Raw genomic sequence first — 72,089 nt, forward strand, 5'->3', positions numbered from 1 at the left:
TAAAACCGCATTAGCTTTTTTAACGGCCATATCACATTGGTGGCTCATAGTCATCCTGTGATATACCAATACCCCAAGGTCCTTCTCCTCCTCTCTTGCTTCCAACTGATGCGTCCCCAATGTATATCTAATCTTCTTATTATTAATCCCTAAGTGCATGACCTTGCACTTTTCACTATTAAATTTCATCCTATTACTATTACTCCAGTTTACAAGGTCATCCAGATCTTCCTGTATGATATCCTGGTCCTTCTCCATGTTAGCAATACTCCCCAGCTTTGTGTCATCCGCAAACTTCATTAGCACATTCCCACTTTTTGTGCCAAGGTCAGTAATAAAAAGGTTAAATAAGATTGGTCCCAAAACCGATCCTTGAGGAACTCCACTAGTAACCTCCTTCCAGCTGGTAAGGGGGACATGAGGAAAATGCTCTGCGGTGTCAGAGCGGATAAGAGGGACACACCACCGAAGACCCCAGGTCTCCTGAATCCTCTGGGCAGCCCTGGGTGACAGTCATTCTCTTGTCTCCAGCGAGGTCATCTACATATCGACCTGTTTTTTCAAGAAAAACTTCTGTTGAACAGTATTATGATAAATGAAGGTGGGGGTAGGGTTGTAGCTTCCTTTTATGGACACACAGCCAGACAGTTTGCTGTAAAATCCCTCTTGGTAGCTTTTCTCTGCTTGCTCTATCTATGAAGGGTTAAAGAAGTTCTCCAGGTAAAGAAAAAGGCACCTGACCAAAAGAGCCAATGCGACGACTAGAACTTTTTAAAATTGGGAAGGAAGCTTCCCTTTGTGTCTGTGGTTGTTCTCTGGAGCCGGGGGTGGGGGGGAGCAGAGCAAAGTCAGGGTTCTGTCTATGCTTTAAACCAGGTCTAAGAAATCATCATATTGTACCTAGAATTACTGATTTGAAATCCCCAAATATGTAAGTAATTTAGGAATGTTTAGAAAGATGCGATTAGGTTTATTTCTCTTTATTTTTTAAGGCTTGTGGACTCCTCTGTGCTAACCCCAGATGCTTTTGTTTGCTTGTAATCTTTAAGCTGAACCCCCAAGAAAGCTATTTTGGGTGCTTAATTTTTGGAATTGCTCTTTAAAGAGCTAGCAAATGCCTAAGTTCCAAATGTATTTTCTTCCTTTTTGTTTTTAATACAATTTACCTTTTTAAGAACAGGGTTGGATTTTTGATGTCCGAAGAGGTTTGTGCATGTTGTTTGAGTAGCTGGTAGAAACAGCTAATTTCCTTTATTTTCTTTCTCAGCATGTCCCTGGATAGGGGGGTGAAAGGGCTTGAGGGTACCCACAAAGCAGAATTCCCAAGTGTTCCTTCTTGGGTCTAAGGGTTTTTTTTTTTACATTTGGGTGGTGGCAGCATTTACCAATCCAAGGTGAGAGAAAAGCTGTAACCTTGGGAGTTTAATACAAGCCTAGAGTGGGAAGTATTAATTTTTACAATCCTTGTGGGCCCCCATCTTCTGCACTCAAAGTGCCAGAGTGGGGAATCAGCCTTGACAAGTATTGATGTGAAAATAAAACTGATAAACAGTAATGACGCCTTCTGCTTGATGGGTGATGCAATCAAAGGTTATAACCTGCGGATTATATCAGTAACCTATTTTTAAAAGAAAGTACGAGTGGCCCAGGCACCATCTGTATCAGATGGACCATACAACCAAATGGGTGAACATTGGCTCACCTTGTACCTGGAGGAGAGCTACCACAGAGAGTTATTTGTCTCATACGCAGGGGCTGCTCCAGGCCACAGCACGCCATGCACCTGCTTGAGGAGGCATGCCCCAGGGGGTGCTCTGCCGGTTGCTGGGAGGACAGCAGGGGGCTCTGGTGGACCTCCCGCAGGCGTGTCTGCAGAGGGTCCGCTGGTCCCGCGGCTCTGGTGGAGCATCCGCAGGCACACCTGCAGGAGGTCCACTGGAGCCGCGGGACCAGCAGACTCTCCGCAGGGACGCCTGCGGGAGGTCCACCGGAGCTGCGGGACAGCAGACCCTCCGCAGGGATGTCTGCGGGAGGTCCACCGGAGCCGCGGGACCAGCGGACCCTCCGCAGGGACGCCTGCGGGAGGTCTATCGGAGCCGCGGGACCGGTGAGCGATAGAACGCCCCCTGGGGCGTGCTGCTGTGCTTGGGGCGGCGAAATGGATAGAGCCGGCCCTGCTCATAGAGACACTGCCCAAACAGCACGTTGTTTCCTAGAAGCAGCATGAAATTTTTTAAATAAAAATTCTACTGACATTATGTTCTACGCTTGACAATTATAAAAGCTCCATACTCCTACCTGCAGCTATCACTGTGTGTTTTCCTTCCATCACCGTAACAATGGTTTACCTTTTGACCAGATTTTAAAACTGTATTCTAATGATTTTGTGCAAAACACCTGGATGGCGATGAATGCGCCAAATGGTTACATTGTTATAAAATTCCCTGTGGGATTAAGTTGGCGGAAGAACAAACCTACCGAATACTAGTATCACGGGGGATCCTGACAAACTCTTTCAATACCTTTTTTTCCACAATTAAGAAATTTCATCCTGTGACTTGACTATCCAATGGAGGGAACACTTAGTAGAAGAACACATGGAAGCTCAAACACATCCCACAGTTCTTCTGGATGAGTCACTCCACCCAGAAACTTTCCCTCATGGCTCAAATCTGCCCTTGGGGTGGTCCTATGGTGGTACCAGAAAGTTTGGATCTAATTATATCAAGCCAATGATACTACCTAGAAATAAAGCTTTTAATTTTAAAACTTAATTTAGAATTTATTTGAACTGGTAACAAAGGTTGTGATCCGCCCTCTAGGAATATCCAAGATATTATCAGGGTGCTTGTCTCTGATATACAGAGGGCTTTCCAGAGCAAGCTAGCCTTGCTGGCCCTTGAAAGGACACAGATACAGCCCTCTGATCAAGAATAGGCCCACAAGCAGTCATTCTTTGAAAACAGAAATAATATTTATTTAGAAATGAATGGGAGGAGATTTTAGAGGGGGTCACATACCATCTCTTACTTCAGGTTACATGTCAATCTCTGCCCCAGAACTTGCACTAATTGGTCAAACTCCTCTTGGAGCAGGCCTATAGATCACCTAATAGGCACAGAATCCAGGTTTCCTGTGTCCCAGTCCTGTGCTCTAGCCACTAGTCTGCACAGTCTTCCCTGTTCATACATTAAACTCTTTTCTCACACAACGCCTTTTCCCAGTAAAATCCAGTCCCCCCGGTGCTGGTCCCTGAAACATTCACCATAAGGGCTGTGTGCAGGAATGGAGGTAGTTCAGGTACCAGAGCGAGTGTATTTGCAAGGCCAGGCAGAGGTAGCTAGGAGATGTGTTCCTGGAGGGAGGTAGCTCAAGGTGCGGGTAGGGGTAACCAGGGGCTGTATGCAGGCAGGGGTGCAGGTAGGGGATAGCTATGGACTTTGTGTAGAGAGGGCGTAGCTCCAGATGCTGGGAGGGGTGTAGTTTTGGGTGCAGTGATGGGGTAGTGAGGGAATGTTTGCTAGGAGAGTATAGCTCAGGGTGCAGCGAGGGGGTAGCTAGGGAATGTTTGCTGAGAGCGGTGTAGATTAGGTTCTGGGGGGGATAAGTAGGGATGAGAGGGGTGTAGCTCAGGGTGCACAGAGGGGCTGTGTTCAAGGAGCTGCTGCTGCTGCAGGGCCAGTCATACTCAGTCCCTAGCTGGCACAGTGGGGGCAGCTGTGCGGGTCAGTGGCTGGGATGAGGGACGTGTGCTGCCCACCCACTTTGGCAACGGGTGAGGGGAAGGAAACACTCCGATATCAGCCGCTACCCCGTTCTATGCAGCATATCAGCAGGCAAGGAGCAATGCCAATGGTGGCCCCATGGTGAGGACGGAGTAGCAGAATGGCTGCAAACCACAATGAAGCAAGTCAGTGGGGGCAGGGGGAGGAAGGGCAGCATATTCCTTTCCACTGCACTCTTCACCCAAATCTGATACAAAACAGGGGGCAGGAGGCCTTCCCTAAATGGTGCCCCAGGTTAACAATATTTTGCTGCTGCACAGAAATGGTAAAGCAGCTGTGAGCTCCATTGTTTCTCCTGCTCCATGGCAGGACCCCATGTAGCTCTCTTAGTTAAACCTTCACGCGCAAATTTAGTCTGGTTTCTAAGCCTGGGTTTTGGGGATTTGTTTTGCTGGTCTGGCTCCTGCATGGGAGCCTGCTGCACAGGGCAAGGTCTGGATGCTCAGGCACAAGAGAAGGGTGTGAGAGGAGCAGAGGGAGGGTCGACAGGCTGTGGAGCGCTGATGTGGGCGTTACACACTGTGCAGCCAAGGTGAGACTGAACCCAACTCCTCTGACAACAACACAAACCAAACGGCTTTGTAAAAGAACCAAGGAAAAGGTAAAGATTTATCCATGTGAGCTCCCTGAAACATATAAATATGTATGTTCCCTGGTCTAGGAACACACCTGGGTGTACTTAACATATGGCAGTGACCATTTATTTTATTTATATTTAATTAAAATAACAGAAGAAAAGGATTTCTATGGAAAAGTAATAGCAAAACAGTCCCTGTGTGCAAATCAAAACGCTCACACGCATGTTTGCAATACACCACCACAACAAGCTACTTTTATTAGAGGGAAAAGAATAAGCTATAAGGAGGTACAAAGGGGCTCTCTTGTGGATTTTTTTCAGCTTGTGAGATATTTTGCAGCCCAGATGAAAAGCATCCAAGGCGTTTTCTGCCAGATTCACAGCGATCCTGCATTGACAGTATCTTCTGCCATCACTCACCCTCCGTACTGCAAAAAGGGAAGAAACTCTCACATTCTATGTTTATAGCCATTAGAACAAGGACAATGTAATGTTACATTTCAAATTCAAGGTAGAGCAGGAATTTCCCCATCATTTAATGTGTGCAGATTGACCTCAGTTGACAATGGGTGGGACTGAACCTGGGGCCTCTGCAGCTTAATCATGAGCCTTTACCGCATAAGATAAAAGCCGAATGACTATTAGCTAAGAATTTAGAGCAGAATCTATTTATTTATTATATCTAAACATGTATACTCACTGCTCACCTGGCTTCTGCAGTAAATATGCCGGACTTCTGCATATGGATATTCCCTTTGCACCTAACTCCCCAGTAAAGGAGGCAGATTCTCATTTTCTTACAAAAGTTCTTCCTATTAGCATTCTCCAAAAGTGGCGTCTTAGGCACCGACTCCCTGGGTGCTCCATGGCTGGAGCACCCACAGGGAAAATTTGGTGGGTGCAGGGCACCCCCGGCCCCAGCTCACCTTCCCTCAGAACACCTGAGCCCCAGACCTCTGCTTTAACCAGTAGGCAACCTTTCCTACCCTGAGGAGGGGAACCTCCTGTGTCACTCTGAGTGAGTGGGTAGAGTCAGGTGCTAAACTGAGCCACGAGGAGGGGGAAGCAGAGAGAGGCAGAGTGGGGGCGTGGCCTCAGGGAAGGGGCAGGGCCAGGTAGGGCACCCACCAACAAAACCTATGACTGTCTCCTCCACCCCTGAGCATGCTGCTGCTCCCTCCTCCCTCCCAGGCTTGCTGCGTGAAAGCCTGGGAGGAAGGGAGAGGGGGGTAGGGGAAATGTGGCACACCCTGGGAGGAGGCGGGGCTGGGGATTTGGGGAAGGAGTTGGAATGGCACCTTGTTTTACGTGTGCGCTCCCCCTGATGTTAGAACCTGGCTACGCCACTGGATGCATCCCCCATACTGTCTCCTGGGAAATATACTTTAGTTCTTTCCCGTTGTTTTTCATATTATTAGATGAAACAGCAATGTAGACGTACGCCACAGACTGGGCACAGATACTGTCTGTGTGATGCCATGTGGGCAAGCCCGAGGGGCTTTAAAACGGGTTGGGGAGAGTGACTGCAATACATCAGCAATACATGGCTCACATAATTACCCCTATGCTACCCTCCTTGCAAGTACTGTCCTGGGGTGTTACTGGGTGTTACTGGGTCTTGGAGGGGCAAGCTCTGTAGCACAGAGCACTACGGAGACTCTGGGCTGTTCTGGGTTGTGGACAGACCTTAGGCAGCCTTAGTAAAGCAGCTACAAGATTAGTGTAACTCTAACATGAAAACTCCAGATAGCCCAGAATCAGGGCAGCACAGAAGTTTCCTTTGTCCCATGTCCCAGGGTTCTGCCGTGTGCTCTGAGCCTGCAAGGTCATTAAACAGCAGCTATAGAAAGGAGAGACACAAATATTCTGTTTGCACAGTGACGTCTCCCTTGTGGCATCCTGAACTTACCCTTCTTCTACAGCAACTCAGTGTAAGACTGCAGGTTCCAATCGAAGTGGAACAGGGGTAACATGTACGGAGGCAGAAGTCCCAAGCATGTCTACAAGCTGCAGGGTTATTGATGAACTGGGTGAATCCTGCATGGAGAAAAAGAGTCTTGATTTTCATTCACACATAAGTGTAAACAAGGGCCGTGATTGCAGCATGACAGGCATTTCCCATTAGCTGAATTTTCAGTTCACTGAGACAAGACCATGTCAACCCAGTTATCTTCCCGTGCCCCCTTTCACTAGATCTATGATAATACATAAATGTCTGTAGTGCTGTGCCCATTCAAAGACTGCCCCTAAGAAATGAGCAGAGTGATTTAATTCAGCAGAGAGACTAACTTGGTGGCTGTGAGTTTCAGAACTGTAGCACTAAGCATGGGAGTCCTTCACAGCCCCACAGCTGTACAGGATGGAAAGCAGGCAGCTGCCTGCATCACCAACTTCTAAGGCTGGGGCAATGGTTTTGCTGCCTTGGTTTTGACTCTTTCTGATTCCAAACACTGATGTACTAGGCAGTATCTAAATGCTGATTGGCTGAGCAGGGTTAAACCAGCTCATTACTGGGTTGGGTGACTGGTACTTTTAGAATGAGAAGGTTTTAAGCAAGTCCCTCCCAGTCAGAACACCTGATTGTCAATGAGACTTTGCACAGACATTCTTGTGAAGACTCAGCACTTGCGAATAATTCCTCTATCACCAATTGCCAAGCTTAGACATTCCAGACAGGCTGGTCCTTATGAGAGTGTGGCCCAAATGTCCTTTAGGATATTAATATTAGACTATTTGAAACTCGATTTTCGCTGTGCTTTCCTTAAAGTATCCACTGTGACATTCCCCAGGGTAGAAAGCTGGACCAATGAACACTTGTATCCCCTCAGTTTTCCAACCTGTTATGCCTCCTACACTGCTCCGCTCTGAAAGCAACTACTTCTGGTCCTGCTCATTTTTTTTTAATATTATTCAAAAATTTTATTATCATTTTCACATTTCAATTATATTACAGTTCCCCTTTTGAAAAGGACATTGTAAAAGCTGAATTATGTTTACATTAGTCATTTAGGAAACCATTAGTAACCTCACTCCACTGAGGTTTCACAGGTAGAATCCTAGAGAGATCCTTTTATTGTCACTTACTGTTTCAATATTGCACCCTTTACCACTAGCAACTTCCAAAGGAAGTAAAAGCTTGTTCTAAAAAAATGGTCCTGCTCATGCACAGCCCCTAGCATGTAAAGTCACTCCTAGCTGAATTAGAGGAAAACTTCCAGCAAGACATCTTGCAAAGCGACACAGTCAATTGCCAGTGCCAGCCTCGTTCCCCAGATATGTGCATCTTGTTCTGTTCAGCATCCTCCTGCACAATACAGGCTCATAGAAAGTCTGTCATTTCATCAAAGGAAAAGGATATGCAGAGACCCTGTTATCTCAATTGAATGTTTCCAAACACTTCAATCCAAACACTTGAATCCCCTAGATCAAAGAGTATTTTCATTGAGTTAGGCCAAAGGAAGAGGACACAAGCTGAAAATGTCCAGCCTTTTTAATTTCTCCTCATGAGGAAGCTGTTTCATACTCCTAATCATTTTAGTTGCCATTGTCTGTAACTTTTCCAATACTAACATATATTTTTTGAGCTGGGGCGACCACATCTGCATACAGCTTTCAAACTCTGGGCGTGCCATGGATTTATAAAGAGCATCATGATACATTCTGTCTTATTAACTATCCTTTCCTAATGGTTGCTAACTTTCTGTTTTTTTCTGTTAGTGCTACTGGGCGTTGAGCAGATGTTTTCAGGAAACTCTCCACAATGATTCCAAGATTGCTTTTTTGAATGGTAACAGCTAATTTAAACCCCATCTTTTTATACATATAGTTGGGATTATGTTTTCCAAAGTGCTTTATTTTGCATTTACCACCACTGATTTTCAACTGCCACTTTGTTGCCCAGTCACTCAGATTTATGAGATTCCTTTATAACTCTTCTTTGCACTCTGCTTTGGACTTCACTATCTTTGAGTAATTTTGTAGCATCAATAACATTTGCCTACTCACTGTTTACCCCTTTTTCCTGATCACTTATGACTATTTTGAACAGTCCCAGTCCCAGTACAGAGCCCTGCGGAACACTACTATTTACGTCTCTCCATTCTGAAAACTGACCATTTATTCCTACCCTTTGTTTCCTATATTTTAGCCAGTTACTGATCCATGAGAGGACCTTCCCTCTTCTCCCATGATCACCCTTGTCCATATGTTTGTTCACCCCCTCAGAGAATACTAGTAGATTGGCGAGTCATGATTTCCCTTTGCAAAACCCATATGGACTCTTTCCCAACTCATCGTGTTCATCTATGTGTCTGATAATTTTGTTCTTTACTATAGTTTCAATCAGTTTGCCTGGTACTGAATTACCTTTGTGACCTTCTAGTTCGAAGGGACCATTGTGATCATCTAGTCTGAAGGGACTTCCCCAAAATATTTTTAAAGGTATCTGGTAGGAACCCCCAGGCCATATTTCTTGATTTAAAAGCTATCCGTGATGGAGAATACATTGGTAAATTGTTCCAATTGTTAATTACTTTCACTGTTAACTATTTACATCTTGTTTCCAGACTGAATTTGTTTAGCTTCAACTTCCAATCACTGGATCAGAAAATACTTTTATTTTCTTGATTGAAGAGCCCATTATTAAATCTTTTCCATCATACACATGCTTAGAAATTGTGATCAAGTCACCCCTTAACATTCTCTTTGTTAAGATAAAGAGATAGACTCAGAAAATTCAATCACTGTGAGGCATGTTTTCTAATCCTTTAATCATTCCTGTGGCTTTTCTCTGAACCCTCTCCAACTGATCATCATTCTTCCTGAAGTGTGGACAGTAGAACTGGACACAGTATTCAAGATGTGGTCGCATCTGGAGGTGCAAAATACAGAGGTAAAATAATTTCTCTACTCCTGCTCAATATTGCCCTCTTTCTGCATCCAAGTTATGTATTAACCCTTTAAACATTTTTCAGCTGTTTATCCATCCACAACATTCAAGACATTTTTCAGAGTCACTGCTTCCCAGGGTGGAGTCCCTCATCCTATAACTGTGGCCAACCTTCTTTGTTCCTAGATCCATACATTTAGATTTTGCTGTATGATTGTTAACTTGTTCCCAGCTTACCAAGTGATCCAAATCCCTCTGTATGACGACCTGTCCTTTAATTTTTGTCACCTGCCAACTTTATAAGCAATTAGTTTATAGTTTTTTTCATTTACAAATTTACATATCATGGCCCTCAAAGTTCCATTAAATCTCTCCACCAGGCCACTGGTTAGATGGTGGTAAGGGGTAGCAACCACGTGATTCACCCCATGAGCTTCCCACAGGTTTTTCATTGAAATTAGTTCCTGAATCTGTAAGGATGTTGGAGGGCCAACCTACCCTAGCAAAAATGTCTGCTAAGGCCTGGCACACAGTTTTAGCCCTCGGGTTGCTTAGAGCTACTGCTTCCGGCCATCGGGTAGCAAAATCCATGAAAGTCAGTATGTACTGCTTTCCTCTGGGCGTCTTCTTTGGGAAAGGACCCAGATTATCCACAGCTAGTCGCTGAAATGGGACCTCAATTATGGGGAGTGGCTGGAAAGGGGCTTTGACCTGGTCTTGGGGCTTTCTCACTCGGCACACCTCACAAGACCGGACATAATTAGCAACGTCCTTGCCCATTCCCTCTCAGTGGAAGGTATCAGACGGGTAGCCGTGTTAGTCTGGATCTCTAAAAGCAGCAAAGAATCCTGTGGCACCTTATAGACTAACTGACATTTTAGAGCATGAGCTTTCGTGAGTGAATACCCACTTCGTCAGATGCATGTAGTGGAAATTTCCAGGGGCAGATATATATATGCAAGCAAGCTAGAGATAATGAGGTAGTTCAATCAGGGAGGATGAGGCCCCGTTCTAGCAGTTGAGGTGTGAAAACCAAGGGAGGAGAAACTGGTTTTGTAATTGGCAAGCCATTCACAGTCTTTGTTTAATCCTGAGCTGATGGTGTCAAATTTGCAGATGAACTGAAGCTCAGCAGTTTCTCTTTGAAGTCTAGTCCTGACGTTTTTTTGCTGCAGGATGGCCACCTTAAGGTCTGCTATAATGTGGCCAGGGAGGTTGAAGGGTTCTCCTACAGGTTTTTGTATATTGCCATTCCTAATATCTGATTTGTGTCCGTTTATCCTTTTCCGTAGCGACTGTCCAGTTTGGCCGATGTACATAGCAGAGGGGCATTGCTGGCATATGATGGCATATATTACATTGGTGGACATGCAGGTGAATGAACCGGTGATGGTGTGGCTGATCTGGTTAGGTCCTGTGATGGTGTCGCTGGTGTAGATATGTGGGCAGAGTTGGCATCGAGGTTTGTTGCATGGATTGGTTCCTGAGCTACAGTTCCTATGGTGCGGTGTGCAGTTACTGGTGAAATATGTTTCAGGTTGGCAGGTTGCCTGTGGGCAAGGACTGGCCTGCCACTCAAGGCCTGTGAAAGTGTGGGATCATTGTCCAGGATGGGTTGTAGATCCCTGATGATGCGTTGGAGGGGTTTTAGCTGGGGACTGTATGTGATGTCCAGTGGAGTCCTGTTGGTTTCTTTCTTGGGTTTGTCTTGCAGTAGGAGGCTTCTGGGTACACGTCTGGCTCTGTTGATCTGTTTCCTTATTTCCTCGTGCGGGTATTGTAGTTTTGAGAATGCTTGGTGGAGATTTTGTAGGTGTTGGTCTCTGTCTGAGGGATTAGAGCAGATGCGGTTGTACCTCATTGCTTGGCTGTAGACAATGGATCGTGTGATGTGCCCAGGATGGAAGCTGGAGGCATGAAGGTAGGCATAGTGGTCGGAAGGTTTTCGGTATAGGGTGGTGGTAATGTGACCATCACTTATTTGCACCGTGGTGTCTAGGAAGTGGACCTCCCTTGTAGATTGGTCCAGGCTGAGGTTGATGGTGGGGTGGAAGCTGTTGAAATCGTGGTGGAATTTTTCCAGAGTCTCCTTCCCATGGGTCCAGATGATGAAGATGTCATCAACTTAGCGTAGGTAGCGAAGGGATGTGAGTGGACGAGAGCTGAGGAAGCATTGTTCCAGGTCGGCCATAAAAATATTGGCATATTGTGGGGCCATGCGGGTGCCCATAGCTGTGCCACTGATCTGGAGATATATATTGTCATCAGATCTGAAATAGTAGTGTGTGAGGAAGGACTTCCCCAACCAGTCTTTGGTTCTGTTCACCCCAGAATGGCCACTGGGATGATCATGGACTAAGCTTAAGAGTTTTACTGGGTACTTAGTTGGAACCACCAACTGTTTTTGTGGATGCCAGTCTTCCTGGTGTCCACCAGAAAGAGTCTCCTTGTATAAAAGTCCTTGTTCTACAACAAACTGGGATCGGTTAGAAGAGCTGAGAGGCGGTGGGGTGCTCCGTGCCACCACTCAAGCTTTCTGAAGGCTGTCATCTGCTTCCTGCTCAGCCTGGAACTGTTCCCTTGATGCTGGAGACACCAGTTCTTCCTTAGACTGTGGACTTGGGCTTGGTCTCTCTGAATGCGATGTAGGTGATGGGGTTGTTTTCGCTGATTGTGAACCAGTCTCCGCTGGTGCCTTCTGTGATATTTCAGGCTCTGGCTGAGCCTCTGGGATAGGGTTGTCTGCTGCTTCTGCCAGTTCAGGTCCGCTGGTGCCCTCTGGCGTTGGAGTTGTAGATGGGTTTGCAAGCGCTGGAGTCAGTGCTGGCAATGGTTCTGATGCTTGGCATCTGCAAGTGCCACTGGTTTCCACATTTGGTACATTGATATTTTATGTCTCTACTTTAGACAGTTATTGCCAAAGCTGATGCTTGTTATAGGGGAAAAGAAAGGGAAAACTCATCATGTGGTGTTCAGGAATTGAGTATTCTCCTTTTAAACTATTGGGATCCCTCCAGTCGGCCTCCATGTTTCCTACTCCTGTAGCCAATCAAAATTGTTTGAGCAGAAGTCTCCATGGGAAGCCAGGCCTAGTATTTTTGTTCCCAGTGGTGGGAGGGATAACTCAGTTGTTTGAGCATTGGCCTGCTAAACCCCAGGGTTGTGAGTTCAATTCTTGAGGGGTCCGCTTAGGGATCTGGGGCAAAATCAGTACTTGGCCCTGCTAGTGAAGACAGGATTCTGGACTCAATGACCTTTCAAGATCCCTTCCATTTCTATGATATAGGCATATTTGTGTGTCATACAGCACAAGGGCACAACAAGTCCCTCTAAAATGACTTTGACAGTCTTTGCCATGACAAAGCCAGGATCTGAACATGATTATAGTTGATGGAGCTCCCTGCAAGTCAGCAGAGCTCAGTCTTCATGTAAGGTTGGGCTCTGTCCCTCCCCCTGTAGATATATCAGTTTCTCTGTTGACTGAGAGGACAGCAGCCCCCCTGGGGAGTCCGCTGAACAGGGCCGGCTTTAGGCCGATTCAGCCAATTCCCCAGAATCGGGCCCCGCGCCTAAGAGGGCCCTGTGCCTTAAGTGTCTTTTAAATTTTTTTTTTACTTACCCCAGCTGTGGTCTGCTCTGGGGTCTTCCAGGGCCCCGCTCCCCTGACCAAAGTGCCGGCGGGAGTGCGGCTGCCCCACAGCCTGGCTCTCCCAGCTGGAGCCCCGGCCGGAGCGCGGCAAGCCCCGCAGCCCTGCTTTCCCAGCTGAAGCCTCGGCTGGAGGGAAGCAAGCCACCCCCGGTCCCTGCTGGAGCCCTGGCCAGAGCGCGGCAAGCCGCCCCGCTGCCCCGGCTGGAGCCCCGGCCGGAGCAGGGCAAGCCCAGGAGCCCCGGCCGGAGCGTGGCAAGCCGCCCCGTGGCCCCGGCTGGAGCCCCGGCCGGCGCGGGTCAAGCCCCGGAGCCCCGGCCGGAGCACAAGCCTTACCCTGCAGCCCTGCTCTCCCAGCTGGAGCTCTGGGCCCTTTAAATAGCCCCCAAAGCCCTGGGATAGTGGGGAGCTCCGGGGGCTATTTAAAGGGCTGGGGCTCCAGCTGCCTCTGCCACCCCGTCCTTTAAATAGCCACCAGAGTTCCCCCGCCCCCATGTATTCTCCAGGGCTCCCGCAGCTATTTAAAAGGTCCAGGGGGGTAGAAGCAGGGGAGCCCCGGGCCCTTTAAATAACCCCCAGAGCCCTGGGATAGCGGGAGCCTTGGGGGCTATTTAAAGGGCGGGGGCTCCAGCTGCCTCTGCTGCACCCCCTGCCCTGCCAGCACCAGCCCTGCCCCTCCTGCCTGCAGCCAGCTCTGCACCCCGTGCCCACAGCCAGCCCCTGCCAAACCCCCTGCCCTGTCTCCAGCCAACCCCTGCCACATACCTCTGTGGCCCTGCTCAAAGCTAGCCAGCCCCACACACAGCCTTGCCCACACCCAGCCCCGCACCCCCTGCCTTGTCTCCAGCCAATCCTTGCTGCATCCCCCTTCCTGAAGCCAGCCAATTCTGCACTCCTCTGTCTCCAGCCCTCTCAACCCCTGCTGCATCCCCCTGCGGCCCTGCCTGAAGCCAGCCCACCGCACACCCCAGTTTCCAGCCATCCCTGCACCCCTTTCCCTGCCTGCAGCTAGACCCTACCTCCAGTCAGCCCCTGCCCTGCCTCCAACCAGCCCCATGTCCACTGCTGCTCTGCATTTTCCCAGGGCAGTAACCCTGCACACCTGCTTCAATGAGGGGGGTAGGGAGCAGCTGGGACCCACACATGTGCACACCCCCAGGGAGTGGCAGGGACCCACACATGTGAAATGGCGGTCATTAATAAGCAATCAACAGCATATATGATGCAATGTACATAATATATAATTGTATTATTTATATAGTTATGGAAAGTAAATAATACATGGAAGAAATAAAAGGCTTTTTTTTTTTACATTTTTTCTTTTTTTTTTTTTAGTCATCCCTGCCAGGGCCCGGCCGAAAATGTTCGAATTGGGCCCCGCACTTCCTAAAGCTGGCCCTGCCGCTGAAGAGGGAAGAGTGGGACAGCATAGCAGCCTGGAGACAGAAGGGAGGAAGAGGCCATTGGGGCCCCTAGGGTGTGAGGCAAGGGAGCTTTGGGGTCTGGGGATTGGGAGTTAGAGGAATGGGGGGGGGTGTTGAAGAGGAAAGGGACATGTAGTGGGATCTGAGGCACATGGTGTGGAAGTTAGAGGGGATAGAGTTACATGGGGGGATTGGGTAAACTGGGACATGTGGGGTGGGATTGGAGGAACTCAGAGACACACAGAAGGGATTGGGGGTTGGAGATTCACTGGCAGCAGACACCTCAGGGAGTTGAGAATGCTGCAGGCCTCACTCCCCGACATGGGCAATGACCAGGACCCTTTGTGGGGTGGAGCTGGGTATCATTGTCTGTGTCAGTCAGGGATAGAGTTATGGGGAGGGGATCTGGGTCACTGGGACATGGGGTGGGATTGAGGGGACTCAGAGGAATATATTTGGGTAATATATTGGGGAACCAGGGCTTTGAAGTAAGTGTTTGCGTGTGTGTGTTGGGGGGATTTTTCTGAAGAAGGAAATAGGAGCCAGGCATTAGAATTGGGAGACCAGATAGTAATGGGAACTGTTTGCATAAGGACTAGGTATGTGCTATTTCCTAAGCAGGCATAGAAGAGAGAAGGGAGATAGAAGGTGGTGAAGGGGATGGGCCTGGTGGGTTTAGTGAGAGGGAGAGGAAGTCCCTTGGCAATAGGAGAACCTGTTGCATAGTGTCTGGCATTGGAAAGGACATCTGGGTGCTGTAGGGTTCACAGGTGGGATTACATAAAAGCTTTTTTTTTGTAGGGAATAAGTCCCAGGTGTTGAGGAGGTGGAAAGGGAAAGAGCTAGGATGTATTCACTCTATGGAGAGTGACACTCTCAGAGCTCTGAGATACCAGTGTGGAAGAAAAGGGGGAGGACTGTGTGGTGAAGGTGCTGACAGCGAAGCAATGAGCAGTACAGAGGGGGCATACAGTGCAGAGGGCCCAGCTTAGACACCCCTTATGTTTTCCTTTAATTCTTCATTATAATAATAGGACAGGAATTCTGGCTGCCATGTGTGGTACATGGAAAACTGTGTTAAAGTACAAACTAACACTTCACGTCCGGAAGGGGTATCTTGATCCCTCGTGCAGGCTATGGGGCTCTGAGGGAACTGTGCAAGCTGTGTTGTTGGCAGTCAGTCTTCAGAGAAAAAGCCTAAAGTAAGTTGGAGTGAGTTGAGCCTCTCTGTTTTAGGGAGCAGCCTGCTTTGTCTCTATCTGTTTTGGAGTTCTTTTGCGGTATTGTTCTTTATTCTAAGGAGTAGCGTTCCATTGCAATCTTCCAGCAAGATAATTTTGTTTTATCTCTTTTCCATTTGTATGCCATGAAAATAGTACCATGGAGCAATGAGATGGGGTTATAAATCAAGCTGTGAGAGAACCTGCTTCTCTTGAAAACAACAAATGAAATGGATTAGTAGCAGTGGTATAGACAAAATACTGATCTGTTCATGTAAGTGTGTAGAAATACAAACAGTTGCATTGACCATGGTGGCCCAATCACTCATCTGTGGATTTATCATTCAAGAGAGATTAATGTTTTTATTTTTTAATCTTCTTTCCTTTAAAAAAATGGATTTTCAATTAGAGGGACAATAGAAGGTCCCTACCCCTTCCACCATGATAAATGTGCACTTGTTAGTTTTGTGTTTTCACAACTAGAATTTATTATAAGTCAGGAAATCAGTCTGTTTCTGGGTGATCAATGTCTCCTGTTTGGATTTCTGCAGATCAGAAGGTTCTTTCCATCCCCAGTAATGGAGTTTCCAACCAAGTTTCATCAGATATTTTCTGACCATCTCTAATAAGCATCTTTTCCTCAGTAGAACTCTAACCCCACTGTAGGGTTACATTGCTTTACTTTATGGTAATTAGACCAGATTAGTTCTAACAGTAAAATGTTTCTGTGCTTATATAATTTGCACATGATACCAAGTTCGGGGGAGGGGGGTTGCAAGCACTTTGAAGAATGGGATTAGAATATAAAAGAAGCTTTCTAAAATGAAGAATTGCTCTGAATAAAATGTAAAGGAAATCAATAAAGACTAGTGCAAAGTACTTCACTAAGAAAGGCAAAATTAAAGGCACAACTGTAAAATGGGGAATAACTGGCTAGGTGGTTGTACTGCTGAAAAGAATCTAGGGGCTATAGTGGATTACAAATTGAATATGAGTCAACAATGAGATGCAGTTGTAAAAAAGGTGAATATAACTCTGTGGTGTATTAACACAAGTATCATACATAAGATATGGGAGGTAATTGCTCTGCTCTGCCCAGCACTAGCGAGGCCACATCTGGAGTGCTGTGTCCAATTCTGGATGCCACACTTAAGGAAAGATGTAGCCAACCAAAGACAGAGTCCACAGGAGAGCATCAAAAAGGGATCAACCATTTAGAAAACCTGATCTGGGAGGAAAGGTGAAGATACCTGGGCATGTTTAGGCTTTTGGAAAGAAGACTTGGGGCGGGGTGAGGGTCGGGGTGGGCACTAATCACAGTCTTCAAATATGTAAAGGGCTGTTATAAAGAAGATGGTGATCAACTGTTTTCTAGGTCCACTGAAGGTAGGACAAGAAGTAATGGGCTTAATTTTCAGCAAGGGGGATTTAGTTTAGATATTAGGAAAACTCTCTAACTAAATTAAACTCTGGAATAGGCTTCCAAGGATGGTTGTGGAATCCCTGTCATTACAGATTTTTATAACTGGTGGGGCGAACATAGAGTCATATTGTTTGACCAAAGAACACAAGACTGGGAGGCGAATGAGAAGTGGCCTGCAGAAGTAACTTGCTGACAAGAGCTAAACCAATAAATGTTCGTTATATGTCCCAAGAAGTTTTGCACAAACCACTGTGGCCTAACGTGTCCTATGCAAACTGGGATGGCACAAGATGTTTGGCCCAAAGATGATGAAATTTCAGAGGGATAAAGTTGCAACAATTCCAATGTTAAAATTGAGGTTGGACATTTCAAATCTTCACTAGAACCATGGGTCACTTTCTGATTAGCCCCCACAGTTTTACCAAGTAGAAGCCAAACCTTCAGAATCTTTATAAACCAGGCTGTTTTAGTCAAACTGTCCATCACTGAGCCAAAAATATGTGGTTGAGAGAGACAGCAAGTTGGGCTCTTATCATCTGACTACTGAGAGCCACCGCCCCATCTGGCAACTGCTAAAGTCACGTCATAAAGTCAGATAATCCCCCTAATAACTCTTCCTTTAAAGTCCTATTTAGGGAGATGCCTGTGAGATCCAGAAAGAGAAGAACGCAGCTGTCATAACCCCTTAAGGCAATGAACTACCTGAATGATCTTTCTAGCTATCTTCAGAAACCACTCAGGGCTCCAGTGAAGCAATGAGGGAGAACACACCTTCCTGCCAATTTTAATGGATAAGTAGCAGTAATACATGTGATTTATTTGTTCAAATGAAAATGTGGCAATTTTAAAACTACCTGAGTTAAAATCAATTTACAGGATAATTCCATTTATCCTAATTCCCTTTATCCAGACATACTAGTTATCCAAATGAACAGCGTGTGTCCCTCATAGGGCTGTATTTGTTAATTATCTATTAATTAACTAGCATTATGGCTGCGGGAAGTTCGATTTGGGAGGATTTCTGGAATTAGGGATGAGGACATTAAGAAAAGGGGGGAAGAATGAGGGAGAAGGTAGGGGAGGTGAGAAAGATGAGGCCTGGAAGAGAGTGAAGAGGTAAGAAAAAAAGAGAGAGTTAAGAGGAAGACAGAAAGAAGAGAAAGGAGAGAAGGTGACAGGACAGCAGGGCAGAGGTTGGGAAGGAAGGGAGGTAGAGAGGAGGGTAAAGGAGAGAAAAGGAAAGAAGGAGGGAAGAGCAAAGGGTCTTTGGCCAGTTCTTTTGTTAAAGTCCCACTCATACTGACCCACAGAGCATGTGTGTTCTCTCACATCCCTCTCTCCCCCAGGAGCCAACTTTGCACTCAGTCTATGGAGACTCCTGCATGTCATTCTGGAGGACTCTGCTTCTATTTGGTGATCAAGTTCTATGGCGCTTCATTCCAGGAAACTCTTACAGGTGATATATGTACAATATTGTGCTTCTTTCCAGAACTAGGGCATGCTAAGAACAGTTCTGCTGCCCTTGATTTATGCAATAAGGATAACAACATTTCATGACCCTGCATTGTACACTAGTCTAAGGTTTCAGCCAAACCAGCTGAAAGCAGGGACTGAATGAACTCTCTGCTGACACCTAGTGACAGACTGCTGGAAAAGACCTTAGCAGCAGATTGTATTTGAATAAACACACGACTCTGCCTAGGGACTTAGCACACAGATCAGTATTGCCAAACTGATCAATTTTGCCTGTTTGGGGTTAAAATTAATTTGTATTCAATGGAAGGGTAATGAAATTTTTTTCTTCCTGAGTATATGAGTAAAGGGAAGCAGAACTGTATTTAGCAAGCCCTAACTGAGGAGGTTACCCTAACTTGAACATAATTTGCTAAGTAGTGGGCAGTGATGCAAAGTCCAAGTAAATACTCTTGAGGATTTAAATACCCCCCTCCCCTTAGAAAATGTATGTTAGTTTAAGGTGTTTAGAAACAGAGGTGAGCAGTCTGTTTTGAGTGTCCTGGTTCTTTCTTGGTGATTATTAGATGTGGATTTAGTGATAAGCTCATTCAAGGGAGCGGATGTTAGAAGTGATAAAGAAATAACATTTTGACCACAAGTAATGCAGAAAAGACAGTTGCAGAGAGGTTCTCTGCTAGCCACTGAAAGCACAGAGACTTGAGCTAAGTGGTGGAACTTCAGAATATAATGTTGTGGAGAGAAGTGACAGTGATGGTGAGACTGTAGAGACACACATGAGCAGAGATGAAGGCATGACTCTACCACCCTCTCTTGTCAGGGGAGGTAGGTAAATGCACAGCTGGACTTTAGGGACATTGCTCATCTCAGACAGCAAACTGTGAGTGGGGGGCAGTAGATGGAAAATGGGAATGGCATGTTAAAGAGACATTCGTTCCTTGGGCTTTCACACAGCAAGGTGAGAAACTGAGAAAAGGTACTGTAGATACTGTAGGGTGAGTGTTTTACTTATTGGTTGTGTACTTCCAAATCCTTGTTGCAGTGTCTTCCTAAATTAATTTTGTGTTTTCTTCTTTAGTAGAAGTTTATTTTGTTATAGACACTTAGTGCTTGTGAGTGGGGAAGTAGTCTCAGAGGCATGTTGGGTGGTGGTCATTTTCCCTGGATTAGTCGGTGGGATCTCAAGTCAGTTCCATTTTGTATTGTTAAGAGGAACCCCTAGATATTGATCCCAGCCTTGGTTCCTGCTTACATTGCCTGGCAGAAGGGTTACATGGCCAACATTGATCGCTTTGGCAAAGCAGGGCTGTCTGCTGATTACCTAGATAAAATAGCTGTGTCTATTGGAATACAGTCTTCTCCTGAAGTCTTTCCCCCCATGGGTTTGGTGAGAACTAGGCTTGGCAGGTACACTTGACTTTCTTTCTTTTGATGTTGTTATTATTATTAATTACTACTACTACTAATAGAATTATGTACATAGTGGCTGAGCAACACATGATAAATATGATGTGTTTGAATTTCTCTGGATAAATTATTCCTGTCAAAGGAACATTGTCCAGTGACTTGAACAGGTTTTGAACCATGTGATAGATATTTACCAGGTAGATTCAGAGCCTTCCTTACATAAGACAGGTACTTGTGAGATGTGAATATTAATGAGAAAATACAGAATTTATTACTAATAATAATGTGATACATATCCATAAATAAGCCAGAATCCTTGGCATGATTTAGGCCTAGACATTTAGAACATGTCAAAGTACAGAGGTTGCTTCTGATTTTCATGGTAGGGTTAAATTAAGAAAGAGGAACAGTTGCTAGCTAAACTGACCATGCAATCTTGTTAAACTGGGAAATAGCTTCCTCCTTTATCTTTTTTCCTTCCCAGATTATATACTTCATTTCAAGAAATCCATTATATAGATACAGTAGTAGATCAAGTAGTCTTACATGAAATTGCAGCACAATGTACACATATTTTAATGGGAAATGAGAGATATAATTTAAGATTGTCAATAAAAGTTTAAGGAATGATATAGAAATTTGAAAGCCCTAATGAAGATTCTGTAACAGGGATATGCAGTTTGAGGAAGTTTTATTACCTCAAAGGATATTGCAAACACCTCTTACAATGATATCTATTTTAAGTAAAATTGTGATAATGTAATATATATTTATGTCCAACTGATAATTCATAAAGGGGAAAAGGCCAGGTCCTTGTTTTATATTATAGAAGGTGATACATTCAGTTGATATGTATCAGGGGGTAGCCATGTTAGTCTGTATCCACAAAAACAATAAGGAGTCTGGTGGCACTTCAAGACTAACAGATTTATTTGGGCATAAGCTTTCATGAGTAAAAAAACCTCACTTCTTCAGATGAGAAGTGCAAATCTCTAAAATGAATCCAACTGAAATGTAATAAAGTCTAAACAGCCAAAAGGCCTGATCAGTTACTTGTTGACAATTGCACGGAGACAGCTCAATTTATGAGGTGAACCTACCATAAAGATGGTGTGATGAACCTGGGGAAAAGATCTCAGGAGAAGACTGTAATTGCATAGACACACCTATTTTATTGGGCCAGTCCCAATAAGCAAAAGATGGTAGATGTGGCCTATTCCCAACAGTTGAGAAGAAGGGGTGTTACAAAAAGTAATTTTCCTTTTGTTGATATTCTTGTCAAGTGCTGGGAATGGGCCACATCCACCCTAATTGAATTGGTCTCTTTAACCCTGATCCCTCACTTGGTAAGGCAACTCCCATCTTTTCAAGTGCTGTATATTTATACCTTCTTACTGTATTTTTTTCACTACATGCATCTGATAAAGTAGGTTTTAGCCCATAAAAGCTTATGCCCAAATAAATTTTAGTCTTTAAGGTGCCACAAGGACTCCTGTTTTTTTGTTTTGTTTTTTGTTTGTTTGTTTTTAAGACAAATTAGATACCTTCAAGTCACCAGGGACTCAAGAAATGCACCCTAGAATAGTCAAAGAGCTGACTGAGGAGATATCTGAGCTATTAGCAATTACTTTCAAAAAGTCATGGAAGATGGGAGAGATTCCAGAGGATTAGAGAATGGCAGATATAGTGCTAATCTATAAAAAGGGAAATAAGGACAACCCAGGGAATTACAGACCAGTCAGCTTAACTTCAGTACCCAGAAAGATAATGGAGCAAATAATTAAGCAATAAATTTACAAACACCTATGTCATAAACAGACAGTTTAGGGTTAATTCCTCTTTTAGCTGTAAAGGATTAAGTTCATCTAGCCTAGCTGACACTTGACCAGAGGAACCAATGGGAGGACAAGATGTTTTCAAAGAGGGAGGAGGGAAATCAGTCTTTTGTCTGTTCAGAAAAGTTTGTGCTGGAATGAAGGATCCAGGAATTAGCCATCTAACATTTCTTAAAAGTAGTAAGTGTTTAGAGAAGGAATGTATTAGATTATGTTTATTTTCTTTTGTGACTTCGTTTTGCATAAGAGAGAGAATCAAATTGGGTGTCTTTGTGTGACTAAGGTTTTTACCCAGAGGGACATCCTCTGTGTTTTGAATCTGTTGTCTGTGAAAGTACCTTGTATGCTAATCTCACAGAGGTATTCCTTTCACCCTTTCCCTTTAATTAAAAGTCTTCTTTTAAAGAACCTGATTGATTTTTCCTTTCTTTAAGATCCAAGGGTTTTTTTTGATCTGGGCTCACCAAGGAATTGGTGGGAGGTGAATCAGACGTGGGGTAAAGGCTCGGCGGCATCAGAGATGGGAAATGGAACACTGAGGAACAGACTGTCAGTGTGTAGAGCTATAAATATCTTGCTTGGAACTTACCCCAATAAATATCACATTGTCTGCACTTTCGAACTTCTGGTCTTCTGCTTTCTGTCTGTGTGACAAGAACCAGGGGAAGGGATAAAGGGAAAGCCCTCTAACAGCTACTGTAAGGTGGGTGCATAATTGGTTGGAAAACCGTTCCCAGAGAGTAGTTGTCAGTGGTTCACAGTCAAGCTGGAAGGGCATCTCGTGTGCAGTCCCATAGGGATCAGTTCTGGGTCCAGTTCTATTCAATATCATCATCAATGATTTAGATAATAGCATACAGAGTACACTTATCAAGATTGCGGACAATACCAAGCTGGGAGGAGTTGCAAGTGCTTTGGAGGAGAGAACTAAAATTCAAATTGATCTGGACAAACTGGAGAGATGGACTGAAGTAAACTGGATGAAATTTAATAAGGACGAAGGCAAAGTACTCCACTTAGGAAGGAACAATCGGTTGCAAACATTTAAATGGGAAATGAGTGCTTAGGAAGGAGTACTGCAGAAAGGGATCTGGGAATCACAGTGGATCATAAGCTAAATATGAGTCAAGCGTGCAACATTATTGCAAAAAAAGCAAACATCATTCTGGGCTGTATTAGCAGGACTGTTCTAAGCAAGACACAAGAAGTAATTCTTCCGCACTACTCCCCTATGATTAGGCCTCAACTGCAGTATTGGGTTCAGTTCTGGGAAAGATGTGGATATTTCAGGAAAGAAGTGAACAAATTGAAGAAAAGCAAGAAAATTGATCAAAGGTCTAGAAAACATGACCTATGAGGTAACATTGGAAAAAATGGGTCCGTTTAGTCTGGAGAGAAGAAGACTGAGAGGGGACATGATAACAGGTTTCAAGTCCAAAAAAGGTAGTTACAAGAAGGAGGGAGAAAAATTGTTCTCCTTAACTTCTGAGGATAGGACAAGAAGCAATGGGCTTAAATTGCAGCAAGGACACTTTACACCTGCTTTACCCGTGGCCTGTCCCCCCTGCCGATCATTATTCCCTGACTAAAACTGGGAACCTGAGAGGAGAAACACCTTTTGCAAAGATTTTGACCATCATTGTCAAAATGATTGTGTGTATGTGAGGGGTTGGACAACGTCATAGAGATAAATAAGAGTCATAATGCTCAAATGAATCTGATAGTACTTCTGGATGGGTCAGTAAGTGCCCAAACTTTAACTGTGTTGCCGGGAGCTCTAGATTTTTGCATATAAGATTGTGGGCCCACAAACAAAAATTATAACTCGTGTGTGTGTGTGGGGGGGGGTGAGGAGGACCTCAGCTCAATAAGTTTGAAAACAACCGAGAGTTCAGGCAGAGGGTAGCTAACAGCTCTGTGCAGGCATGGAGATAGCTCAAGTTCCAGGCAGGGGTGTATTTCAGGGGCCAGGCAGGGGGTAGCTAGAGGCTGTGTGCAGGCAGGGGTGTAGCTCAGGATGAAGGGAGGGGGTAGCTAGGATCTGTGTATAGAAATTGGGAAGCTGTGGATACAGACACAGGTGTAGTTTAGGGAGGTTTGCTGGTAGAATGTAGCTCGGGGTCCAGGGAGGGGGTACGTAGGGGCTGTGTGCCGGTAGAGGTGTAGCTCAAGGTGCAGGAAGGCAGTAGCTAGCAGCTTTGCACAGGTAGAAGTGTAGCTCGGGGTACAGGCAGGGGCTAGGGCCTGTGTGCAAAGAGTGCATAGCTCCAGATGCAGACAGGAGTGTAGCTCAGGGTGCAGGGAAGGGGTTGCTAGGGACTGTTTTTTCTGGGACGGTGTAGCTTGGGGTCCTGGGAAGGAGCACATAGCGGCTGAGTGGGGTGTAGCTCAGGGTGCAGGGAGGGGCTGTGTCTAAGGGGGTGCTGCTGCTGCAGGGCCAGCCATACGCTCCTTCCCTAGCTGGCGCAGTGGGGGCAGCTCAGTGGGTCAGGAGCTGGGTCAGGGGTGTGTGCTGCCTACCAGGTCACACTAAGGGCAGGGGGAAGGGGACACCTGATATCAGTCCCTGCCCTCTTTTGCACAGCATATCAGCAAGGAAGCCAGTGGTGCAGTGTGTTGGGGCTGGGAGGAGGAAGGGCAGCATCTTCCATTCTGCTGCAAACTTCACCCAAATATGGAACAAAACTGGCAGGGGAGGGGGCAACAGGTGCCACCCTTCCCTAAATGATTCCCCTGGGTAACAATATTTTGCTGCTGCACAGAAATGGCAAAAAAGAAAAAAAAAGAAAGAAAGAAAACCCAAAACAAAACAAAACAAACAACAACAAAAAAAACCCACTCTTGAGTTCCATTGTTTCTCCCTTTCCATGGGAGGACCCCGTCTGGCTTCCTCAGTTACACTGACACTGGCAAATTTGGTCAGGTTTCTATAAGGCTGGGTCTTTGGGATTTGTGCTGCCATCCGGATTCCTCGTGGTACGGAGGTTTGGGAGGCGAGCGGAGCAGAGAGAGTCAACATGCTATAAGCATTGATGTGGGCATTACACACTGTGCAGCCAAGCTGAGACTGAACCCAAATCCTCTGACAACACCGCAAGCCAAATGGCTTTGTAAAAAAGGACCAAGGGAAAGTAAAGATTTACGCATGTGAGCTCCCTGAAACATGTATATATGTATGTTTCCTGGTCTAGGAACACCCCAGTGCGGATTTAACATATGACAGTGACCTTTTATTTTATCTTTAATTTTTAGAAAAAGAAAAAAGGATTTGCATGGATAAGAAATAACAGAACAGCCCCCGCGCAACAATCAAAACACTCACACGCATGTTTGCAATACACCACTGCAACCAGTTACTTTTTTTAAAAGGAGAAGAACAAGCTATTAGCGGGGCCACAAGGCTGCCTTGTGGATTTTTTTCTGGCTTGTGAGATTCTTTGCAGCCCAGAGGAAAAGCATCCAAGGATTTTAGAAGGAAGGCGTCGTCTGTCAGATTCCCAGAGATCCTGCATTGACAGTCTCTGCTGCCATCACTCACTCTCTTTACTGCAAAAAGGGAAGAAACTCTCACATTCTATATTTATAGCCATTAAAACAAGGACAATATAACATTTCATTTCAAATCAAAAGCGGAGCAGGAATTTCCCCATCACTGAATTCTGAGTGCAGATACTCCTGATTACCTCCAGACCAGGGCATTCATTTCCCCTGCTACAGCATGCAGAGGTTTAATGGAAATAATCAGTTGTATCACAACCTTATCTTGTGGATAAGGGAGAAGCGGTGGATGTGGTATACCTAGACTTTAGTAAGGCATTTGATATGGTCTCGCATGATATTCTTATCGATAAAATACGCAAATACAATTTAGATGGTGCTACTATAATGTGGGTGCATAACTGGATGGATAACCGTACTCAGAGAGTAGTTATTAATGGCTCCCAATCCTGCTGGAAAGGTATAACAAGTGGGGTTCCGCAGGGGTCTGTTTTGGGATCGGCTTTGTTCAATATCTTCATCAACAACTTAGATGTTGGTATAGAAAGTATGCTTATTAAGTTTGCAGACGATATCAAACTGGGAGGGATTGCAACTGCTTTGGAGGATAGGGTCAAAATTCAAAATGATCTGGACAAATTGGAGAAATGATCTGAGGGAAACTAGATGAAGTTTAATAAAGATAAATGCAAAGTGCTCCACTTAGGAAGGAACAATCAGTTTTCACACATACAGAATGGGAAGAGACTGTCTAGGAAGTTGTACGGCAGAAAGGGATCTAGGCGTTATAGTGGACCACAAGCTAAATATGAGTCAACAGTGTGATGCTGTTGCAAACAAAGCAAATGTGATTCTGGGATGCATTAACAAATGTGTTGTGAACAAGACACGAGAAGTCATTCCTCCTCTCTACTCTGCGCTGGTTAGGCCTCAGCTGGAGTAGTGTCCAGTTCTGGGCACCACATTTCAAGAAAGATGTGGAGAAATTGGAGAGGGTCCAGAGAAGAGCAACAAGAATGATTAAAGGTCTTGAGAACATGACCTACGAAGGAAGGCTGAAAGAACTGGGTTCGTTTAGTTCGGAAAAGAGAAGACTGAGAGGGGACATGATAGCAGTTTTCAGGTATCTAAAAGGGTGCCATTAGGAGGAGGGAGAAAACTTGTTCACCTTAGCCTCTAATGATAGAACAAGAAGCAATGGGCTTAAACTGCAGCTAGGGAGATTTAGGTTAGACATTAGGAAAAAATTCCTAACTGTCAGGGTAGTTAAACACTGGAATAAATTACCTAGGGAGGTTGTGGAATCTCCATCTCTGGAGATATTTAAGAGTAGGTTAGATAAATGTCTATTAGGGATGGTCAGTATTTGGTCCTGCCATGAGGGCAGGGGACTGGACTCGATGACCTCTCAAGGTCCCTTCCAGTCCTAGAGTCTATGAATCTATGAATCTATGTGCACTGGCTGTCATTCTGGCTTCCAAAGTAAATATTACTGACTTCTGAACATGAGTCTCCCCTTCCTTTACCTCTAACTCTCCAGTAAAGGAGGCACATTCTCATTTTCCTACAAATGTCCTTCCTAATAACATTCTACACAGTTAAACTGACAACTGCCAAAAATAAAGTAGCTGGGTGATTAGTAAAAGAACCCTGGCAAATTAAATATTAAAACTGCTGGAAATATGATGTACAATATAATTAAAATGTTCATCAAACTTGTAAAAAATGTTGAGATTTGAAATTCCATTTGATGGATTTAATCAAAATTGTGAACTTCAAAAATGTCGACCAGCTCTGTGATATATTGAAAAATAAATCCAAAGATATAAGATGTAGAACAATGTGACTCACGTCCGTGTACAGTTTTCCTCTCAAACACACTTTTGTCCATAGCTGAAACTAAAACAATAAATGGTTAATTATTGGATAAATAAGTTATTCTTAAAAGAATGCCTGGACTATTCTGTCTTCCAGCTCATGTAAGGCTAAAGCCTGACCCTATCTAGATGGCAGTTCCATACCTACTGATGATCTTTGTACATGCTCAGTGAAGTGGCCAGGTGAGTAGCAGTGCAGTTGTTACCACGGAGCTCCTATCTGCACATCTCCTACCCCAAACTGCCTCTATAGTGCTTTAGGCCTTGTCTACACTAGGAATTCAGTTGGTGTAACTATGTCACTCAGAAGTATGAAAAAGTGACACAGTTAAACTGACCTAACCCCTGGTGAAGACAGCGCTAAGTCAATGGGTGCATTCTCCCATTGACGCACATACCACCTCTCGGGGAGCTGCAGAGCCAACACAGATGAGAGAACCTGTCCCGTCGGTGCAGGTAATGTCTTCACTTGCGCTTTGGTTCAGCTGCAGCGGTGTTGCTGTGCCACTGTAGCAGTTTAGGTGCAGAGAAGAAGCCCAGACTATCTGAGAAAGCTTCTCACCCCTCCCAATTTCCTGTCCCTGCTGCAACACACTAAGTGAGCACGCTGGGCTCCTTGTTCAGGTTAAGGGGAGATCCAGCAGGTAACAAGAACAGGGATAGAGTGGGCTACAGATATGCAATGAGACCAGGTTAACTTTATTCTAGGAACCTTCATTTTTAAGCCAATGAAGAGAAATTCTGAGCAATGCTAGCACTGAAGTCACCAAGGTTTGTAATTGCTCTGGAATTCTAAAAGGAGAAACGTGAAGGCTCCGAGTACGTACTGAGCTACCTTAAAGACTGAAAGTACAGCAGTTCTGAATATGCCCTGATGCTTATTGAATTGCATGGAAGAGTGAGCACCTCTGATAATATACGTGTGATCCTGTATGGGTTACACATCTCTTTCGGTGTAGGCTGTGAGTCTGTTACTGGCTCCATCTAGAGGCTGGCTTTTTTGTTCAAGCTGAAGACACTTGAGCATTTAGCTCTGGAGGACTCTGGTTCAAACCACAGAAGGCATGGTAGCAATCACAGTGCTTCCATCCCACGAATACACAACTTAATGCGAAATACAGCTCCTCATATTTGCAGGATCTGGGCTCAGATGTTCTGTAACATAGCTCCAGGAATGCTGCACAACACCTGCTTTATCTGAAATCCTCACATGTTAATTGTTTTATTCATTTCCAGTTTTTCACACTGTTGTCATTCTGGATGGATTCTGCTGTGAGGACCATGCCACAAATTGAGTTTCATTGTTCTTCCATTTTTGAGTAGAGTGTTTTGAAAATGCTCTTTTACTATGGGAAAATCATTGTTATAGCCAAACTGTGTGAGTGCAGTTTGGCCAGTGCCTCAGTTTCTCCTGTTGGGTCAGTGCTTTATTTGGGGGTGGTTTACCCTCTGCTGAACCCAGACCTCTCTCACTTGGGGAAAACAACATTAAAAAGAAAAAAAAAACCCTCTGGGCTAGAGATGCTTCCTCGGGGGCTGAGTGAACATTTCTTCCCCTCAGCTGTTGTCATGTACAGCTCCTGAGTTCTACTCTGCTCAGCTCTTCTCTAAACTCCTCCCAGTTTTCTTTTGCAGGGTTCAATTTAATCTTTTTTTTTTTCAGTCAAGATCAGCCCTCCTGCTCTTTCGTGCTCTCTTCCTTGCCAGAGACAATCACAAGTCCTACCAACTCCCCTCAGTCTGAGGACAGCAGGCCTTTCAAATCCAGAAAGGAGACAGTTCCAGAAATGGATAAGGTTGTGAGAAAAAGAGGTTTTAGTCAGATTGGCATGTGTCTTTATGGTGAGTGTTACTAAGAAAATCCCATGCTTCAATCTATCCTCAGCTAATTATTGAAAGGAGGATCCTGACTGGAAGAATGACGTATACAAATCCTGAGCATTTTAAAAGTAAAGCATGGGTCAGAAACCGACCTGTGGCTAGTTATTTTAACTTTTTTGTGATAGATTCAATTATTTTATACTGTCATATGACAGAACCCCGCCCTCACCCACCCACCCACAGCCTGAAACAGCTCAATACTTGTACATGTTTCTTTTGGGTAAATTAAGCATTACTGTTGTAAAGAGCAGCCATTTTGATCTCACAGGAGACACATCCCCCATCCTCTCTCCTGGGAAATATACTTTAGTTCTTCCTCGTTGTTTTCCATATTCTTAAATGAAACAACAATGTAGGCGTACACCACAGAATGGCCACAGACACTGTCTGCATGATGCCATGTTGACAAGCCAAAGGGGCTTTAAAAGGGGTTGGGGAGAGTAACTTCAATACATGAGCAATACATGGCTCACATAATTACCCCTATGCTGCCCTCCTGCAAGTACTGTCCTGGGTTGGTGCTGGGTGTTATTAGGTCTTAAAGGAGCAAGCTCTGTAGCACAGAGCACTGAGGAGATTTTGAGCTGCTCCAGGCTGTGGACAGGCCAACCTCACTAAAGCAGCTGTAAGGTTATTTTAACTTATAAAACACAGCTAGTCCAGAATCAGGGCAGCACAAAAGTTTCATTTTTCCCATTTCACAGGATTGTGCCTCCAAGGTCATTAAATATCAGCTATAGAAAGGAGAGAGACATATATTCCTTTTAAACCATAATCTCTCCCTTATAGAATGTGAAACCACATTGTTCTGGGTTTGGATGGGGGTGGCAGTACTGAGGAGGGAAGGATGCGGGGGGGGGTAGCACCCCCTGCAATTGGGGGGGGGGATGCTAATGGAATCCGGAGGAGGTGAGGCTGGTGCAGCAATGCGTGGGACGAGGTCAGGGATCAGCCTGGAACTGTTGGAAGCAACCTGGAGCTGGCTAGCCTCCCCCTCCCTGACTCCCTACTGAGTCTCAGTACCTCCCCTTGCTTCCCTCCCATCCCTCCACTCTGACATTCACAGTGAGCTTCCCCCCTCTGGGTTTGGATGCAAAAAAAATAGGAAAACACCCTAAATTCACGTAGGATATAGATAAAATTTATTCAGAACAGACAGACACCTTGCTGCCAAGCCTCTGCCAGGTTGACCTGTTTCCTGGAATTCCGTTCTGCAACAGGGACCTCATCCAAACCCTAATAAAGTCACTGGGAGTCTTACCACTTATTTCATGGGCAATGGACCGTACAGTAGATTTTATCAGGTGCAACTTACTCAAAGTTAGACTTGTCAGTTGTATTCTCCTGAAATGTGCCCAGAATTTGGATAGTTCTGCAAAAATAACAATACTTATAAGTAACAGATTGTAGCACACACATACTATAAATATCACTTACAGCAAAAATTCTACAGTTCGTTCTATTACCGTCCCCAGAGCCCTATGAAATCCATGTTAGGCCACAGCGATTTGTGTCTTAGGACACACTTGGACCATCTGTTGGTTTAACTCTGATCCTCAACATATTGCTGCAAGTCTCTTCACATTGTCCTCCCTGTGGTGGGCATCTGGTCCCACTTGTCATGATTTTGCATCTTTCCCCTTGTTGCAATTTCTCTGTCAGCACTTTGACTGTCTGCAGAAATGTCCATTTTGAAATCAGGAGAGATTCTTTGTGTGGAGTGTTTCCACATTCCTTCATGATTCCGTAGTTGTTTCACAGCTCATCGTGCTGCAGAATAAAGTCATTTAACTCAGGTTGCCTGGGTTTCCCACTGATAATACTCATAACAAGTAATGGCACAGTAAAACAAAACAGCTCTCCTCTCTGTACCTTTGCCTGGTTATTCTCTACACTTAATCTGATAGAAGAATGGCTACCTATGTTATGAGATCTCTTCAGAAATGCCAGTCAAATGGATCATCAGGCAAAATGGCCATATAGGCCTTGTAATATTTTAGTGGCATTCACTTCACAGATTTTCACTTTTCATTGGTTTCACAACATATCAACTGAGTGTATCAGCTTCCTTATTACAAATCCCTTGTTATAATCTATCTATCTATCTATCTATCTATCTATCTATCTATCTATCTATCTATCTATCTATCTATCTATCTATCTATCTATCTATCTATCTATCTATCTATCTATTTTCTCTTTAAAACTCACTAATCCCTACCAGACCCCACTAGAAATATTCTCCCTCACTGATGATGCCTTGTTTACAATTATATTGTGAGACCTATCAGTTAGCCAGCTTTTAGTCCATGTAATGTGTGCCATGTTAATTTTATATAGTTCATTTTTTTAAATCAAAATGTCATGTGGTACCAAGTTAAATGCCTCACAGAAGACTAAGTATCAACAAAATTATCTTCATGAACCAAACTGGTATGATTGTACCAGATGCTACCCCTTCAGAAGTAACTTGGCATAGAAAAATTTTGTTTGACAGAATGTCTTTTCCATAAACCAGTGTTGACCGGCATTACTTCTATTACCCACCTTTAATTCTGATTTAATCCTGTCTATATCAACTGCTTCATTATCTTTCCTGTAATTGATGTCAGGCTGACAAGCCTATAATAACCCAAGGCTTCCTGTTCACTCATTTTAAGCACTGGCACAACAATAGCTGTCTATCAGTCTTCTGCAATTTCCCCAGTGTTCAAGATTTATTAACAATCAACATTAATGGTCCAGCCAGCTTCTCAGCCAGGTCTTTTAAAATACACAACTTTCTTCAAAATGCCTTTCTAGTGAGATCATCTTGACAATGAATCTTCCTCAAACTGCAGGGCTCTGTTACAGAAACCTCCAAATAGATTGTTTTTATTTTCTATATTGTTTATAAAATGTACATTATGCTGCCCCATCAAGTTCCAGCTTGATCTTCTTTCTCTGATATTAACTCCTAGGTATAAATCAAATAATATAGAAGAAACTGAAAAAGGTGAAGTTGCTTCACAGTTGAGTGGGTTTGTGGTTAGCTCCCCTAGAGACTGTTACTGTTACTCAATCTAACTCCTCTGTGAGCCACAGATGCAGCATCTGCTATTAGACATGATTTAAGGACTTGGCCCTAAGTTTTGTTAAAAATTCTTGTCCATCCCTGGATAAATATGACATTATTGAAAATACATTCCATATTTTCTGTGTCATCGTTACAGCTGACAAACGGTTGCCTGGAGGAAATTACAATCTTGGTTGAAATATTGGCTCCATGGAAGTCAATGGGAGTTTTGTCATTGACTTTCATGGGACCAGGATTACAGCTTGAACATCTATACCAATTAAAAGTCCTGAGCCTTGTACAAAACTGACTGAAGTGAATGGACAGCAGGGTGACCAGACAGCAAGTGTGAAAAATCAGGGCAGTGGGTGGGGGGTAATAGGAGCCTATATAAGAAAAAGTCCCAAAAATCCAGACTGTCCCAATGAAATTGGGACATCTGGTCACCCTAATGGAAAGAGACTCACAGTCTGCAACGGACTTTGGAGGAGGCCCCTTGGCTCAGAAAGGAATTCAGGAAACAATTCCCCTTCAGAAGTAACTTGGTATCAAACTCTGTGTGTTTCTGCAGGTTGTGCCCCTTTTTATACAGTATTGATTAATATTCTTAATGTCTGCTTTTATTTTTCCTATTTTTATGCATTTACCTCATTACAGAGATGTTTCAAATCCTTGAAAAATCACAGAATAACCTTCATAATATTGAGGATACTGTGAGCCAGGAATATATGTGTGTGGGTGAGGGCATCATGTGGTGTATAGGAATTAGGTATTGTCCTTTTAAACCATTGGGATCCCTCTAGTTGTCCTCTAGGTCTCCTATTGATATAGCCATCAAAATGGTTGGAGGGGAAGTCTCCATGGGAAAGCCAGGCCTAATCTTTTTGTGCCTAGTAATAAACACAGTTCTGTGGAATCCAACAGGGACTGTGTAGTTTTTCCATAGCCTTAGTGTTTTGTAGTGAGCAAGGACACAACAAGTCCCTCTAAAATGACTTTGACAGTCTTTGCCATGACAAAGCCGGGATCTGAACATGTCTATGGTTGATGGAGCTACCCGCAAGTCAGCAGAGCTGGCTCCAGCAGAGATTAGTCAAGTGATTGGGAGTTTTGGGCAGCAGACACCTCAGGGGGTTGAGAATGCTGCAGGCCTCACTCCCAGACATGGGCAATGACCAGAGCCCTTCTGTGGGGTCTAGTAGGGAGCCATTGTCTGAGGCAGCGAGTAGTTTGGACGGAATGAAGATGTGAATGCTGGGTATTTGGGGGGCTCCAAGCTGAGCTGAACCCTTGGTTGGGGTTATATTGGAGAGCTGGGGCTTTGAAGTGTGTGTGTGTAGGGGGGATTTTTCTGTCAAATTGATTGAGGAATATGCAGAGGCAGATGTTCCTCAAAAGGAGGGTCAGATAGTCCAGGACCTGGACTGGGAGAAGATACCTCGAGAACCCTCCACACTCCAGGAGAATCCTGGAGAAAAAAAAGGAGGAGAAAAAGGGATCCCCTAGTTGCCTGGAGTTTGTCAGCTGGCAATGTGGGTGGCCAGGACACAAATGCAGAGATTGCCCAGAGGTGAAGGGTGGGCTAGCTGAGTTTTGCAGTTGGACAGATGGAGGAGGGAAGCAGGGATGAGTACTGGCCACCATCCCCATGTGGGAGGGAATGAAGCCCCAGAGGGGCTTAGTGGACATGGCCTTGATTTGCTCCCTCATTCAAAGAGGGCTGGTGAAGCCCCAGTGATTTATCCCCAGGGCGAGAAAGGTGCTCAAGTGCATCCAAGGGGATTTGAGGCCCTGCCCCATGTCCCAGGTGCCACTAGAGGTCAGGGGCTGGTTTGCCTGGCAACAAGTGGGGGTGGTAGATGGGTTGCTGTACCCCATGATACTGAGGACTGATTGTGGTCCCTTCCCCAAGGGGAAAGGAAGCCATGGGAGGAGACCCCTGGCAAGAAGGAGGAGAGACCCGAGAACAGGAGGGGAGATCCTTATGCCAGGCATCCCCAGAGAGGGAGAGGACCCAGGTCCCCAGAAGACAGGGGAGAAGGACCCTAGACAACAGAACTAGAGTAAAGATGAGAGAGAAGTAGAAGATGAGGGACCAAAGGAATGTCCCATAATAGAACCCCAGAGGAAGGGGCTTGAGGACAAGAGAGGGGAGGGCCCCAAGGAATGCCTGAAGGTGGAGCTTCCAGGCAGGCACAGTCATACCCCCCAGGCTGAGTATCTGCACCTGTGGGCTCAGGTGGCCGGGGAGAGGTACAGGCCTACCTGGCGCCCCTACTGACAAAAATGGGGGAGCAGTTGGGAGAGCAACCACGATGTTGTGACTGGTGTGCAGGGCTGCCCAGAGGGGGGGAGAAAGAGGGACAATTTGCCCCAGGCCTTGGGCCCTGCAGAGGCCCCCACAAGAGTCTTTTCGGGGCTCCTGGAGCGGGGTCCTGCACTCACTCCGGGGGCCCTGGAAAACTCTCGCGGGGCCTTGGCCCCCGGAGCTTCTTCCACTCCAGGTCATCATCGACAATTCAGCAGTGGGGGTTCCTTCTGCTTCGGGAACCGTCTCTGAAGTGCCCTGAAAACCCGCGGCAGGAGGTCCTTCTGGCACTTCGGAGGCGGGTCCCAGGGCAGGTCTTCAGTGGCAATTTGGCGGTGAGGGGTCCTTCCGCCCCGGGACCCACCGCTGAAGTGCTGGGTCTTTGGCGATGGGGACCCTGAATCCTCTGGGTGGCCCTGCTGGTGTGAGGACCTGTGGATAGCAGTAGAATTATGAGGCGGTTTTCCCCTGACCCAGTGCACCTTTTGTGGCAGGGGGATGGATCAACCCCGCACAGAGGACCACGGGGACCACCCAGTAGGCATCAATGGGCCTTCCCAGAGCAGCCTTCTGGGTAGGGGGAGAAGGTAGTTTAAGGGGGGAGGTGTGTGGCAGCATGCTGCTAATTAGCTCCTGCCACTCCAGTCCCAATCAAGGAGATTGGATTGGGGCTGAGTAGATAACCTGATGTTTACCTGGTAACAGATCACACCTGCCAGCTCGTTAGCAGGACTTATAAGGCTGGGAGGAAGTGAGAGCAAGAGAAGCCGGCAGAGGCTTGGAGGGTGAGGTGGAAATTAGGCTCAGACTCGGGGGGGGGGGGGGGGGGGGAGCCGGGAGCCTACTAGTCTGTTGCTGGCCAGGCCTCAGGTAGGCCAAGCTGTTGTAAAATGCTTGTATATAGTTGGAAACTGGTGGTGGGGCCTTGATCACAAATAAAGAGCACAGGTGTTGCACCAGCCTGAAGTGTCTCTGAGAACAGAGGGAGAAGGGCCAAACAGGAGCATCACAGCACGTGCCCCATTACACTGACCTATGAGGAAAGGTGAAGATAACTGGGCACATTTTGTCTTTTGGAAAGAAGACTGAGGGGGGACTTGACAACAGTCTTCAAATATGTAAAGGGCTGTGATAAAGGCAGGACAAGAAGTAATGGACACAATTGACAAGCAAAGGGGATTTAGGATAAATATTAGGAAAGCTTTCTAACTAAAAAGGTAATTAAACTCTGGAACAGGCTTCCAAGGGAGGTTGTGGAATCCCCATCATTAGAGAGTTTTAAGGACAGGTGGGGCAAACACCTATCAGGTATGGTCCAAGTTTACTTGGACCAGCCCCAGTACAGGGAGTTGGATTGGATCACCCGTTGAGGGGCTTGTCAGCCCTGCATTTTTATGATTCTAGAATTCTAAAAGACTTTACATAAGTAAACTCTCCTGACTTCAAAATTGACCTTTATGCAACAGAGCAAAGTGCTAACAAAGAAACAGCCACATGGGGAAGGACACAGACTCATATCAACTTGGCCAAGGAACACAACACAAGGAGGCAATGGGAAGTGGCCTGCAGAAGTAAGTTGTTGACAGGCGTTAAACCGACAAATGTTCATTATATGTCCCAAGAAGTTTTGCACAAACATCTGTGGCCTAACGTATCTTACATCATCTGGGATGGCAGAAGATGTTTTTCACAAAGACCATGGAATTTTCCAGAGACAAATTTGCAAGAATTCCAAAGTCCAAATTGTGGCTGGACATGTCAAATCTTCCCTAGAATCATGGGTCACTTTCCAATTGGCCCACAGCAGTTTTACCAAGTGGAAACCAACCTTCAGAATCTGTATAAAACAGGCTGTTTTGGTTAAAACAGGGGTGGGCAAACTTTTTGGCCTGATGGCCACATCAGGGCTTTGAAACTGTATGGAGGGCCAGGTAGGGAAGGCTGTGCCTCCTGTGACAGACCCAAACCAGTGGGGTACAGAAGTCTGTAGAGGGCAAATATACTGGTCACTGGATGAGTAATTTTCTGTTCTCTGAGTGACCAGAGCAGGGGTTGCATTAGAGTAATCAGAACACCTGCAGCCAATCAAGGCAGGCTAATCAGGGCACCTGGGTTTAAAAAGGAGCTCACTCCAGTCAGGTGGGGAGGAGCTAGAGGAGAGGAAGTGTGTGTCAAGAGCTGGGAGCAAGAGGCACAAGGAGCTGAGAGTGAGAGGGTGTGCTGCTGGAGGACTAAGGAGTACAAGCATTATCAGACACCAGGAGAAAGATCCTGTGGTGAGGATAAAGAAGGTGTTTGGAGGAGGCCATGGGGAAGTAGTCCAGGGAGTTGTATCTGTCATGCAGCTGTTACAAGAGGTACTATAGACAGCTGCAATCCACAGGGCCCTGGGCTGGAACCTGGAGTAGAGGGTGGGCCCAGGTTCCCCCCAAACCTCCCAACTCCTGATCAGAAACAGGAGGAGTTGACCCAGACTGTGGGGGAGATCCCTGAGGTGAGCAAATCTGCCAATAAGCGCAGGACCCACCAAGGTAGAGGAGGAACTTTGTCAGACTCCCTAAACAACCTGGCCCCTGCCGCCTATTCGCCCCCTCCCACTTCCTGCCCCCTGAATGCCCCCCTCAATCCCCTCAACTCATCCAACCCTCCCTGCTCCTTGTCCCCTGACTGTCCACTCCTGGGACCCCCTGACCCTAACTGCCCCCCCAGGACCCCACTCCCTATCCACCCCCCTTTGCTTCCTGTCTCTTGACTGCCCTGACCCCTATCCAAACCCCTACCCTGCTGACAGGCCCCCTGGGACTCCCATGCCTATCCAACCACCCCCTGTCTCCTATTGCCTCCCGGACTTCCCTGCCCCTTATCTAACCCTCCCCTTGCCACTCTACGCCCCCTTACCATGCCGCTCAGAGCAGCAGGATGGCAGCCATGCCGCCTAGCCAGAGTCCACTACGCTGCCCAGGAGGAGCTTCCAGCCCTGCCACCCAGAGCACTAGCAGCACGGCAAGCTGAGGCTGAAAGTGAGGGGGGACAGCAAAGGAGGGGCTGAGGGCTAGCTTCCCCACTCAGGAACTCAAGGGCCGGGCAGGACGGTCCCGTGGGCCAGATGTGGCCCCCGGCCATAGTTTGCCCACCTCTGAGTTAAAGTGTCAGTCCCTGAAATGAAAATATCTGGCTGAGTGAAATAGCGAGTGGGATTTAATATCTGGCTACTGAGAGCCCCCCATGTCTGGCAACTGCTAAAGTCACATCTGAGATAATCTCCTCAATAACTCTTCCTTTAAAGTCCTATCTAGAGAGATGTCTGTGATGCCTGGACCCTACAGCCTGGTTCAAAGCCCATTGAAGTCAATGAACAATGTCACTTTGATTGTACTAAATTCTCTGGAGAAATTCAGACACATTACATTTATCGTGTGCTGCTCAGCCACAAGTATATAATTCTTCATAACCTGCCCATGGCTCCATTAACCTCTCCACAGGCTTTCTTCTTTTACTCTTTGATTTGGTAGGGTAGAAGTTGGATTTAATGAACTATAATTGCCAGAGAGTAAAACACTTCCCAGAAGGATGGTCTGATGGTTTACTGACTAGACTGGAAGTGAGAAAGTCACGGCTAAGTTCTGAGCTCTGCCACCCATTCTCTGTGTGACCTTGGGCAAGTCACTTCATCTCTCTGGGCCCCTGTTCCCTACCTATGAAAAAGTTTCTGTTGGTGCATAGAAATCAGTCACTGAGCAGAAGAAGCTGCATGCTGAGAGGACCTTGGGACAGGCCCACAAAACAAACTCACAGAAGAACAATGCATTTATTAGGTAACTGTAGCTACTGGGTTTGGCAGGGGCTGGGATTAACTAATGATGCTCATAATCGTCAAATCAGTGTGAGACACATGAGATGAAAGTAAGGGATAACCTTCACTGCTAAAAGCGTTTTTTCGCACCTTGGGATGACTAACAGGCGTGAGCTATTTCAAGGTAAAAACACATTGAAAACAAGGCTTGTTAATTCTACTGTGAGGTAAATTCATCCAGGTCAACAACACATGGGGGTATAGAGCTGACTTTGCCAACTTTACCCTGCAGTAGAACTAAAGTACCTTGTCTTCACTGTGTTTGATCTTGGGACAGCTCAGGTGCATCAGTTACATCAGGGTAAACAAGGCAGCTTGTTTAGCAGTGAAGATAAGACCTCAGTTATTTGATTTCCAGCTGATTCCTCCCCCTCCCCATGGCCTTAGAACATACCTAAGTCATCCTCACATGGACAGCTGAGCCCATGACTCCCACTTCCACAGCTATCAAGCCCTCCCTGCCCATTAAGACAGGACTCAACCACTTCCCACTGCCCAACCCCTCTCTCCACCAGCCCCATTTCCTCATAATGACAAGTGTGTCCAGTTAGATGTAGGGGTTGAGAAGTTATGTACATCTGGAAAAGGGAGAGATCACAGTCTCCTCATTAGGGGAGGAGTTGGGAAGGTGGAATTTATCTACTTTTCTAATGTGCCCTTTAGTTACCCTCTAGCTGTGAGTGCTGTGTGCTAACCACTAGACCAAGGTGGCTGAAGACAGCTGCTCCTCCTCATGGAATATCGGCCTTGGAGTAGGAACCAGCACAGTGCAGCCTAGCGGACTTCCATAGCAGTGCAAGGAAGACAATCATAGAAAGAGGCACCCTCTACTTAGTTAAATCTGTGATGAAATGTTCAATTTACAGCCCTCACTTCTAAATTCCATGTGTGTGATCCAATGGTAGAGGTTGTTTTCTGACTACCATTGGTCAGATATTATTAAGGTGGCAAGGGCAAATTATCCCAATTTATAGGAAAGATAGGAAGCATGGTAAGAGACCACCATGGCTTAACCAGAAGAACTTTAATGACTTGAAATTCAAAAAAGAGTCACACAAAAAGTGGAAACTAGGCCAAATTACAAAGGAAGAATTTATATATATATGAACACAAGCATGAAGGGAGAAAATTAGAAATTATAAGGTACAAAACAAGAATAAACTAGTGTCACCAGAAGTTGTCTGCATATGTGTTTTTTCTGTGTGCTGCACCAGCAGTGGTCAGATAGCCCACACATCAGGCTCTGATTGAACTGCCCAATAACTAGAGACCCATTAATAGCGCAGGCACTCAGTCATCCCTGTTCTTGACAGGTTCTATGAGCCTGGACTCAAGCAGAGACTGACTTCTGTTCACAGCCTATCTCTTACTAACTTTGCTTTATATTAACAAGGCTTGATCACTACTTTAGTACAGGCCTCAGGCCTCACACTGGGCCTCCGATATAAGGACTGATGTCTCAACCTCCTTTCCTACTACAGCTAAGAACATGAAAGATAAGAAGGAAACATTTTACAAATATAATAGAAGCAAGAGAAAAATCAAGGACATGGAAGGCCCATTACTCAGCGAGGAGGGAAAGAGACGAAAACACCATAATAGCCAAAGTGTTAAATGCCCTTTTAGTTTCAGTTTTCACCAAAAAGGTTAGGATTTATCGGACCATTAACATAGTGAATATAAGTGTAAATGGGATAGGATCTGAGGCTAAAATAGGGAAAGAATGAATTGAGAATTATTTAGACAAGTTAGATTTCAGTTCAGCAGGGCCTGATGAAATATACTTTAGAATACTTAAGGAACTGGCTGAAGAGATCTGAGCCATTAGCAATTTTTACTATATATATATATATTAATGTGCATTAAGCAACAACAATACGCACAGATATTCTAAACTGATATAGGCTAAACTGGCCTATACCATAATCCTGTTTATTTATGCTAAGTATCATATAACTCCTTGCATTTGCTGAAGTAAACAGTTGGCATAAGCAGATAGGAAACTTGTCCAAATCAAGATACAGTTTCCTATATCTTAGTAGAAACTAGGGGAGTAACCTTCACAGACCAGTACCTACAGTTGATGTACCGAAAATAAACATAAGGGTGTATCATGATCTGGAATGCCTGATAGGTTCAGAACAAAGATAAGGGATACACCATGGTACCAGGAAAACAAGATAACAGCTAATTGGTTGAATCTAGTTTCAAATGATGTATACAGTACCTTTTACTGGTAAAAAAGTTGGGTATGGCTTTAGAGATGCAACTTTGGGGAAAACACCTTCTGCATAAGGTGAATATAACATTGCTACATTGGACAGCTAATCAAAGATTGGTATCATGTAGAATCTTTTTCCTATATTATATTAATACATCTGACTAACTGATTATTTGGCCTCTTGAGTATATTTTGTAATGGACCAAAGGATGGTAAGCAATTGAGTATACAATTTAGCAATGGCAATTATCTTTGAGAACTCATGGAGGATGGGAGAGATCCCAGTGGATTGGAACAGGGCAAATATTGTACTTATCTACAAAAAGGGAAATAAGGGCAACCCAGGGAATTATAGACCAGTTAGCTTCACTTCAATACCTGGAAAGATAATGGAGCAAATAATCAAATGATCAATTTGTGAGCACCTACGATAAGGTGGGTGCACAACTGTTTGGTAAACCATGTTCAGAGGAAAAAAAACTAGGTGTCCTTGTGGCATCTTAGAGACTAACAAATTTATTTGGGAATAAGCTTTTGTGGGCAAGAACTCACTTCATCAGAGGTATGAAGTAAAAGATACAGGAGCAGGTATAAATACATGACAGGATGTGGGTTGCTTTACCAAGTGTTAGGTCAGTCTAATGAGATAAATCAATTAATAGCAGGATACCAAGGGAGGAGAAATAACTTTTGAAGTAGTAAGAGAGTGGCACATTACAGACACTTGACAAGAAGATGTGAGTAACAGTAGGGAGAAATTAGTATTGGAGAAATTAAGTTTAGGTTTTGTAATGATGCAATCACTCTCAGTCTTTATTCAGGCCTAATCTGATGGTATCTAGTTTGCAAATTAATTCCAGTTCTGCAGCTTCATGTTGGAGTCTGTTTTTGAAGTTTTTTTGTTGAAGAATTGACACTTTGAGGTCTGTTATTGAGTGACCAGAGAGACTGAAGTGTTATCCTACTGATTTTTGAATGTTATGATTCCTGATGTCAGATTTATGTCCATTTATTCTTTTGTGTAGAGACTGTCCAGTTTGGCCAATGTACATGGCAGGGGGGCATTGCTGGCACATGATGGCATATATCACATTGGTAAAAGAACAGGTGAACGAGCCCCGGATGGTGTGACTGATGTGATTAGGTCCTCTGATGGTGTCACTTGAATAGATATGTGGACAGAGTTGGCACCAGGGTTTGTAGCAGGGTTTTGTCCTTGGGTTGGTGTTTTTGTTGTGTGGTGTGTAGTTGCTGGTGAGTATTTGCTTCAGGTTGGGGGACTGTCTGTAAGCGAGGAGTGGTCTGTCTGCCAAGGTCTGTGAGAGTGAGGGGTCATTCTTCAGGATAGGTTGTAGATCCCTGATGATGCTCTGGAGAGGTATTAGTTGAGGGCTGTAGGTGACAGCTAGTGGCGTTCTGTTACTTTCTTTGTTGGGCCTATCTTGTAGTAGGTGACGTCTCGATATCCTTCTGGCTCTGTCAATCTGTTTCTTCACTTCACCAGGTAGGTATTGCAGTTTTAAGAACATTTGATAGAGATTCTGTAGGTGTTTGTCTCTAACTGAGGGATCAGAGCAAATGCGGTTGTATCATAGAGGATTCTGGGGGTCTGGGTTTCTGGGCAGAGGGGGGGCCCCCGCTTTGGCGGTAATTCGGCGGTGGGGGGTCCTTCTGCTCTGGGACCCACCGCCGAAGTGCCCCAAAGTCCCGCGGTTGGGCCCCCCTCTGCCGAATAGCCGCCGAAGTGCAGCCGGGTCTACGGCAGGGGATCCCCGCCGTGGGTCTTTGAGGCACTTCAGTGGCTGGGGGTCCTTCCACTCCAGGACCCTCTGCTGCCGAATTACCACTGAAGACCTGGCTGTACTTCGGTGGCAGGTCCCACTTTGATGCTAATACGGCAGCAGTGGGACCCGCCACTACCGAAGACCGGGATCGGAAGAAGCCCGCTCCAGGGACCCTGAAAAACTCTCGTGGGGCCTCTACTGGGCCCGGGACCTGGGGCAAATTGCCCCACTTGCCCCCCCCGGGTGGCCCTGTTAGAGCATGGCTGTAGACAGTAGATCATGTGATGTGATCTGGATGAAAGCTAGAGGCATATAGGTAAGTACAGCAATCAGTAGGTTTCCGGTATAGGGTGGTGTTTACTTGACCATCACTTATTAGCACTGTAGTGTTTAGGAAGTGGACCTCTTCTGTGGACTGGTCCAGGCTGAGGCTGATGGTAGGGTGGAAATCATTGAAATCTTGGTGGAATTTCTCAAGGGCCTCCTTCCCATGTGTCCAGATGATGAAGATGTCATCAATATAGCACAAGTAGAGTAGGGGTGTAAGAGGACGAGAGCTGAGGAAGCGTTGTTCTAAGTCAGCCATAAAAATGTTTGCATATTGAGGGGCCATGCAGGTACTCATAGCAGTGCCACTGACTTGAAGGTATAAATTATCCCCAAATCTGAAACAGTTGTGGATGAGGACAAAGTCACTAAGTTCAGCCACCAGGTTTGCCATGATGGTATCAGGGATGCCATTCCTGATGGCTTGTAGTCCATCTTTGTGTGGAATGTTGGTGTAGAGGGCTTCTACATCCATAGTGGCCAGGATGGTGTTTTCTGGAAGATCATTAAAGGATTGCAGTTTCCTCAGGAAGTCAGTGATCATTAAGGGTTCACAGTAGAGCTGGAAGAGCAGTAGTCGGGAAGTCTACTGTAAATTAAATGTTGACCCCACAGTCATGATACCCCACCAAACTGCTACCATAAGCTCCACTCCCTGAGGGTATTACATGTGACCAGAAATAGGAGGTGGCACATAATCCTGCTAAGAACTCTCACTTCACTGTAATACCAGCCTCTCCCAACTGGTATGGGTTTTATGTCCTGGAAGGAAAATGTATACCAATCAGAGCAGGCATAGCATGATGGACTGCCGAACATGATTTTCAGAAATTGTGGAAATGCTGAGAGGAAACATGGCTCCTTCACTACTCCCATGAGGACTTTGGAATTCATTTGAGCTCCAAGGCTTTTCAATCACCTGCAGAGAAAACACTCTATCAGTCCCAGTTCTGAGGAGGGGGCCTTTGGACCAAGCCATTGATAGATGCACTGGAATCCGACCCTAAGACCCAACAACTCTTGAGGCACTCTGATGAGAGTAATGGCCATTTGTCATTTGCTCCCATGGAGGAAAGTGGCCAGTCTTCTTCTGAGTCACCAGTGGACAAGGTGAATGGAGAAGATGTTACTCAGATAACTAGATGATGAAAACTGGGGTCAAGGATGGGGTAGAAATCTACTTGGGAATGTATACATCTAAAAACAGAGGACTTACAGCTGCTTCTTTCCTAAAAAATTCTGAACAGATCACGAATGCCTTTCTAGAGTCCTTTGAGAAGCTACATATTGATATTCCAGTGGGGGTAAACCAATCCTGCATCAGCTGTCTTTTTTTTCACTCTGAGGCACTGATCTCAAGAGGAGATCCCAGATAAGAACAACATGGAAGAATGAACTAGCTTGGACCTCATAACAGCTGGACTCCTGGCCTCCATTTTCTTCAGCAACCATAAAAGGGTCTGTTAAACTATGCAAGTAATACACTTGTTTTTGTATAAATTTGTCATTATGAATGTGTCCCCTCTATACTCATGTTAGTAAAAGGCATTGCAACTAACAGCCATGTCTATAGAGGTGACCCTGTTACAGAAAATATATTATATCCCCAGGGAAGTTTAGAGAAATGAACCCTCTTTTTCAAGTGGACAATAAATATAATTCTTTGAAAGCAGCAAAGAGTCCTGTGGCACCTTATAGACTAACAGACAAATTGGAGCATGAGCTTTCATGGGTGACTACATGCATCTGATGAGGTGGGTATTCACCCATGAAAGCTCATACTCCAATACGTCTATTAGTCTATAAGGTGCCACAGGACTCTTTGCTGCTTTTACAGATCCAGACTAACAGGGCTACACCTCTGATACATCATTCTTTGAATAGAAGACAGGTAACACCTTGGCTTTCACACCAGGATACTTATACTTTGCACAAACCAACATGAATACATTCTAAAAGAAGCAGATATGGATGGACAATGGCAGGCAGATTTAGTGGATATGTTGCAATTCTCCAAACACAACAAGGCTTTTAATTATATCTTAACAGCAATAGACATTCTATATAAATATGCCTGAGCCTTAGGCCCTAAAGATAAGAGGGTGCTAATGTGTTCAAGGCCTTCAGAGCTATTTTCAGCGAAGGTTGTGTGCCTCAAAACTTACAAACCGATTGGGAAAAAGATTTAAACAAATTGTTTAAGCGACATGATTACCAGTTACCAAGAATGAAGTCAAAGCAGGGGATAGTTTACATCCCACAAGACCGTTCATTACATCAGCTGAGTTTATAAAGAGTTAACCCCTCAGATTCTCTGATGGCATGGAAAATTATTTCAGGAGACAGTTTCAAAATAAAACAGGCTGTTGCCCCTTTTGAAAAAGGTGACCACATGAGACTATTTAAAACCAAAAGGACTTTGGGAAAAAGTTATGAACAAATGTTTATTGATGAGATATTCACAGTGGATGATACATTAACCAAGACAGAGAGACCTGTACAGTGATTAAAAGATAGCTGAGTGAGACGGTCTCTGGATATTTTTATCCTGAAGAATTATAGAAATGTAACCCCAAAGAGGACAGGATTTACTGGATTGAAAAAAAGTTTTAGCTGAGAAAAGAAGAGAGAAAAAAAGCAGCTACTGGTGAAATGGTTGGAATCACCTGATAAGTTTAACATCTGGGAAGAAGCTATTAAACTCACTGACATTTAGACAAGGAAGTAAACAATTATTCCTGCAAAGAGAAAAAATGAGCAATGGTGGCTTTTATATCACTTTACCCAGCAATGCCAGCTCTGGGGTTTTCCCCCAAAACACCAGCTCAAACTTTGCAATGGAGCTAGTCAAGCCCTTGGATCTTCTGGAGACCTGCGAGGTAGGAATTACTAGATCATATGAACAGTACCAGGGATACTCTTCCAGAAATACCTGAGGTGGTCATGACCTATGATCCTGTGGGAAGACAAATTAGAATTAAATCCTTTGATGTTGCTCAGGGATTTTCTATGGTGGAAAACTAGCTAGTGTTTTTGATTTGGGCCCCAATTGAAGTGTCAAAAAAAAAAAACCTGCTCAGCAGACATTACAGTGGGTTTCAATTCCTTGCATCTATACATAGATATTGTAGAACACCAGCTTGTGGGGGACTTTTCGGTATCCCTTTTACTCTGCATCCCCATCTGAGGAAGAAACAAGTTTATCACTCTCATGTATGATGATCATCCTCTGTCTCCCCGGGGTATACTGCCAGTGTTAATCCCAGAAGTTCCTCAGCATTGGGCATGTATGGCAGTACTAGCAGCTCGAATGTATCCTCAGGATGGTGGAAGTCTCCTGTGGGCTCTGGCTCCATCAGCAGGCTAGATGCATCTGTCTCTCCCAGCGGCCTCAGCACAACTGAGCTACAGGGCCTGCCTTTTATATTTCCTGTTCCTGTTCCTGTCCCACCCCTCTGCTTCTGGCATGTTGGGCATGGACTTCCTGGTTCCACTCACCAGGGGGTGTGAAGCCCTCCCTCACTGTCAATCTCTGAAACAGGCCACACCTCTTGGCGACAGACATCCTTAACACTCAATTTTCAGCTGATCTGTGTTATAAAAACTCTTCTGGACAACACAAAGCAATACAGCTCGATGGCGAGAATCAAGTGTTTGTGTGGTGGGCAAACCTGATGACCCAAAGTAGGAAGACTGAGCTGCTGGGTCATCTACATTGTGACCCGTTTGTTCAAGGAAAACTTCTGTTGAAATGGTATGGATGTGAAAATTAAACTGACACGCAGTAAAGACACCTTCTGCTTAATGGGCAATGCAACCCAAGGCTTTAAAAACACAGGTTATATCAGCATCTCTTTTTGTGAAAAAAGTACAGTTGGGCCTAGGTATCCGTCTGGGGCAACCAGAAGCCCTGCTTACTGCTAATGCTAAATATCCCATGGACTGTGTGGAGATGAAACTGTTTAGCATCTCCACAGGCAGCAGGGTCAGTAACCAGGAGAACTTTTTCCTTGAGGCAGCCACCCAAAATACTTGTCCTTGATTTTGCGATGCCTTTAGTGGAAATTACAGCACACTCTAACATGACAGATAATTTATTCATTTCTTAGGTGTCTTCCCTTGTGACTGGCTTCAGGGTGGCAGGCTATCTCAGAGACCCAAGGTTTGGTAGTCAACATACACCTATTTTTTCTTGAGATTTTAAAACTGTATTCTAATAAATTAGTGCTTCAAAATGACTGGATGGTGATGCATATTGTAAAAAATAAAAACATAAAATCTCTGATTCTGTCCACGGTCTCTCAAAATATGTTTCAAGCCAAGATGTGTATATCTTGCAATGACTTTCATAGCTATAAAAAGCAACAAAAGTCCTGTGGCAAGTGGGTATTCACCCACGAAAGCTTATGCTCCAATACATCTGTTAGTCGATAAGGTGCCACAGGACTCTGTTGATTTTTACAGATCCAGACTAACACGGCTACCCCTCTGATACTTTCATAGTTATGTTTCTCAATAAAGTACCCCCAGGTGCGAGTTTAAAGACAATTGATGTCAGATAGGGTTTTCTGGTTATTTTTTACATTGGCAAATCAGAGAAACTACACATAGATAGCATTAAAAAGAAACCTATAGAAATGTTTTATTTAAAGCAAAACATTATCATTTGACAAAAATATTTTAAAAAACATGAACAACATTACACCCTGAGCCATTTGGGTATTTAACCCAATTTTCACTTTCTAGGAGGCAAAAAAGGAGGTGGTGTTACCTGGGGTTCTTTCATCCCAAAGCTCTTGGTAACTTGTATTTTGTGCGAGGTGGTGTCAGGAAATAAATCAGGGGAGATACAGCCGGCCGACCGATAGATGGCTGGCACTAACAGGACAATACAAGAGTGCTTTCACTTAAAGCTAAACTTTACTTAGTCTCAAGCAATTACATGCGTCTGCAACAAATTAGTTAAAAACACCCTCAACCCTCAAAGCTGACTTTGGCTCAGGCTTTGGTCCCCTCTCCTGAGATCATGTAGTATTTTTGTGTTAGAAGGGGGTTGCAGCGCAATGAAGTTTGAGAAACTCTGGACTAGAGCACCCCAGATATAGCTATGGAAAATCTGAGATTGTTTCAAGTGTTCAGCAGCAGGCTTCTGGTGATCAGCCATCCTTCCAGGTGCTGAGAATTAAGATGTCAGTGTCTTGGCTCTTAGAAATCCTCTCTGAACTGCTCCACATTGCATGTTCTTACTTATCTTTTTTTATAGATTATTCAAACAAAGAAAACACACAGCACATAACCAATTTCCATAACTTCAGCAAATAACTTACTATTTTAATTTTCAGCAAAGCAACTTCTAGTCACAGCAACAGCAAGAAACTCATAATCAGAGGCACTCAGATCCAACATCAGTTATCCACATTCCCTCCCTTTCTCATGAATCTGTCACTTTCTTTATTCTTAGGAAAGCTGCAGCTGTGTAGCTGTTTTCTTTGCTCTGCTTTCATAAAGGCCAAATTATTTCTGATGATGTGGTGTTCTTGCTTCCAGTGAATGGTGGCTGACCAGCCCAAAAAAACATGGCTGCAGTTACGTCAAGTCAAGTTCTCTCATAACGAGAGAGTTGCATTGGCCTGATTAGGAAAACAAAGATGTTCCAATTTAGCATCAAATAAATATTTTACAAAGTTCACAAAATATCCCCCTGCAATTTCTCTTTCTCACAAAACCCACCCACAGAAATGTATTTGATTAAAACCAAAATTGTTTAAACAACAGCAAAAAAATCAAAATATATTTACTGGGGTTCCATCATCTGCCAGCTGTTGATACTGGAGAATTTTCCATCTCCGCTATCTCTTTCTCTTTAATTTTGAGCTTCTTTACACTCTGGTCTAAGGGTCTCTCTTGTTTTGACTGTATTTTGGAGGGGACATTATTACAGGAACACATGAAAGCTAAAACAAATCCCTTAGTTCTTACGAGGGTAGTAAGAGAGGCTGTATTTCTTCTCAATGTTTCAATGCCTTCTTAAAATCAGGCTCTTGAAACAAGACAGCCACTTCCATGAAATAATGGAAGATGATGCTGCAGACTGGCCTAGACCCATAGAATCATAGAACCAAAGGATTAGAAGGGACTGTAAAGGTCATCTAGTTTTTACCCCTGCCAAGATGCAGGATTTGTTGTATCTAAACCATCCAAGACAGGTGGCTCCAGCCTCCTTTTGAAAACTTCCAGTGAAGGAGATTCCATGACTTCTTAAGGCTGTTTGTTCCATTTTCCTACTCTTCTTACAGTTAAGAAGTTTTTCCTGAGATTTAATCTAAATCTTCTGTGCTGCAGTTTGAACCCATTGACTCTTGCCCTGCCCTCTGTAGCAAGAGAGAACAATTTATCTCTGTCTTTTTCATGGCAGCCTTACAAGTATTTGAAGAGAGCTATCCCCCCTCCATCTCCTCTTTCCCAAACTAAGCATACCCAGTTGCTTCAGCCTTAGCTCATATGGTTTGCATTCCATCTCTTTGGTCCTCAATGTTACTCACCTCTGGATCCTTTCCAGTTTCTCTATATTCTTTCTATACAGCAGTGACAAAAATGGGCACAGTTCTCCAGCTGAGGCCTAACCAGCACTGAGTAGATCAGTACTATCACTTCCCCTGACTCGCATGCTATGCCTCTGTTAATGCAACTGAAAACTGCATTTGCATTTTTTTGCAATGGGCATCACATTGCTGACTCATGAGGAGGTTGTGCTCCACAACATCTCCCAGATCCTTCTCTGCAGTGCTGATGCCAAGTCAGTTATCCACCATTCTGCATTTGGGTTTTCGTCCCTAAGTGTAGCACCTTACATTTGTCTTTCTTGAATTTCATTTTGACCTAAAACTATTCTGATTGGTATATATTTCCCTTCCACAAGGGCCTACAGGTTCAAAACTCACTCCAATTGGTAGAGGGTGGCAGGAGGAGTTCTTAGAAGCACCACATGACTCTCTTCCATATGAGTCAACCCATCCCAGAACTGATTGGTCAAACCTACTCTTGGGGTAGGGCTATACACCTGAACCCTACTCTGACTGGCAAAGAGTGGTGGGAAGAGTTCTTAGAGGGGGTCTCATAACACCTCCTGCTTCAGGTTACATGTTAATCTTTACCCCAGAATTTACCCTAATTGGTCAAACTAATTTGGGAGGCAGGCTTATGGATCACCCAACAGGTCAGAGACAGGCATAGACTCCTGGTCTCCTATATTCTAGTCCAGTGCTCTAGTCACTAGGATGCAGTGCCTTCCTTGTTCATATATTAACACTTTTTCTAACACAATGCCTTTTCCAGGTAAAGAAAAGTCCCTGCAGGACTGGTCCCTGCAGATGTCACAATAAGGCTGTGAGGGAGAGCTGGGGGCAAGGCTGGGGCATATGGTGCTGAGAAAACGATTTCGTTTGAGGAGAAAAGCTGGAGGTAATAATATTTTGCTGTTGCACAGAAATGGCAAAGCAGCTATGAGTTCCATTGTTTCTCCATCTCCATGGGTGGACCCCAGGTGGCTGCCTCAGTTAAACCCACACTTGCAAATTTAGTCAGGTTTCTAAGCCTAGGTCTTTGGGATTTGTGCTGCCATCCTGATTCCTGCAAGGGAGCATACTGCACATGCCCATGTCTGGAAGCTCAGATACAAGAGAAGGGACCTCGTGGTGAGGAGGTTTGGGAGGTGAGGAAAGCAGAGAGAGAGAATCGACATTCCATGGAGCACTGATGTGGGCCTTACACACCATGCAGAAAAGCTATGACTGAACACAACTCCTCTGGCAACACCACCAGCCAAATGGCTTTGTTAAAGATGTAAGAACCCTTTAAAGATTTATACCACTGAGCTCACTGAAACATACATGTAAGTCCTCTGGTCATGAACATGCCAGCACAGATTTAACATATGATAATGACTTTTATTTTATTTTTTTTAATATTTCATTTAAAAGAAAAAAACGAAAGCGATTTTGATGGAAAAGAAATAGCAAAACAGCCCCCGTGTGCCAGTCAAATCACTCCCACGTATTTTGCAATATACCACCGCAGCCAGTCACTTGTATTAAAAAGAAAGAATGACAAGCTCTTATTGGTGACACAAGGGGTTCCTTATAGTTTTCTTCCAGCTCAGGAGATTTTTGACAGCCCAGATGAAAAGCATCCAGGGATTTTAGAAGCAAGGCGTTGTCTGCCAGATTCCCAGCGATCCTGCATTGACAGTCTCTGCTGCCATCACTCACTCTCAGAACTGCAAAAAGAGAAGAAACTCTCATACTCTATGTTTATAGCCATTAAGATAAGTAAAATGTGGCATTGCATTTCAAATCAAAAGCAGAGCAGGAATTTCCCCATCACTGAATGGTGAGTTTAAATATTCCTGGTAAACTCCAGAGCAGGGGATTCTTTTCTCTCTTGCAATATTTTTCTACAGACTTTTAACGAAGATAGTCAGACATACATAAGAAGGGAACTGGCTGCCCACCTGGCTTACCAGGTAAATATGCCTGACTTCTGAACATGGATTTCCCCTCTCTTTACCCCTAACTCTCTAGAGATCCAGCAGGGGACAAGAAGAATTGGCAACAGATATGCAATGAGACCAAGTTAACTTTACTCCAGGAACCTTCAGTTTTAAACCAGTAAAAAGAAATTCTGGGCAATGCTAGCATTGAAGTCACCAAGGTTTGTAACTGCTCTGGAATTCTAAAAAGAGAAATGTGAAGGTTCTGAGTATGTATTGAGCTACCTGAAGGACTGAAAGTAGCATAAAACCCTGGTTCAAACCACAGAGTGCTGGCCCTTACGGCATGGCAGCCATCACACCTCAAATGCACCTCCATACCACCCAGAAGCAACTTCATGCTCAACGCGACTCCTCCTATGTGAAGGCTCTGTACCCAGATATTCTGTCACACAGCTCCAATAATGCTGCACTGCACCTGCTGGTTCTGTAGTTCTCACATGTTCATCATTTTGTTCATTTCCAATTTTCCACAGTGGGACATTCTGGATGGAGACTGCACAGAGGACCAGGCAACAAACTGAGTTCCATTGTTCAGCCATTTTTGATTGGAGTGATTTGAAATTACAATTTTACTAGGGGGGAAATCCTGGTTATATCCAGGTTGTGAGGGTGCAGCTTACCTTATCATCAGACTTTGTCTGTACCTCAGTTTCCCCTGTTGGGTGTGTGGCTTAGCCCCCCAGATGAACCAAAACCTCCCCCACCTGGGGCAAAGCAATGTCAAAAAGAAAAAGAAAACTAAACTCCCTGGGCTACAGATGCTTCCACCAGGGCCAAGTGAAAAATAGGATCTTTTTGTCAGTGACTGGAAAAGTGACATATAACATTTCTGAAAGGCTTAAAAGTATAAGCGCAAATCAGAAACTGTGTTGCTAGTTATTCTAGTTTTTCTGTGACAAATTTGATCATTTTATATAGGGATATGACAGAGCCCCCCCGCCACACGTATACACACACACACGGAAACATAGCTAGTTATTGAAAATAGGATCCTGACTGGGAGAGTGACATATAAAAATCCTGAAAGGTTTGAAAGTATCAGCATCAATCAGAAGCTGATGTGTGGCTACTTATTCTAGTTTTTCTGTGATAAATTACACCATTTTATACTGTGATATAACACACACTCCCCCCACACAACCAGGGCTGGCTCTAGGTTTTTTGCCACCCCAAGCAAAAAAATGTTGGCTGCCCCCCATCTCAGCCGTGGGCTCCCCCCTGTGCCTCCTTGCAGCCACAGCCCTGGGCACTCCCACCCACACCCCCTGCCGCCCCAGCGCTGGGTTTCCCCCTTTCCCCTCCACCAGTGCCCTCACCCCACCCCGCTGCCGCCCGAGCCCTGGGCTCTCCCTTTCCCCCCCACCAGTGTCCCACACACACACCTCCTGCCGCCCCAGCCCTGGGCTCTCCCTCCGCCCCCTAACTGTACCCTTCTTCCGCCGCAGCCCTGGATCACTGGTAACTCGCTCCCAGGGCGGGTCATTCAGCAGGAATTTTGGATGTGCACAAAACACAGACAGGATTGGTTCCCATATGGTTACAGAGCTGCAGTAAAGTGGAACAATTTTCAGCTTGTATGATTGGAGGATATCTGGATGCATATTATAAGACTGTCCTCCATAAATGAGGAAAAGTTGAGGTGCTTTTATTATTTTTTTGTTCCACTCTTTCTTTCTGTGGGGAATTTGCCAATGCAATATCACTATCTTCCTTTTAAACAAACAAACAAACAAACAAAAATTGGCAGTGGCTGTTGAAAATAGCAGTTCCAGTTCTAATAACCACTGGGAAGCATTTCTTGCTCAATGTTATCCTACTTTTTCTACAGCAAGGATCAGTATATTTGATTTGGGAGAAATGAAGTAACAGCTGCCCAAACTGAGCTTGAGCACTCCTGAATTTTGAGGTGTTCAAATCTGGAAGGCAGGTGCTGTATGTGTGTGGGGGGGGCTGTGGGCTCCGCGAGGAAGCACGGCACCATGTATGCAACAGCGTATCTGGAGCTGCGCAGAGCCAGACACGCTGGTCTGAGTGGCATGGTAAGGGGGCTGGGAGGTTGGAGAAGGGGTAGGGGGTTCCAGGGGGCAGTCAAGGGACAGGGAGCGGGGGGGGGGAGTTGGATGGGGCAGAGGTTTGGGGGGGCAGTCGGGGGACAGGCAGCGGTGGGATAGGCATGGGAGTCTCAGGGGGTTGTCAGCGAACAGGTAGGGGGTGGGGCACTGGGGGGCAGTTAGGGGCACAGGACCCAGGAGGGGGTGATCAGGGGACAGGGAGTGTGGGGGAGTTGGATGGGTTGGGGTTTCTGTGGGGGGCAGTTGGAAGGAGTGGATGGTGGCAGGGTGGGGCTTCCCATCCTCTGGAGTGTCCTGTTTTTTGAATGTTAAAATACGGTATCCCTACAATTCACAGCACTCACAGCAGGCTGCTGCATGAGGCCCCCCGCCTTCCTTTCCAGTTTGTAGTGGCCAAGGGAATTCTGGGAAATGTAGTCCTTTCCCTGCTCCAGGGCTGGCTCTATAGGCAGGGAGCTAACCAAGGAACTACAGCTCCCAGAGCCCCCTGTTGGTTCTCAGCTCCCAGGCTGGATACCTGCCGCCCCTGCAAATGGGCTGCCCCAAGCAGGTGCTTGCTTTGTTGGTGACTAGAGCTGCCCCTGCACACAACCTGGAACATTGCTCAAGACTTGTATACATTTCTTTTTGGTAAATTACGCATTAAAAGTTGTAAAGAGCAGCCTTTTTGATCTCACAGGTGCTGTACAATGATACAAAGGAGACACATCCCCCATGTTCTCTCCTGGGGACTTTACTTTTGTCCTTCCCTGTTGTTTTCCACATTCTAAAATGAAACAACAATGTGGACGTATGCCACAGTCTCACCACAGACCCTGTCTGTATGATGCCATGTTGGCAACACAGAGGGACTTTAAAAGGGGTTGAGGAGAGTAACTGCAATACATGAGCAATACATGGCTCACATGCTGCCCTCCTTGCAAATACTGTTCTGGGGTGTTGCTGGGTGTTATTGGATCTCAGAGGGTCAAGCTCTGTAGCACTGAGCACCGTGGAGATACTGGGCTCCTCCAAGCTGTGGACAGGCTGTAGGCAGCCTCAATAAAGCATCTCTAAGGTTATTCTAACATGTAAACTCCAGATAATCTACAATCAGGCCAGCACAAACGTTTCCTATCTCCCAAGGTTGTGCCATGTTTTTGAGCTTTCAAGGTCATTAAACTACAGCTATAGAAATGAAAGACACAAATATTCTGTGTACACAGTGACGTCTGCCTCGTTGAATCCTGAACTTACCTGTCTTTTACAGCAAGGGATCCCAATAGCGCAGATTCCAATCTGTCTAGAAGGTGGGTGACATCTAATGCTGCAGAATTCTCCATGACCTATACATTGTCTGGGGTCAGTGATTCCTGCACAGAGAAAAAGAGTCCTGATTTTCATTCACACAGCAGGGTAAAACAGAGCAGCAATTGCAGCATGAGGTGCATGTCTCATTAACTGAAATTCCCATTCACTGAGACCAGGTCAAGTCTCCCCAGTTATCTTCCTCTGCAGCCTTTCACTAAATCTTTGATAATACATAAATGTCCGTAGTTCTGTGCCCAGTCAATGGATGTCAATAATAATTAAACAGAGAGAGTTAATTAACAGATGTGCTGGCTCCTCTGCTTAGGGTGATCATATTTCCCAAAGGGAAAATGGGACACTGTGCAGGGCTGGCCTGAGGCCCCTCACCTGAGCCCCCCTCCCTGCACAGTGGTCAGGTGGGGCTTGAGTAAGCAGTGATGCATATCCAAAGGCTGGGGCTGGAGTCACTGCTCACCTGAGCCCTGCCTTCCCCCTGCTGGAGCCCTGCCCCCACATGCGGGATGGCATTGCTGCTCACCCCCCTGCATCTTCCTCATTACCCACTTTTTTGACAAATGTGGGCATTTGTTCTATTTGCTCTTGCCAAGAGGTTAAGGTGAGGGAACAGATAGTTCAATGGCTTTTGCATTGGCCTGCTAAACCTAGGGTTATGAGTTCAGTCCTTGAGGGGGACATTTAGGGATCTTCGGGGGGGGGGTCCTCCTTTGAGCAGGGGGTTGCACTAGATACCTTCTGAGGTCCCTTCCAATCCTGATAATCTATGACAAATGCCCACTTTTGCCAAGAAAGTTGGGACAGAGCTTACAAAAGGGACCATCTAGGCTAAAACAGGATACATGATCACCCTACCCCTACTACATGCTTTCAAAGCATATCAATGAGCATGGATGTCCTTCATAATCCCACCCCTGTACAGGATGGAAAGCAGGTAGCTGTCTGAATCACAAATGACTCATAGTGTATTCTTATGTGGTTTTGACTCTTTCTGATTCCTAACAGTGATGTACAATGCAGTATCATAAATAATGATTGGTTGTGCAGGGTTGAACTGGCTCCACACAGGGTTGGGTGGCTGTTACTTTTAGAAACAAAAGGGTTTGAACAAGTGCTTTCCAGTCTGAATGCCTGATTGTCTGTGAGACTCTGCATAAAGGTTCTTTTGAAGACTCAGCACTTGGGAATACTTTTTCAATGACCAATTGCCAGGTTTAGACATGGCACACAAACCTATCATTTTGAGAATGTGTCCAAATGTGCTTTAGGATATTTCAGTTGCATTATTTTAAACGAGATTTTAGCTCTGCTTTCCTTAAAGCATCCACTGCTCATAGATATGAGCCCAAGACCTAAACAGGATTGTCTCATTGCTTTTTTGTGCTCCACCTGTCTGTCTGTGTTTTCTCTCTTGTCTTATATTTGGATTGTAAATTCTTTGCAGCAGGGAACATGTCTTTGCTGTACTGTAGAATAGATCCTTACACAATGGGGTCCCAGTCCATTACTTGGGGCTCCCAGGTGCTAACTGTATTATAATAAATAATTAATAATATAAATAATAATAGTGTTAAACAGCAATAGCACAGGCACATTGTCATTTCTGCAGAAACTTTTCCAAATCAACACAATGGAATTTCTAGTAATGAAACCAAACACAAAATATGGCTGATTATTTCCAGGGGACAGTATGGCTCAGACATTGGGAAAATGATCTGTCATATCATAGATCTGGTTTCTATTCCCAGATGGTGTATTCCCTCACTGTGGCATGAGACAGCACTTAATAATAAAGCAAAAAGCTCTAAATTGGTCACCCTAATTGGCAGAAGATGTTGCATTCCAATTCATGGTCTTCTGCTTCCTATCCCAGTTCACAATCCCCTGGGCCAAAGAGTATTTTCATTGGGTTGGGCCAGAGGAAGAGGACACATCTTGTATGTGGACCATACAGATGTTCAGTTCTGTTTTGCATGCTGAAGAACACCAAACAATGTTAAAAATTTACACCATGTATCCAGTATGAATATGTCTAGCTTCAATTTCCAGCCATTGGATTGCATAATATCTTTATTTACCAGATTGAAGAGCCTATAATTACATATTTGTTCCTCACATACATACTTATGAATTGTGATAAAGTTACCCCTTAACCTTCTCTTTTTAACCTAAAGAGATTGAACTTTTTGAGTCTATCACTATAAGGGATGTTTTCTAACCCTTTAATCGTTCCTGTGACTGTTCTCTGAACCCTCTCCAACTGATCAACATCCTTCTTGTCTTGTGGACACCCAAACTGGACACAGTATACTAGAAGTGGTCACAACTGTCTGGGTCAAATATAGAGGAAAAATAACCGCTCAACTTCAGATTCCCTTCTTTATGCATCCAAGGATTGCATTGATCCTTTTAGCCATAGGTTTGCACTCAAAGCTCATCTTCAGATGATTATCCATCCACAATCCTAAGTCTTTTTTTTTAGAGTCACTGCTTCCCAGGATAGGGTTCCTCATCCTGGAAGCTTGGCTGACATTTGTTCCTAGATCCATGTATTTATATTTAGCTGTATGATTGTTTACTTGTGCCCAGCTTACCAAGTGATCCAAATTGCTCTGTCTCAGTGACCTGTCCCTTCATTTTTGTCACCTGCAAACTTTGTAGGTGATGATTTTGATGTTTTCTTTAAGGCCCTCTAGAAACATAACTTAGGAGAGAGAACCAATCCCTGTGGGGCTCCACTAGTTCAAAATTAGGGATAATATTACAGGTCAGAGTTTAGCCAAATCTGAATGGATCTTAATAGGCACATTAAAGGTACTTTTCTGACCCCAAGATTATTCTCCAACCAAATGTCAAGTATCTGCTGCAAACCTTACAACTCTTTAGGGAAAAAAAAGGTTGCAAAATAAATTATAATACAAAGCTAGAGGAAATATTAGTACAGACACAAAAATGTCCCTCTATATTGTCCCTTCATTTCATTAGGCTCTTACCTGTAGTGCTCTGCAGCATCAGGCAGAAGACAGCAAAGAGCAGGTAGAGAATCTTCATGGCTGAAATCTGGCTGAGAGCTCAGTGTCACTGGGGAGAAGAGACTTCAAGATAGACTGGAGACGGAGAGTCACTATTTATGGGCTGCTGGGGATTGTGAAATGCTGATCTGTTGAAATCTTGTTTTGAAGCATGTCCCATTTGTTAAGTTTGTGTTGCCATCTTAAAAGAATAGTGATTATCATTTGTGCAGCACCATAAAAATTCCTGGAGAATTTCAGGGAAACACAGTTGACAAGTTCCTGTCTTGAGGAAGTTACAATATGAATATTTACAAGTAGCAAACACCAACTGCCTGATCAAAAGCCCTTTGAAGAGAATGGAAAGCCTGCCATTAAATATAAATGAGGCCCTTAACGCAGAGAAGAATCTCAGAACACAGCTGCACCTGGGCAGCACTGGTAGTAAGGTGTGTGCATTTGTGTATCTGTTTTGCACTATATTTATCCATATTTTACATGTATTTAGGGAAGTTGTCTAAGTTCATGTATCCAAACCCATAAAACAGCTTAAAATTCTTTTAAAAATCAGAACTAAAGCAAATTATATTTCCAGTACTATGTATCAGGAATGTATGGGTCTGTTTTTTTTCTGTATATCTGAACTGAGGAATTTTATAGTAGTGTTAGGAGAAAACCATGAGTTTTCTCTTTCTTTCCCCCCTATAATGAGCATCAGCCTTAACGATAACAGACTAAAGTAGAGACATAAAATATAGATGCATCAAACATGTGGAAGCCAATGTTACTTGAAGGTAGTCAGCACATCTCAGGATTTTTCTCATTCTCTCAGGAAGGAGAGAACAAGAACTGATTGGGCTGAAACTGCGGCCCGGAAATCTTTTAAAAAATGTCTAAGGGTTCTACAGAAGCATTTGACACCTCAGTGATCCCTGGAAGATTCATCCTAACCTGTACCCAGAGTACGCAATACACAACCCCGCACAGAGCCTCACCGACCCTTTTAGAATCTCCCTTCCAGTCATCTTCTTCCCTTTTCCCCCATTTTCCCCACGTTGAGGCACCAAATACACAGAGTTGAGGGGAGTGGACCAAACATGAGGGGAACATCAACCGGACAATGAGGAGCTGTGACAGGGCAGTGAGCTGCCCCTCTCATCCCCCAGTCAGTGCCCTCTATGTTAATTTTCTCAGTGTGGATGGAGGTTACTGATCTTCTTGCCTGCTACTTTCTCCACAGCGAAAGGACAAGGGGCACTGGATGCTTCTCTGTCCAGTGAGGACACAAGGACCAGATACGTTACTGATAAAAACAGGAATACTCTTGCAGGACAGTGGCTATTAGAGCCACAATTGATAATGGCTTTATTTTCTCCTGTATGATTTATAAATATACTTGTTTAAGGGTACAAACTGTATGCTACTTTTATAGATTGAAAGATGGTTTTTGATTCTTTTAATCTAGACAAGCTTTGGGCAAAATTAAGAAGGACAGGTATCAGTCTAAGAGTGGTGAGCATTTTGGAGGCTCTCCACCACAGCAATATGGGAAGGGCAAAGCCAGTGGAGAATGTACTAATATTTTCCCAGGTGTTAGAGTGCAGGAAGGCAGTAGCTAGCAGCTGTGTGTTTGGAGGGCTGTAGCTCAGAGTCCACGCAGGGAATAGCTAGGGGCTGTTTGCTGGGAGAGTGTAACTCAGGGTGCCGGAAGGTGGTAGCTAGCAGCTGTGTGCTGGGAGGGCTGTAGCTCAGGGTTCAGGGAGGGGGTATATAGGGGCTGTGTGTTGCAAGGGGTGTATTTCAGGGTGCAGGGAGAGGGGCAGCTCAGGCTACAGTTAGGAGCTTGCTAGGGCCTGTGAATCAATAGGGGAGTAGCTCAGGATGCAGGGAGGGGCTGTGTCCAAGGAGGTGCTGCTGCTGTGGGGCCATCCAGACGCTCAGTCCCTAGTTGGCGCAGTGTGGGCAGCTCCGTGGGTCAGGGGCTGGGGCAAGGGGTGTGCGCTGCCCACCTGGTAACACAATGGGCGGGGGAAGGGGAACACCCCGACATCAGCCCCCTGACCCATTCTGCATAGCATATCTGCAGACAGGTTCCTGCTCCTGGCAGGGAGCAGGGGCAGCGTGATGGGAGATGCCAGAGGAGCAGGGCAGCGGGGGCAGGGGAGAATAGCTTCTTCTGTTCTGCTGCAAACTTCACCCAAATCTGGTACAAAACTGGGGAGGGGGGCACAGGCCCCCCTGGCCAACCTATATGGTGCACCAGGGTAACAGTGTTTTGCTGCTGCACAGAAATGTCAAAGCAGCTGTGAGCTCCATTGTTTCTCCCTCTCCATGGGAGGACTCCATGTGGCTGCCTCAGTTACACCCTCACTTGCAAATTCAGTCAGGTTTCTAAGCCTGGGTCTGTCATAAACAGATAGCTAAGGGTTAATGTTCTTTTACCTGTAAAGGGTTAACACAGGGAACCTGAAACACCTGACCAGAGGACCAATCAGGAAACAAGACTTTTTCAAATCTGGGTGGAGGGAAGTTTTGGATGTGAGTTCTTTGTTCTTTGTCTTGTGTCTGACCCTCTCAGCTCTGAGAGTGATTTTTCTATCTCCTGGCTTTCTAATCTTCTGTTTCCAAGTTGTAAGTACAAGGATAGTAAGATAATAAGTTTATTTATTTTTGTATTTACATGTGTGTAGTTGCTGGAATGTGTTAAATTGTATTCTTTTGGAATAAGGCGTTTATTCACTTTTTTTCTTAAGCAATTGACCCTGTAGATTGTCACCTTATACAGAGACTATTTTTAATGTACTTTTCTTTCTTTTTATAAAGCTTTCTTTTTAAGACCTGTTGGAGTTTTTCTTTAGTGGAGACTCCAGGGAATTGAGTCTGCAGCTCACCAGGGAATTGGTGGGAGGAAGAAGTCAGGGGAAAAATCTCTTTGTGTTAGATTTACTAAGCCTGACTTCGCATACCCTCTGGGAGAGGAGAGGAGAGAGATTAGCTCTCTTGGTACTTGTGTTTCCAGGACTGGAAGCAGGGAATATCCTAGGGTCGTCCAGGGAGGGGAGCCTGGGAGGAAGTAACCAGGAAACAAGGGGAAGGGGTTATTTCCCTTTGTTGTAGGACTCAGGCATCTGAGTCTGGGGGTCCCCCAGAGAAGGTTTTGGGGAGACCACAGTGAGCTAGGCACTGTATAATTCCTAGCTGGTGGCAGCTTTACCAGGTCCAAGCTGGTAACTAAGCTTGGAAGTTTTCATGCTAACACCCATATTTTGGATGCTAAGGTCCAGATCTGGGAAAAAATGTTTTGACAGGGTCTTTGGGATTTGTGCTGCCAGCTTGGCTCCTGCATGGGATCCTGCTGCACAGGGAAGGTCTGGACACTCAGGCACAAGAGAAGGGACCTCATGATGGGGAGAGTTGAGAGGCAAGGGGAGCAGAGGGAGGGTCAACAGGCCATGAGCATTGATGTGGGCTTTACACACTGTGCAGCCGAGCTGAGACTGAACCCAACTCCGCTGACAACACCACAAACCAAACGGCTTTGTTAAAGGACCAAGGAAAAGGTAAAGATTTATCCATGTGAGCTCCCTGAAACATAAATATCTATGTCCCTTGGTCTAGGAACACCTCTGGGTGGATTTAACTTATAACAGTGACCTTTTTTTTATTTAAATTAAAAAAGTAAGAGGAAAGGGATTTGTATGGAAAAGAAACAACAGAACAGCCCCCGCACACCAATCAAAACACTCATACATGTTTGCAATACACCACCACAATCAGTTATTTTTATTAAAAGGATAAGAACAAGCTATTATGAGTGATTCAAAGGCTCCTTGGGGATTTTTTCCAGCTCGCGAGATTGTTTGCAGCCCAGATGAAAAAGATCCAAGGGTTTTAGAATCAAGGTATCGTCTGCCAGATTCCGAGTGATCCTGTATTGACAATCTCTGCTGCCATCACTCACTCTGTGTTGTGCAAAAAGGCAAGAAACTCTCATATTCTATGTTTATTTCCATTAAAACAAGGACACTATAAAGTTACATTTCAAATGCAGAGGAGGAATTTCCCCATCATTGAATGTTGAGTAGAGATATACCTGGTGAACTCCAGAACAGGGGGTTCATTTCTCTCCTGGAACATTCTTTTATAGAAGTTTAATGAAGTTAGTCAGATATAGCTGAACATGGGACCTGGCTGCACACAGGAGTTTTGAACATGGATTGCCCCTTCCTTTATCCGTAACTCTTCAGTAAAGGAGGCAGATTCTCATTTTCTTACAAAAGTTCTTCCTATTAATATTCTACACAGTTAAAGTGACAACCACAAAAAATAAAGGCCCTGGGTGATTAAAAAAGAACCCCAGCAAATTAAATATTCAAACTGCTGGAAATATGATGTATCATACAATCGACATGTTCAAACTTGTTAAAAAAGTTGAAATCTGAAATTTCTTTGAGGGAATTAATCAAAATTGTGACCTTTAAAAATGTTGACTCTCTATGACATATAGAAAAATAAAACCAAAAATATGTAAGATGTAGAACAATGTGACTCACGTCCATTTAGTTTTCTTCTCAAACACACTTTTGTTCATAGCTAAAACTAAAACAATAAATATTTACTTATAGGATACATAAGTTATTCATAAAGAATGCATGGACTATTCTGTCTTCCAGCTCATCAAGCCTAAAGCCTGACCCTATTCACATGGCAGTTCCCTGATTATAATTTCTGTACATGCTCAGTGAAGCAGCCAAGAGAGTAGCAGTGCAGTTGCTACCACAGAATTCCTATCTTCACATCTCATACCCCCAAACTGCCTCTAAGGTGCTTTAGGCTTGGTCTACACTAAGAAAATAGTTTGGTTTAACTTGTCGCTCAGGAGTATGAAAAATACCCCCCTCTCCCAGAATGATGCAGTTAAACCGACCTAACCCCTGGTGAAGACAGTGCTAGGTCAATGGGTGCATTCTCCCATTGATGTTCATACCATCTCTTGGGGAGCTGCAGTGCCTACACAGATGGGAGAACCTCTCCCGTCAGTGCAGGTAACATCTTCACTGAAGCGCTTTGGCTGAGCTGCAGCAGTGTTGTTGTGCCACTGTAGCAGTTTAGATGTAGAAAACAAGCCCACACTGTCTGGGAAGGCCTCTCATCCCTCCCAACTTCCTCTCCGAGTACTGTCCCTGCTGTGACATTAATTTGAGAAGTTGGGCATTCTGGATAGTTTAAGGGTTAATCCACCAGGTGACAAAAAGAACAGTCATAGGTGCTGGAACTACGAGTGTGGGGGTGCTGCCGCACCCCGTGACTTGAAGGGGTTTCCATTATATACAGAGTTGACAGTTTGGTTCAATGGCTCTCATCATACAAATTGTTCCATCAATCCTGAAAACAGGGATTAGAATGAGACACAGATAAGCAATGAGACCAAGTGAACTTTACTCATTTTACTCTAAGAACCTTCAAGTTTAAACCAGTAAAAAGAAATTATGAACAATGCTAGCATCAAAGTCTCATAGACTCATAGACTAGAGGACTGGAAGGGACCTCGAGAGGTCATCGAGTCCAGTCTCCTGCCCTCATGGCAGGACCAAATACTGTCTAGACCATCCCTAATAGACATTTATCTAACCTACTCTTAAATATCTCCAGAGATGGAGATTCCACAACTTCCCTAGGCAATTTATTCCAGTGTTTAACTACCCTGACAGTTAGAAACTTTTTCCTAATGTCCAACCTAAATCTCCCTTGCTGCAGTTTAAGCCCATTGCTTCTTGTTCTATCATTGGAGGCTAAGGTGAACAAGTTTTCTCCCTCCTCCTGATGACACCCTTTTAGATACCTGAAAACTGCTGTCATGTCCCCTCTCAGTCTTCTCTTTTCCAAACTAAACAAACCCAATTCCTTCAGCCTTCCTTCATAGGTCATGTTCTCAAGACCTTTAATCATTCTTGTTGCTCTTCTCTGGACCCTCTCCAATTTCTCCACATCTTTCTTGAAATGCTGTGCCCAGAACTGGACACAATACTCCAGCTGAGGCCTAACCAGTGCAAAGTAGAGCGGAAGAATGATTTCTCGTGTCTTGTTTACAACACACCTGTTAACGCATCCCAGAATCATGTTTGCTTTTTTTGTAACAGTATCACACTGTTGAATCATATTAAGCTTGTGGTCCACTATGACCCCTAGATCTCTTTCTGCCAGACTCCTTCCTAGACAGTCTCTTCCCATTCTGTATGTGTGAAACTGATTGTTCCTTCCTAAGTGGAGCACTTTGCATTTATCTTTATTGAACTTCATCCTGTTTACCTCAGACCATTTCTCCAATTTGTACAGATCATTTTGAATTTTGACCCTGTCCTCCAAAGCAGTTGCAATCCCTCCCAGTTTGGTATCATCCGCAAACTTAATAAGCGTACTTTCTATGCCAACATCTAAATCGTTGATGAAGATATTGAACAGAACCGGTCCCAAAACAGACCCCTGCGGAACCCCACTTGTTATACCTTTCCAGCAGGATTGGGAGCCATTAACAACTACTCTCTGAGTACGGTTATCCAGCCAGTTATGCACCCACCTTATAGTAGCCCCATCTAAATTGTACTTTCCTAGTTTATCTATAAGAATATCATGCGAGACTGTATCAAATGCCTTAGTGAAGTCTAGGTATATCACATCCACCGCTTCTCCCTTATCCACAAGGCTCGTTATCCTATCAAAGAACGCTATCAGATTAGTTTGACACGATTTGTTCGTTACAAATCCATGCTGGCTATTCCCTCTCACCTTACCACCTTCCAAGTGTTTGCAGATGATTTCTTTGATTACCTGCTCCATTATCTTCCCTGGCACAGAAGTTAAACTAACTGGTCTGTAGTTTCCTGGGTTGTTTTTATTTCCCTTTTTATAGATGGGCACTATATTTGCGCCTTTCCAGTCTTCTGGAATCTCCCCCGTCTCACATGATTTACCAAAGATAATAGCTAGAGGCTCAGATACCTCCTCTATTAACTCCTTGAGTATTCTAGGATGCATTTCATCAGGCCCTGGTGACTTGCAGGCATCTAACTTTTCTAAGTGATTTTTTACTTGCTCTTTTTTTATTTTCTCTTCTAAACGTACCTTCTTCCCGTAAGCATTCACTGTATTAGACATTCCTTCAGACTTCTCAGTGGAGACCAAAACAAAGGAGTCATTAAGCATCTCTGCCATTTCCAAGTCTCCCGTTACTGTTTCCCCCTCCTCACTGAGCAGTGGGCCTACCCTGTCCTTGGTCTTCCTCTTGCTTCTAATGTATTGATAAAAAGTCTTCTTGTTTCCCTTTATTCCCATAGCTAGTTTGAGCTCATTTTGTGCCTTTCTAATCTTGCCTCTGCATTCTTGTGTTATTTGCCTATATTCATCCTTTGTAATCTGACCTAGTTTCCATTTTTTATATGACGCCTTTTTATTTTGTAGGTCACGCAAGATCTCATGGTTAAGCCAAGGTGGTCTTTTGCTGACAGCAGACCTTTCAAATCCAGAAATGATATCCAGAAAGGAGACCTTTCAAGAAATAGACAAGCATGTGAGAAGAAGGGGTTATAATGGAATCAAATTGGCAGCTGTTATTATGGTGAGTACTAATGAGAAAATTCCATGGTTGAATGTGTCCTCAGGTACTTACTGAAAATCGTAGAATATCAGGTTTGGAAGAGACCTCAGGAGGTCATCTAGTCCAACCTCCTGCTCAAAGCAGGACCAATCCCCAAGTAAATCATCCCAGCCAGGGCTCTGTCAAGCCAGGCCTTAAAAACCTCTTAGGATGGAGGTTCCACCACCTCCCTAGGTAACCCATTCCAGTGCTTCAACACCCTCGTAGTGAAATAGTGTTTCCTAATATCCTAATAAGATCTTTACTGGGAGAGTGACATAAAAATCCTGAGAGGTTTAGAACTATTAGCATCAATCAGAAGCCGACATATGGCTAGTTATTTGAAGTCTGGTGGCACCTTAAAGACTAACAGATTTATTTGGGCATAAGCTTTCCTGGGTAAAAAAAAAAAAAAACACTTCTCCCAATGAAAACCATGAAAGCTTCAGCCCAAATAAATCTGTTAGTCTTTAAGGTGCTACCAGACTTGTTTTTGTGGATACAGCAGGGCCGTCCTTAGGATTTATGGTGCCCTAGGTGGGATTATTAAACTGGTGCCCCTGTGCCAGTCTTGCTCTTAGCAACACAAACATAAGCTTACACTATTGGAAAACTTGCCACATGCATATTATTACAACCAGTTTAACTTAATTAAGCACACTGTAATGCTGATGGACTAGCACTAAAGAAGTAGCACAATATAGAAAAAATTCTGATTTGACAGAATTATGCAAATAATATATATTTTTTAATTTGTCAACATTTTATTGGAAATTTCTATGAAGAGCTATTGAAACAAGGATTTGTTTTTAATTAAAAGCAATCTTTCTGGATTTTTTGGCTGCAAAATCAGTAATAATGTCATTGTATGACAAAGACAAAGTGATGTCTTGTATGATTGCAAGAATAGAAAGACCAGTCAAGTGTTCCCGACTCCTTGTAGAGCGGAGATTGTTTTTAATGGGCCTTAGTGTTGAGAAACTCTGTTCTCTTGATGCTACTGTTACAGGAATTGTCAGCAGAATACGAGTGGCAACGTACACATTAGGATATATGTCAACAACCTAGGACCCCCCCACGGCTACTAGCCCTGTCCTACCCAAGATTAGTCCCCAAGTCCCAGAGGGTGGGTCGCCACAGCTCCTCCACTCTCAGTCACTGGGAAGGTTGGCAGCAGAATTTGTTAAAGGAGGAAAGAAAAGGTAAGCATTGATCCTAGTGAGCTCGCTGAGACATAGGCCTGGTCTACACTACGCATTTAAACCTATTTTAGCAGTGTTAAACCAATTTAATGGTGCACCCGTCCACACTACGAGGCCCATTATATTGATATGAAGGGCTCTTTAAATTGGTTTCTGTACTCCTCCCCGACGAGAGGAGTAGCGCTAAAATCGGTATTACCATATCGGATTAGGGTTAGTGTGACCGCGAATTGATGGCATTGGCCTCCGGGCGGTATCCCACAGTGCACCTCTGTGACCGCTCTGGACAGCAATCTGAACTCGGATGCAGTGGCCAGGTAAATAGGTAAAGCCCCGTGAAAGTTTGAATTACATTTCCTGTTTGCCCAGCGTGGAGCTCTGATCAGCACTGGTGGCAATGCAGTCCCAAAACCAAAAAGAACTCCAGCATGGACTGTATGGGAGATACTGGATCTGACTGCTGTATGAGAAGACAAATCTGTTCTATCAGAGCTCCGCTACAGAAGACGAAATGCCAAAGCTTTTGAAAAAAATCTCCAGGCTACACAGTGCTGCGTGACAAGCATAACGGAAAGCCAAAGAATCAAATGGATGCTCATGGAGGGAGGGAGGGGGTACTGAGGACTCCAGCTATCCCACAGTCCACAGCAGTCTCCGAAAACTATTTGCATTCTTGGCTGAGCTCCCGGTGCCTGTAGGTTCAAATACGTTGTCTGGCATGGTTCAGGGAATAGCTCATCAATTTACTCCCTCCCCCCACCATGTGAAAGAAAAGGGAAAGAAATAGTTTCTTGACTTTTTTCAATGTCACCCTATGTCTACTGAATGCTGGTAGTAGACACGATGCTGCAGCGGTGAAGAGCAGTATCCGCTCTTCATCCCTTCCTGGTGGTAGATAGTACAATATGATTGCTCTCCATTGTCACCATCAGCCCATGAGTGCTTCTGGCTGGCCTCAGGTGAGGTTGGCGGGGGGGAGGGGCACCTGGGTAAAAATAGGAATGATTCCTGGTCATTCCCAGTAGATGGTACAGAGTGGCTGGTAACCATCTCATCATAGCAACTGGGGGCTGAGCTCCATCAGCCCCCTTCCTTTCCTGTGTAAAGAAAAGATTCTGTACTGCCTGGACTATCATTGCAGTGGGATGCTGGGCTCCTCTCCCCCGCACCGCTTAATGTCCTGCGTGGACTGTGATAGAAGCTGGAGGCTGCATCCCCCTCATTTTATCTCACTAACAAGTCACTGTTTGTTATTCTTGCATTCTTTATAACTTCATGACACAAATGAGGGAGACACTGCCACGGTAGCCCAGGAAAGTTGAGGGAGGAGGGAAGTAACAGGTGGGGTTGTTGCAGAGGTACCCCCTGTGAATGGCATGCAGCTCAGCATTTTTGTGGGATCCGACATGGAGCAGCTGTGCTCTCTGATACATTTGTTCTCTAGTACACTTGCCCCATATCCTAGGCAGGACTGACTCTATTTTTAGAAACCATAAAGGAGGGATTGACTCAAGGAGTCATCTCCAGTTTTGTCTTTGTGCCCCCAGCCAACCTCAGCCAGGGGCACCCATGATAGCAGTAGACAGTACAGAACAACAAATAACTGCCATTTTACTGCCAATTTACAATAACAGCAAACAGTAAAGAATGACTGATAACCATCTCTGCTATCATGCAAAAGCAAACAAATGCTGCTGTGTAGCACTGCAGTAATGCCTCTGTTAGCGGCATCCAGTACACATACGATGACAGTAAAAAAAAAGCTGAACGGGCTCCATGGTTGCCGTGCTATGGCGTCTGCCAGGGCAATCCAGGGAAAAAGGGCGCGAAATGATTGTCCACTATTGTTTTCCCGGAGGAAGGAACGAGTGATGACATTTACCCAGATCCACCCGCGACAATTATTTTTGCCCCATCAGGCACTGGGATCTCAACCCAGAATTCCAAGGGGCGGAGGAGACTGCGGGAACTACGGGATAACTACAGAATAGCTACTCACAGTGCAACGCTCCAGAAATCGACACTAGCCTCGGACCATGGTGCACAACACCGAATTAATGTGCTTAGTGTGGCCGCATGCACTCGACTTTATACAATCTGTTTCACAAAACCCGTTTATGTAAAATTGGAATAATCCCGTAGTGTAGACGTACCCATACAAATGTGTGTCCCCTCATCTAGAGACAGTGCTGCATGGATTTAACACATGGCAGTGACTTTTTATTTTATTTATATTTAATGTAAAGGAAGAGAAGAAAGGAATTTTTATCCAAAAGAAATAGCAAAACAGCCACCACATGCAAATCAAAACAGTCCCACATATGTGTGCAATGCACCACCACAACCAGTTACTTTTATTGAAGAAAGAACAAGTTATTATGAGTGACACAAGGGGTCTCTTGTGGATTTTTTTCTAGCTTGAGACATTCTCTGCAGCCCAAAGGAAAAGGATCCAGGGATTTTAGAAGCAAGGCATCATCTGCCAGATTCCCAGAGATCGTGCATTGACAATCTCTGCTGACATCACTCACTGGCTGAGCTGCAAAAAGGAAAGAAACTCTCACATTCTCTGTTTATATCCAGTGATGCAAGGAAAATGTGGCATTGCATTTCAAATTAAAAGCAGAGCAGGAATTTCCCCATCACTGAACTGTGAGGGCAGCTATTCCCAGCTATCTCCAGAGCAGGGGATTCATTTCTCTCCTGCCACGTTGTGCTACAGAGATTTAATCAACATAGTCAGATATAGCTAAACATGTGATCTAGCTGCCTACTTGGCTCACCTGCTAAATATATTTGACTTTGGAACATGGATCTCCCCTCTATGCCTTACTCTCTAGTAAAAAAGGCAGGTTATTAAAAAATAAAATCCTTTCTATTAGCATTCTGAAAAGAGAAGAAACAACCAAAAATAGAGACATGAATTCAAGGAGTGAGGAGAGGAATCACTGCTTATTGACTGTTCAGCAGCTTTAAACATGATGGGTGCCTACACCGATGAAAGAACACCTCCCATTGCTCTAGGTAGCCTCCTCACTGAAGCACCTTGGCCCAGCAACAGTGCTGCTGCGGTGCTATAGTAGCTGTTTATGAGTAGACAAGCCCACACTGTGTGGGAAAATGACTCACACCTCCCAACTTCTTCTCTGAGTCCTGCCCCTGCTACAACATTATTTTGAGCCTGCTGAGGCTCCTGTATAGTTTAAGGGGAGGGAGATCCAGCAGGTAACAAGCAGAACAGGGCTAGAATGGGCTACAAATAAGCAATGAGACCAAATTAACTTCACTCTAAGAATTTTCACATTTAAGCCAGTAAAAAGAAATTCTGAACAATGTTAGCAATGAAGTCACTAGGGTTTGTAACTGCTCTGGAATTCTAAAGGGAGAAACATGAAGGCAATGAGTAGGTACTGAGGTACCTTAAGGACTGAAGGTAACATCAGTCCTTAAAGTAAACTGGTATTTATTGAATTCCATTGAAGAAGTGAGCATATCTGATAATACACACGTGTGCCCCAGCTGTCAGTGTGTTACACATTCCCAGCAGTGGTGGCTTTGAGTCTAAAGGTTGGATCCTGTGAAGCTATTTTGAACAAAAGGTGTTTTTGTTCAAACTGAAGACACTGGAGCATTTAGCCCTGGAGGAATCTGGTTGAAACCACAGAGAGCTGGCCAAGAAGGCATGGCAGCCTTCACACGTGTGCTCACAAGAGCCTCCATCCCAGAAACACACGTAGCAGAAACTGTATTCTCATCATATTTTCAGGATCTGGACCCACATTTTATGTAGCCCAGCTGCTAGAATGTGGCCCTGCCTCTGTTGGATTAGCAATTCTCACATTTTCATCATTTTGTTCATTTCCAATATTTCACAGTGGAGTGGAGTTTGTACTGAGGACCAGGCCACAAATTGAGTTTCACTCTGTTGCCATTTTTAAGTGGAGTAGTTATATCCTCACGGTGAGGGGGTAGCTTACCTTCTCATCAGTTTGGGTGAGTCATTTAGCCCCTGTCTGATCAATGAGCTCTGGAATCTGGGGAAAACAAAAGTCAAAACTTGAATAAACAAATCTTTCTGGACTGAATGAACATTTCTTCCCCACTGCTCTTTTCATGTAGGACTCCCAAATCCTCTCCTACTCAGCTCTTCTCTGAGCTCCTCCCAGTTTGCTTTTGCAGGCTTCATTTTTGAGTCATTTCTTTCGTTAAGATACGTTTTCCTACTCTCCCCTGCTCTCTTTCTTGCAAGAGAGACTCACAACAGATCCTCCCAACTCCTTGGAGTTTGATGAGAGCAGGCCTTTCATATCCAGAAATGATATCCAGAAAGGAGACCTTTCCAGGAATGGACAAGCATGTGAGAAGAAGGGGTTATAATGGAATCAGATTCGAAGTTGTTAATATGGTAAGTGTTAACATTAAAATACTATGGTTGAATCTGTTCTCATCTACTTATTAAAAATAGGATCCTTCCTTCAGTGATTGGGAGGTGACATATAAAAATTCTGAAAGCTTTAAACGTATAAATGTCAGTAGGAAGCCAATATATGGCTAGTTATTCTAGTTTTTCTGTAATAGATTCAATCCTTTTATACTGAGATATAACAAATTATGAACTCCCCTTCCCTCGCCGCTCTGCCCCAAAGACACCCAGTGAAACGTAGCTCCAAATTTGTACACATTTCTTTTTGGTAAACTGAGCGTAAAAATTGTAAAGAGCAGCCATTTTGGACACATAGGTGCTGCACAATAATCTAAAGGAGAAACATCCCCCATGCTCTCTCCTCAGAACTTTATTTTTGTCCTTTCTTGTTGTTTTCCACATTCTAAAATGAAACAACAAAGTAGACATAGGGGTGAGTCTGTTCATAGACCTTGTTCATATGATGCCAATCTGGCAACAGAGATGGGGCATTCAAAGTGGTTGGGGGAGTGTAACTGCAATACATGAACAATACACGGCTCACATAATTGCCCGTTTCCTACCTCTGTGTGAGCATTGTCCTCGGGTGGTGCTGGATGTTATTGGGTCTCAGAGAGGCAATATTCATTTTCAATATTTCACAGTGGAGTGGAGTCAGTAGTGAGGATCAGGCCATACATTGAGTTTCACTTTGCTGCCATTTTGATGTGGAGTAGTTATATCCACTGTGACAGACCCAAACCAGTGGGGTACAGGAGTCTGGTAGAGGGCAAATATACTGGTCACTGGATGAGTAGTTTTCTGTTCCCTGAGTGACCAGAGCAGGAGCTGCACTAGAGTAATCAGGAAACTGCTAGAACCAATTAAGGCAGACAGGCTGATTAGATCACCTGCCACCAATCAAGGCAGGCTAATCAAGGCACTTGGGTTTAAAAAGGAGCTCACTCCAGTCAGGTGGGGGGGGGGGTGGGGAGCCAGAGGAAAGGAAGTGCGTGTGAGGAGCTGGGAGTGAGAGGCTGTGCTGCTAGATGACTAAGGAGAACAAGCGTTATCAGACACCAGGAGGAAGGTCCTGTGATGAGGATAAAGAAGGTGTTTGGAGGAGGCCATGGGGAAGAAGCCCAGGGAGTTGTAACTATCATGCATCTGTTACAGGAGGCACTATAGACAGCTGCAATCCACAGGGCCCTGGGCTGGAACCCAGAGTAGAAGGCAGACCCAGGTTCCCCTCAAACCTCCCAACTACCGATCAGAAACAGGAGGAGTTGACCCAGACTGTGGGGCAGATCACTGAGGTGAGCAAGTCTGCCAATAAGCGCAGGACCCACCAAGGTAGAGGAGGAACTTTGTCACATCACACAGTGTGAGGAGGCAGCTTACGTTCTCATCACGTTGTGCGGTGTGTGATTT

The 72,089-nt window shown here is 44.7% G+C and overlaps 1 long non-coding RNA gene across 1 annotated transcript; it reads right to left on the reverse strand.

Annotated features, from left to right (window-relative positions):
- Nucleotides 1-328: 328 nt before the first annotated feature.
- On the reverse strand, nucleotides 329-18,483 carry LOC115649482. The gene is made up of 3 exons (XR_003999825.1): nucleotides 18,473-18,483; nucleotides 17,518-17,525; nucleotides 329-540 (listed from the first exon to the last, which is right to left on the reverse strand). It is a non-coding gene; the product is annotated as an uncharacterized LOC115649482 (long non-coding RNA).
- Nucleotides 18,484-72,089: the final 53,606 nt, after the last annotated feature.

The sequence above is a fragment of the Gopherus evgoodei genome, chromosome 3 (genome assembly GCF_007399415.2).
Source record: "Gopherus evgoodei ecotype Sinaloan lineage chromosome 3, rGopEvg1_v1.p, whole genome shotgun sequence".
Classification (NCBI taxonomy): Eukaryota; Metazoa; Chordata; order Testudines; family Testudinidae; genus Gopherus; species Gopherus evgoodei.